The sequence below is a fragment of the Helianthus annuus genome, chromosome 13 (assembly GCF_002127325.2).
Source record: "Helianthus annuus cultivar XRQ/B chromosome 13, HanXRQr2.0-SUNRISE, whole genome shotgun sequence".
NCBI classification, from domain to species: domain Eukaryota; kingdom Viridiplantae; phylum Streptophyta; class Magnoliopsida; order Asterales; family Asteraceae; genus Helianthus; species Helianthus annuus.
Window position 1 is genome coordinate 31,208,459 of NC_035445.2, and position 72,089 is coordinate 31,280,547.

Below are 72,089 nucleotides of genomic sequence, written 5' to 3' on the forward strand. Positions count from 1 at the left end.
GCCAACAATCTTCGTGCAAGTGAAGCTCTCATAGTCCCCAAAATGGTAGTATGTATGGTTCTTAATCTCAAAAGTGTGTTTTGTTCCAATAAGGGTTGCGAGGGCGGAGGGTAGTATGGGAGCATCAATAGAAGTATCATGCACATAGGAAAGCCATCGTAGCAAATTCACATATGCTTGAAAAAACACCTTACAATGCGTAGCGTACATACCTTCAATTGTTCCTCTACCAAGGATCTCGCCGTCCGCTTAACCAATTGTTCAGCAACTTCATCAAAGAGGACGACTACAATGTTCATCATTCCGTCAGTTACATCCGCCTAAATGCGAAACCTAGCACGGTATAGTATATCAATAACAATTGTAGGGCAGCGGCCAAATTCTTTGGCGGGTGGCGGTGAATGTAGAAGCGCGACAAATAGTCTCGGACAACAAAGAATCATGCCATCATATGGGAAGTGGAACAACAGTATAAAGGGACGATAACAGAAGTAATGAATTTGCGTATGAGATATTCAAGTGTATACCTTGTCCTTGGATAGTCAACCTTTGATTCACAGGCCTTGCAAATGAAGTAACTGTCCTCTCTTGTCAGTCCCTTACAACACTTGCTACCGGAACACGCGAAAAGATACCAGCTGTTCTTGGTTCTAATAGACGTAATCTCCACAACGTTCCGAAAAAGGATGACCTATAACGAACAAAATAACAGGGGTAGTTTAGCGAGGCAAACGGGGTGGGTGGGGGGAATGTATGGACAGTGTCTTCACACATGGTAGGTCCATAGGTAGGTTACGTCAGGGAGGCTAATCCCTATTGTCGCACACTTGGCAGGCCAGACAGTTCTGTCGACCAGATCTCTATCATAGGTTGACCTAAAATCCAAAACCCTTACATAAAAGTCAAACCCCGTAAATCCAACGTTTCCAGGTATCAAACTAAACCCTCTCAATCTAAAATGATTCCAGCTTTGCTGGAGGTGACGTCGATTCCAGGTACTAAAAGGCCTCATTTTTGGTTCAATTCAGTATCAATTTTCACTGGTCAGGTTTTTGAGTTGAAATATATATAAACAGTATGTACATTTCAGAATTCTGAGTTGAGAAACTGGAAATTAGGATTGATTTCAGTTATGTTAAGGGTTTTGATTACTAAATATTTGAACATTTTAGCTTTTGTTATCGAGTTTGTGGAATTAGTTTGAATTTACCTAAAAGGTTGTCATAAATAAGTGTTTGAAGAAAATGAGGATAGATTGGTATGGGTCATGCATAAAAGTAAGTTAATAAAAAATTAAAGCTATAGGGGGTGTTGGAATGGTTGCCAGCTGTACATGCCCGGATGAGATGGGTTCGACCCAGGTATAGCATATCCACACCCACACCATGTTCAAACTCTCACATGTAGGTCTAAGGGTGGAGACGAATGGTAACAGCCAGTTGGCATACATACCTTCTTTTTGGATTTGTCGGCATGGACCCTATCCACAAGCTCTTGTAGCGTACCAACACAGACCACATCCTCGGTGATTGGATCGCTAGTATCTCCAACGACAGCACAGCTGGGAATCATAGTTGGATATTCAGCCAGAGCGATAAACGTATAAAAACATATAATTAAAGTGTGTGTGACCAAGGTTGTACCAGTACCTAATGGATGTATTGAAAGTTTGTAGGGCGGGTACCTCGGGTGAATCAATGATCATAGTTGACGATGAGCTGGACAAACCAAGGGCGCCTGCATTGCACCAAGTAAGGTAAAGGGTTTTGAAGTAACACGCATAATCATAGACGCAGTAGGAAAGCAACCGTACCTAAGTAAAACTTTGCGGTCATGGAAGTCAAGATTAGAGAATAGACAGCGGGTTTTTGTTCCTTCTTCTTGAGCATAGCATCACCCAGCTGACCCCACAACGTCACTCTAACTCCGAGCTTGTTGTGAAATTTATAAAAAGGCTAAAAAGTGAGACTTAACTAAGCAAAAGTAAAAGACCAAACGGACAATAGGGATGGGGTACTTACCGTTCATTTGTTAGGTTGAACTCGACCGTGCGAGCACCTGATGCTTTCACAGACTGCGGCTCCACCTCAGTAACATATCCTATAACATCTGCAACACAATGTTTAAAAAGGACACAAAAATCAGGGGCCATTCAAAAAGGGGACCACAAAGGGGGGAATCAGGCTAAGTTGCGGGACTTTGTAGCGAAGCTATCGAGTTCACGATAGTAAAACCCTAATTCAATTATATTCTCAATGATATTCCAGCATCTCATCAGCCACACCACGTAATTTAACAGTAAGATTCAACACAAAACTACATGTTATTAATCTGATAGCAATTACTTTAATACACAACTTCATTAACATCCAAAAGAACATTAATCTCTAAGTGAACTATAAACTCCTATAAATTATGTTTTGTGTTAAAGGGCAGTGATAAAAAAACCTGAACCCAGGGGTTTCACAAACCCGGACTAATTTGGTGATAATCCCAATCCAACTATTCCCATTCAGAATCAAACCTGGTACATGTACCTGGTCGTTCAAACTTCAAACTTTTACAAATCCCTAATAATGGGAAATGTATTTTTATATCAGTTGTCAACCAAGTTGCCCATCCCACTCATTTAATAGAGAAGCCCAATTCAACTGACACAGTTATATGATGGGCCAGATTTGTGAAGCCATGTTTAAAAACAATCATAAAAATTAGAAACCAAATGACACGTGTTGCCCATCTGAACCCGTAATTTATACATTGAAAAGTATGTTCTTAGTGTATTTATACATTCAAACTTATGGAACATCATAGCCTCTATCCATATGACCTATATGCAAATCTTTTAAACCAAATGACAAAATATGTTCTTTGCAGATGCGGTATTATTCCAATCTCGAATTTAGTATCTTCATAGTCATGAATGATTATAAAACCCATATGCAAATTTATACATTGCGTATGCAAATTTAGTATCTAAGCTTTTATCATTTTCATATTGTTTTTAAATTTGCGTATGACCTAAATGCAAATTTAAACATCATAGCCTCTACCCATATGACATATATGCAAATTTAAACCCATGTGCAAATCTTTAAAACCAAATGACAAAACATGTTCTTAGCGGATGTGGTATTATTCCGGTCTCCAAATTTAGTATCTTCATAGTCATGAATGATTTTAAAGCCCATGTGCAAATTTATACACTGCGTGTATTTGCATGTTGACAAATTGACATACTTTAAATCTACTTGCTTAATCAAAATAAAACATCTTGTAATAAGAATTTACAAAGTATTTTTTAAGAAATATTATTATTCACCATACCTACAAAAAACTTGCTCTCAGTTGGTTGGAGGTCCTCAAATGCCGTAAGTAAGAACGGGTAGCGCGTAAAGGAACCACCGGCATCGTCAACCTTCTTCACAATCGTGGAACCATTTAACCCGATAACAAAGGGGCTGTCTTTCAGAATCCGGTATTGATCGGTGCTCTATACCGTAAAACCGTTAAGTAAATATATCCCGCCCTCTTTGAGTTTGTCAAAGAAGTAGTGCACAATGTTATTTCTTGCGGTACAATGCATCACACCTCCCTGTGAAAACCAAACAACATAATTTCAATAACAACGAAACCGGTAAAAGGAAAACAGAAGGGGGGTTAAAAGGGTGAGACTTACCTTTTTATCACTGACGTCATAGTCGGTGCTCATGTAGCGTCCATTGACACTTGTGACATCCCACTTTCGGCAAACCATAACCGTGATGGGGCCGGTACTCCCTTCACGGAGGTCAGCAAGGGCCATTTGGCAGCCAACACCACTTCCCGATGTATTCATATTAACAGAGCTGGACATGTTAGTAGAGTAGCAAGGCTGAATATGTACCTACAACAATAGAGAATGAGGACGTTATATAATAGACATTCAGACCATTCACCTCCCCAGAAAAAACCGTGGAATAATCAATGCAATTGAAAGCGACCGTAAATGGTGGTGGTATGTAAACAACCCCATTAAATAAGCTTAACATCACTTGATGAAGAAAATGAAGAGGTTCATTGCATAAACATAAATAAAAAATAAATAAAAAAGTAAACAATATTAAATATTAGTTATCTAATCACCAATCAATCCTTTAAGGTGAATTGTTATGAAAAGTCTATAAACTCTAAGTTAAACATTAATATATGGAGAAAAGGAAGAGCCTCATTGATTAAACATGGTCATAAAGGCTCGTACTATTTCATTAAAGTTAATCTATTATCTATATTAAAACAAAACATTTTGGTGCCACTTGGCATTATTTTAATCATCTAATTACACCTGGCAACTTAATACTCCTCTCAATGTTGATTTGAGCGGCAATATACTCCTCACACGCCTCTTCCTTCCACAATACGATTCACAAACCCTAATTCATCAATCGGCTCCTTTGATTAAATAGGTATTGGGTGCGGATCTAAACCAGACCCATGGACAAACATCCTATAGAGAGATGGTGATGGCAACCTCAGATGACGATGGTGATGACAGTGGCACATTCAGGTACCAATGACGATGGTGATGGCAGGCTGAGGCGATAATAGTGATGACAACGGCAGACCATTCAATTCCACTGTCGCTCATATTTAAACCCTGTATGGATAGTACTTCTTTTTTTAATTCTTACATAAATATAATTTTTCAACAATTTCTTTGATTTCATCAGGTTAGTGAATATCATCACGATTTTTTTCGATTTCAGTTTATTCAAACTATCAATTTCAGTTTGTACACTGTTTATCTTTATTTTTTTCTAATCTTTTTATTGTTAAGACGCGGGCTACTAGCTCATAAGGGGCTAGATACTAAGAAGTTGCTACCGATCTGAATCATTGGAGTTGAAGGTGTTAGTTTATATATAATAGATTTTGGTGGTAAATGGGAATTGTGTATGAAATAAATAGATGCATATAAAATTGTCTCACAGGTTGATGAATCTGTTGCAGATTTTGGACTTTGGCTCTGCAAAGCCTGATTTCGGAACTGATTTTGGCCTTTTTCATATAAAATTGTCTAATAGGTTGATGGATATGAGTCTTGAAGCATCATCTGATGGATTTGACTGTAAGATTTTGTTTTTGGGAGGCAAGGATTATGTTTCTCTAGATACATGACCAAGCTCATCTTTTCACTTAGATGCATCTACTCAATTGTTTCTTTTATATGTCACAGGAGGGTGTATATGTCGATGCTACCGGTAGTGCTTCACTATATGTGGCCACAAATGATTCTGTTTATCAGGTTCGTATCTTTTTCTATCAATTTAAGCGCTGTGTATATACAAGATGAGCAAAGCACATCCAATGTTTTCCTAATTTGTGGTTTCCATTTTGATGACATTTTCGTATAGAATAGAGCTCGGAAATGATTTGATCTTTTGTTATATATGTTGTTATGAACTCGATTCGTATTTTTCATCAATTCATCATCTTTTGACTTTTTGGCTCTAAATTAGATGAAATAAATAGATGCATATAAAATTGTCTCATAGGTTGATGATGAATCTGTTGTAGATTTTGGACGTTGGCTCTGCAAAGCCTGATTTCGGATCTGATTTTGGCCTTTTCATATAAAATTGTCTCATAGGTTGATTGATATGGGTCTTGAAGCATCATATGATGGATTTGACTGCAAGATTGTGTTTTTGGAGGCAAGGATTATGTTTCTCTATATACATGACCAAGTTCATCTACTCAATTGTTTTCTTTTATATGTCACAGGAGGGTGTAGATGTTGATGCTACCGGTAGTGCTTCACTATTTGCAGCCACAAATGATTCTGTTTATCAGGTTATTTACCTCCACATATACAGGCTATGATTTCGTAGGCACACAACCATTTATGCCCACACTTCAATGAAGGTCGCTACCTCATAGGTTAACTTTCACCTCATCCTATTATTTAGATGTCGGTGATTGTAATAAAACCTGTGTGAATATTGTAATGTTTATTTTTTGTATGACAAAAGTCACTACCTCATAGGTCAACGTTTACCTTTTTTGTTAATCGAATCCCAGGTATAATCAATGTTATAAAAGAGGCCGTCATAAACTTCAACTTCTCCAAAGACCTTTAACAGTGATGCAAGTTCCTGAACAACATGATTTCACTGAGAATATACGTGCTTATGAATTATAATTGTATGTTCTCGATGACGTCATTGGTGCAAAGATTGATGACTCAATCAACAATGGTTCAAGCCCTTATGTCTTTAAGGTAAAAGGTCAAATATATACTGGATTGGTAGTTTATGTCCACCATCCAAAGAAGTTGTGCTTTGTTATTGATGTGAATTGTGGCATTTTAAATTGTCATAAGAAGTTTTTACTGAAAAACTCTTAACTTGCAGACAACAGGAAAGTGGCCAAAATTTAACAAGTATTATTGTTTGCTTTTGCACTTACTTTTTCATGCTTGCAAGTTATTTCTTTCAGTTTTATTGTATATTTTAACACCTTTATTTTGCACACTTTAATAGTTTTAGTACTAAAGTACTGACATCTGGGATGTTAAACAGGTTAGGTTTACATGGGAGGTTAGGTTTACATGGGTCATTTTAAGTAAGGGTTATAATAGGTTGGGTTGGGTTTTGGTTGACTCACTAATGTTTTTTTGTTCATTCTTAATTTTTTTTTATATATAACGAATGTTTCACTAGAACAATAGTAATTTGGATCATTTAATATAACAATCTAGGAGGCTCTATACAACTATGCATAAAAATAGATTTTGGGTTACTTTCATCATGGTTGACCCATTTCTCTTTAACCATTTTTTTTATTTGATTTGACCCATTTAAGCCAAAACACAAATCCAATGGCCGGCAAGTAGATATTGTTGCACTTTTGGTGAAAATTATTAGTCGCTAAAGATTTCATACTAAGCTAAAATTTTATAAACCAAGTTATAAGTGGTAATAATGTATAGTTGATTATTGATTTTAGCAATCTTTAAATATTGAACTGTGGCCATGACACCATATATGAACATCATTATGATTTTTGTTATTATCACCATTTTTATATGAACCAACATGTCTTTACTTACCAACAACATGATTTTAATATGGTGAACATGTTTCATTATATGAGTACACCGGGAAGATGTTGGAGGAAATGGCAGAGTTTTGTGTATGGGGAATGGTTTCGGGACCAAGTCAAGGCGGACGGAGTAGCGATGATACGTGATATTTTTGGCAGCCAAGTTGGAGGTATTAGGCGCCTGAAATCGGTGGCCAAAAGGTACCGAATAGTAGTGATTTTGGGATGCCAAGCAAACATCACATGGGATAACAATGTTGGGTGTTTCAGATTTGGTTTGTGGCCGATAGTAGCGTTAGAATCACATGTCCATAAGCAGATTTGAGGAAAACAATCAAGGCGTGATCGGAGGCTGTCACAAAACTTATAAGAGGTGATTTTAAGGTTGATAAACCAAGGACAGGGCTGTAGGGGCTATTGTGGTTAGTTGCAAGTGTCGGTGAATGACAATTTGGGGGTTTCGGTCCAAACACTTGAGGTGAGTTCATAACCCCTCTTTTCTAATTGTTTTTAAATATTATTGCGGCTGATTATGTAAAAAGAGTTTATTGTCTTGGAAGGGTTTATTAAATCGTATATTGACGCTTATAGTTTAAGTAGCCGGATGTCCCGTTTAGGTGACCTCCAGTGCTGTTTTGAATAGGATTTCTAGGGATATGTTTTAATGAGTTAATTAACCAAAGATTGTGTGAAAAAGTTGGGTAACATACTGGTTAATGGGTTAGTATGCTTAGACGTTACAATAGCTTGAAATTGGGAATATGTGTATTGTTAACCATATATAATATTTATGTTTTTAGGATGATTGTGAGCTGAGTTGAAAAGAAATATTTATTTGTTGGGATACATCAGTTACCATCATATATTGCAAGTTATTTTTGATGATCTTCTACTTTTACCTACATTTGAAAAGAAATATTTATTTATGATATACTTTTGTAATAACGTTATTATATCATTACGGTTCAAATAATAAATTATGATGCATGTTGATCAGATTAACTTCAAATTTGTAATTAATTAAATTATCTGAGTAATAATCATCTTCGTTTTTTTTAAATTTAATCTAACTCAAGAATATGATCTGTAGCTGATTCTGTAGTTACCATGATGAGCCTCATTGCTAAACTGCCAATTATGAAATATTAATAATTACTCTTACCATTCATATCATAAAGCAATTGGTAATTGTTTAGATGCCTATTGTATATATATATTATTTAACCTATTACTAATTTTAGTTAGAGATGAGTAACTTACAAATAACACAACAAATGCAGTATATATGGAAATATCCAAAGACTTAAGATTTATTGATTTGTTAATGCAACATTTCCTAATATTATTTACTGACTTATAAATTATAGATTTGACATTTTGTAACCCATATAGTAGACAGGTACATAAACTACTAATATTAGACAAAGATGACAAACTTACAAATAAAACAACAATGATGATCTACATGGGCTTCAATGCCAGTAGATATTATATGTTTGTGTTAAGCCACCCGCGAACTCGCGGGATCTTAGACTAGGTGGTCGGTTTGTCATTCAAAGGCATGAATTAGTGTTTAAAGGTTGACAAGTTAAAATATTAGCTATAAATATATTTTTTAGTATTTATTAATACTGTTTGTGTTAAGCCACCCGCGAAGCTCGCGGGATCTTAGGCTAGTTGTAATATTAAATATTAGTTATCTAATCACCAATCAATCATTTAAGGTGGATTGTTATGAAAAGTCTATAAACCCTAACTTAAACATTAATTATGGAGAAAATGAAGAGCCTCATTGATTAAACATGGTCATAAAGGCTGGTACTATTTCATTAAAGTTAATTGTAATGCATTTAAAGCAACCATAAATTTTGATTTTAAATATAAGATATAGCTAAACTTAGAAATTGTTTACTGAAAGTTGAAGTTGAAATAAATCATAATCAGATAATTATTTTTTATATGCAAATTCAAACAGACCTATCAAAATATGTAGGAAAACTCCATGCAAGTCTAACTCAGTCACGCTTAAATTCATGTAACCTGAATGTGGTTCATTACTTATTTAACCCATTCATTTAAATAGGCAGGCGGGTAGTAATCGGGTTGGTGGGTTGTAAAACTGTGTTAATTTTACCAGCATGGTGGAAGTCAATATTCTATCAGCATCATTACATCCAACTTTTTAAAAGTAAACAAATGGTTTGATAATATGAAAACTATTTCAAATGAATATTAGTAATGTATAAATTTAAACGAACATTCAAATGAAAATAAAGAATGGTTACAAACGAACGCAAGTAAGAGAGAAGACAGACATAAACGAAAGTCAATCATCGAACATAAATGAACGAAAATAAACGAACATAACATTGAACCTCCAATTCGTTTACGGGTTGCACCTACTTCTGTTTAAAGCAAGATGTATAGATTATGCAACGTACCTTAACCACGTGTGTGTGTGTATGTGAATATATGTTTTTAACTTGATCAGCATAAATAGTTTTGAGCCAACAGAAAGCGAACCGGGGACTAAATAAAAAATGGAACCCAACTAAAAGCGAAAACCAAGGAAACTGAAACCAAACCTAAACGAACCAAAAAACAAAACCAGACCGAAATGAACCTATACAAACTGAATAATTTTACCGAAACAAATAAGCTGAGACAAATAATGTTGCTGAAATGAAAACCGAACCTGAACCAAAAACAAATAAAGCGAATCTAACCGGAAAGGAAACTAAATTTACACAAAACTAAAAAAAAACTGAAACGGAACAAAAAACGTAAAAGATCTTACCGAAACAAACTCAAAAAACTTAGATCGAAACAAAACAATTGCTGGGAAAAATCAAAACCAAAACGATGCAAAAAAAATAAAACAATCTAAAACCAAACCGAAACCAAAAACTGATAAAAGTAAACAAAATTGATTCAAAATCGACCCGACAATAAAAACGGTCACGTTAATAAAGTATTCACCTTCACACGTTAATAAAGTATTCACCTTCACACCTGGCAGGGGTGATTAGTATGTGGTAGCAAAACAATCAAATAGTTAACGAACAACATAAATGCAGGTACCTTAACAACGGTAGTGACTCGGTTAGTGACTATCAATTGTTCGGAGATTACTTTGAATCAAGAGTTATTATGCTAATGGGCTATTAAGCAGTTAGTAATAAATAACCGAGTCACTAACAGCTCTATTAACCAAAAATGTTGCATCAGTTCTACTAAAATTGTTAAATAACAATTGATAGTCCTTATTATTAACTTTAACAACATTAGCATACTAAAATTATTATTGACTATCAGCTAATTATTTATTACTAAAATGTTGTATTAACTTTATTCTGCAACATATTCTTTATAAACTATGCTTACCTTGACATAACCTAATAGCTATATTTCCTTATTAGAAGTCACTGATAATTGAAAATTAGTACATATTATTACCTTGCTGGTGAACACATTTACTCTATGTTTAGGGCACAATTTGATTAGGTTGCTGATACTGAATTGAATATCACACCAAATTACAATAGCAGCTTATATTGCTACTATTCACCCAAATCAAGCACCTTATATAAGTCAGTGTTTCTCTATATTAAAAAAACGAACTATAACTGACGATTATTAAATTGCAACAGTCAATTCGATCCAAATACTGCAATAGAAACATAAAATCTACCACAATTCGTTGGTTAATCACGTATAGTTCTTAATCTATTAGAATCAGAAAAAAGGAAATTGACTCACCGTAACTTAAAATCAGGAAGAATGCGAACAAAGGGGCAGAGATTTTCGAAATCAATGACCCCTGTCTTTCATTGTTATTCCTTGAATGAGGTAAGCAAGACCCCATACTACACACTGCATACACATACATAAAAATTGGGTTCAATATAATTTGTATAAACACCAATTGGAAACCCTCACATTGCATTTGATGAAACCCTAATCAATATAAACACACACACTAACACTCACGAATCGAATTTATAAAAGGAAAAATTCGGGCTGTTTTTACCTCTTGCTGCTCCAAATCTTCATTACCATACATTATCTTCATCTTAGAGATATAGATATTGCACTTAAAGGTTGCTGGATAGTTGGAGGATGATGTGTAATTAAAGGAGCAAGTAAATGACCCATTTTGATTCCAATTGAAGTTGCCGACTGATGGAGAGCCTTATGGAGAGCCTGTGCAGGAGATCAATCGAAGATATATGTCTGAGAATTGTGTGCCAAATCGATGAAGATCTTCAATTGGGGAGAAGTTAATTACGATTCCAATTGAGTTGCCGACTGATGGAGAGCCTGATGGCGAGCCTGTGCAGGAGATCAATCGAAGATATATGTCTGAGAGTTGTGTGCCTAATCGATGAAGATCTTCAATTGGGGAGAAGTTAATTATGGATTGGAGAGCATATATTGAGAGGCGAAGGATGAATATCACGGACTCCAAAGTCCCCACAAACGCTAGTTAAACAACCCTTTCACTTCCGAAAGTCCTCTTCTCGTCGTTGCATCCGTCTCCGGCGACTCCTCCACTGCCTCATGTTCTTCCTTTGCACATTCTTCAACTAATGAGACGTCGTACGGAGGCGAAACCGAAACCTCTGGCGGAGGATTTAAAGCTTTTCCGGTGAACCTCCGATGACTCGCCTTCTCTTTCTTCTGGTTAGGTTTACGGCCGCGGCAGTTAACCTGTTCACTACTGGTAAGGTTTTCTTCAAATGCTTGAATTACTTGATGAATTAGCTCTCGGTTAACAGACGTGTCCCACTGGAACCAGTAGTTCGTGTAACAATCGAAGCAATCGCAGTCGAATACCGGAGATTTGTGTGCGGCCGGAGCTTTCTTCTTATTGTTATTATCAGATGATCTAGGGTTTGTGGAATTATTTTTGACACAAATGATTAAAGTAATGTAACTTGTGATTATTAAACTGGAATTATTTTTGACACAAATGATTAAAGTAATGTAACTTGTGATTATTAAGTAAATTAAATGCAATTAATAGGATTTTTATAGGCTGGTGCATTTAAAACAACCATAAATTTTGGTTTTAAAATAGAACATATAACTAAACTTTAGAATATATATAGATATAGATAATAATTATAACTAATAATAAACGAGCCAAGCTCAAACTTTCATAAGTTAAATGAGCTTGGCTCGTTTACACCCCTACACAAAAGAAACACATGCAAGAAAATAAATGGTTTTGGGTTGTGTCAAAACCAATATAATATTTATGTGACAATACTTTTACCGTATCATAACACATAGTCTAATCCAATGAAAGCACAAGTAGTTTGTTGTCATAGTGATATGTTCTTCTAGTCAATAATCACACCAAGGCAAGTGAGGGAGAGTGGTTATAAGATGCTGGTTAGGGTGTTCAAAAAAATTCGAATCCGAAGCCGAATCCGAAAATCTGTATCTGAAATTTCAGATATCCGAAAATCGAATGATCCAATTTTAAACACCGGGGTGAGGTAGTAAAGGTGACAACCATAATATGCTTCAGGTTTGTTAAAATGAAGTAAACAAAACAATCACCAATCAACATCTGGCAAATGCAGATGTTATTCGAGAAATTAATAAAAGCAAATCGAAAAAATTGCAGGACCATTAAAAATTTCCCCTAATTTCAACATTTTTCTAAAAATACTAAATACCCTTTCGCAGATCATCACTTTTCGCTTTTCAATTTGTTCCCGTTTTTTAAAAAAGTTATGAGGATCAAACCCTAGGTATGTTGTTGTTTTGATTGTTTGATTTTATTTGGATTTTAATTTAATGGTGTGATTGTAACTTGTGGTGATTTATGTAGCTTTAATTTTTTTTTTTTTTTTAATTTGAATTAGTGATGGGAGTTTTTAATTGATTTAGGGGTGTTTGGATGAGTGGTTAATAGCATTGTGATTTTAAAGTCTGAATGAATGTGGTATTGTGGTTTCCATGAGAGCAACTAGGGATGTCCGTTAACCCGAGAACACGGCTCATATTTGTATTTGAGTTAAGAACATCAAATTTAAGCCGCACACACTTAAAATCGTGTGATTGGACATGACCCCTTTAAGTTTAACCCATTTATCTAAACGTGTCACACAAATTGACTAGTTGGCTGGTAATAATTAAGTTGTTAACATGTTAATCGGGTTGGTGGGCTATAAAAGGGGTTAAATGGCTATAAACGAGTTGGTGGGTAGACCTGTTTAGTTAATTAGGTTGGTGGGTAGACATGTTTAACTAAGCAGGTTAAACAGGTCAACCCGAACATGACCAGTTCTTTTAAAAGGCTTAGATATGCCGATTAAAACTTAATTATTTTTGTGTCATGTTTCTGGTCGTATTGGAAAATACCACTCCTAAATTACCAAATTCAGCCAAGAAAATATGCTCAATGACAAACACACCGTTGTATAAACTACAGGTTTCATCGTCTTTTCAAATTGTTAAGGCTATAAGTAGAGAATCGCGAAAACCGCGATGACGTAGTGTGATCAGATGTAGTGGGAGAGAGAAAGACAGGTAGGTACAAGTGTTTATGCGGTACTCAGAGTAGTAGAATCACACATCCAAACATCCCCTTATTTTACGTTTTGGCAGCAAAAAAAACTGAAAATTTAAGTTCCATTTAATTATGTTCTTAAGTATTAAATTAATACTATTAATGATGTTTTTTCTAACATATGCCTGCCTGCCTGCCTTTATAAACTTTGCAGTTGTTTGAAAATTTCAAACCAAAAAATTTTGGATGTATCATATCATAACTTAAAGAAGTTATAAGCCAATATTCAACATCATGGCTACTGCAAAAGCTCTTGAACCTGCATTCCAGGGAGTTGGTTCGAAACCGTATCCTATACTACAAAGAATGTAGTTTTGATGCATCATTTACATGCTTGTGCGCGTGCGTGCATACATACATACAGAGAGACACGCTCGTTTCATAACCAATAATATGTTAAGAACTGCTTGATTCAAATATATTTAAGATTTTTTTATATATGTTATTTATAGTCTTTTTGTCTAATGCATATGTACACACACATATAAGCATATGTGCACATTTTTGTACCTTTTTAAAAATCTATGGAGAGAGAAATAAACCTTTTTTTTTTACCCTTTCTATTGAAGCATTATGTAATGTGCTTATGCGGTTTTCACAGTTCTCAACATAATATTGGTTCTGAAATGAACGCGCCCCCCCATATATGTATAATATATTTCATTTGCATTCCTTGTTAGAGTTTTACTTAACACTCTATAGAGGGGTTGAGATATGGAGAATTGAAAACTTTAAACCTGTACCTTTGCCGAAAGCTGATTATGGTAAATTCTACTCTGGCGATTCATACGTTGTCTTGCAGGTGCTTCAAGCTATTCTTTTGTGTTATGTAACATAATCTTAATGAAATAATTTTATCATCAACGGTTCATGTATACGCACGCAGACGTCGGGTAGGGCAGGTGCAGGTGCTTACACGTACGACATACACTTCTGGTTGGGAAAAGACACTAGCCAGGTATAGCAAATTTGTCACTTTTCACAATGTTTGTTAAAGTTCTTTTTGGATGTATACACACAAATAGAGTGAGGATCATTACGAATTACTAATCACTGTGAGAACAAAAAGAACAAGTTTAAACCTTTTATCAATTGTTTATATATTTAAATGTTGTTCTTTTTACATATGCAGGCATAGATCATGTACATCAAACTAATTTCCTCATATGCTTTTTTAGCAACCGACACATGTGTAGGTTATATACATAAACGAAAATCAAGGTAATTTTAGCATTTTTAGGGCTGGCCTATCGTGTCAGACACGACCTGTCAAGGCACGAACGCGAAAGAAATCTTATCGTGTCAGTTTTTCCAAACACGAATCCGAACCTGATAATAAACAGGTTATATGAACACGACCTGTTAGGACAGAAAAAACTTGCCAGCGTGTCATACGACCTGTTAAGACACGAACATGACTTGTTAAGACATGAACACGCCCTGGAGGGGTGGGTGTGGACCCCGACCGTAGAGACGTGGAGTTGAGAGAGAGATGCGACTGCGAGCTACAATGTTTAATGTTTCAAAATTAGGGTTATGTTTTTCCTTTGTTCAGGCCGCCACGTATATCAAAACCCCACCCCACTTACTATTTTTTTTAACAAAAATTACTAACATGTCTTAACGGGTTTTTAACCTGTATAGACACAAAAATTAACAGGTCGACCTAGTGTCTGAAATTGCCCGCCATTTTTTTAATTTCATAGTGAGAAACTATAAAAACTACATTTATATCATTTCCTTTTGTTTATAAATTTTTTAAGATTGGAAAAATGAATGGTTATGCATGTTCTCGCAATAGTTTGTGTGCTGCATAGATAGATCCCTCCTATGTATATATTCGTGTATCTATATATACATCCATTATGTATAAAGTAAAGCACTTGCTAATTCATGATATAACTTAGGATGAAGCTGGAGTAGCAGCAATAAAAACGGTGGAGCTCGATGCAATTCTCGGTGGACGTGCAGTGCAACATAGAGAACTTCAAAATCATGAATCCGACAAGTTTATATCATATTTCAAACCTTGTATTATACCACTTGAAGGTGGCGTTGCATCTGGTTTCAAGAAACCGGAAGAAGAAGAATTTGTAACAAGATTATATACGTGCAAAGGAAAACGAGTTGTTCATTTGAAACAGGTATCCAAAAATATTCTAACACGGTTTTTAATTTATTTCTATGATGAACAAAAATTTTAATTTTTTTTTTATCAGGTCCCGTTTTCGCGATCTGTGTTGAATCATGATGATGTGTTTATCTTGGACACTAAAGATAAGATTTTTCAATTTAATGGAGCAAATTCAAATATTCAAGAAAGGGCTAAGGCGTTGGAGGTTGTTCAGTTCTTGAAGGATACATATCATGAGGGGACATGCAATGTTGCAATTGTTGGTAGGCCATTTGATATTGATACATGCTTAGTTTTTACTTTTGTTTTTTTAAGGAATCTCAACTATTACCTATCGGCTGGAAGTTCCAACTAACGAAATGTTTTGTGACAGTCTCACTCAACTTTTAACGTATTTTCTCCCAATGTGTTTTTTCTAACTCAGAATTAACCTAGTTAGTTTTTGCTAACTTGGACTGCCACATAAGTTGTCCACGTCATCAAAACTTTTGACTTTTTTGCCACATAAGCAGTCCATATCAGCAAAAAACTAACCGGGCTAAACCTTAGTTAGAAAAGGCTCGTTGTGAGAAAATAAGTTAAAAGTTTGGACTATCACAAAATATTTCGTTAGTTGTGACTACTGCCGGCCAATAGGTAATAGTTGAGATTATTTAAATCCAATTTTCCTTTTTTAATTAAACTTTGTAGATGATGGAAAGCTACAGGCAGAGGGGGATTCCGGTGAATTTTGGGTCATTTTCGGCGGGTTTGCTCCTATTGGCAAAAAGGTTTTGAGTGATGATGATGTCGTTCCAGATAAGACACCTGGCAAACTATATAGGTATGAATCAATACCTTCATTAATATAAAGAAAATTACATGAGAAAGACAGGTAAACGGGCAACAAGCTGCGCCGCAACCCCTTTTTGAATAGCAAATCCAATTCAACGGAAAACAAAACCATGGTTCCTTGACTCTGCACAATCATGTTCAACTTTTGACATTTTCTAAACTGTATCCGTTACGTGTCGTCATGTGCACGGCACATGATGGGTAGTTTTGTTATTTCACATATGGAATATGCAGGAAAACTTTCTTTGTTACATGATAAATATTTTTATTTATAACTGTATATGTTTCTTTTTGCAGCATTGCCGGAGGCCAGGTTGCGGATCAAATTGAAGAATATTCAAAATCAACATTTGAAAATGACAAATGCTATCTAATGGACTGTGGTGATGAGGTGTTCGTTTGGGTTGGCCGATCAACTCAGGTAGATGATAGAAAAGCTGCCATGAAGGCCGCTGAGGTAATAAAAAAAATTATTTTTTACATTTTTCTCACGTTATAAGTTACATATTTCGACCATTAATCATTTACAGGAGTTTCTCACCAGTAATAACCGGCCAAAAGCCACCCTTGTTACCCGGCTAATTCAAGGTTACGAGACGCATTCATTCAAGTCAAACTTTGACTCGTGGCCATCATCAACTGCACCTTCTGCTGAAAATAGAGGAAAAGTGGCCGAAAATAGAGGAAAAGTTTCAGGTAATGTTAGATGTGGAAGTTTCGGCCTATTACTTATGAACAGGTTGATTCGGTTGTGTATACGGGTCAAACAAATTATTATATGTCCGAGTTACCTATGCATACAGCCTCCTAAATTATTTTATTCGGTGATTTGTAATAATATTGTTTTTTATATATAATTCATGATACACTGCAAGAAAATATAATATGCTCGTCACTATTTAGTATTTACCACATTTAACCAACCCTTACACTTCTTACCTTGCATAATAAAATGGTAAAATATGGTATGCAAGTTGCATTAAATGTGTAAAAAATGGTAAGTATGTTGCATTAAATGGTTAAAAAATAAGTATGTTGTTTATATGGTTAAATAGTGACAGAGAACATTGCCTTTGTTATAGTTCTCTCTATATTAACACCAGTGGCGAAGCTTGAAATGTTCGACGGGGGGGTCGAAAACGTATATACCAAAAAATTTCTATAGAACCGGGGGGTCAAAAACGTATATACCCAAACATTTCTATACAAAAACTACATATATAACACTACTGAGCGAAAAGTTCGGGGGGTCGGGCGCCCCTCCCGGCCCCTTCAAAGCTTCGCCAATGATTAACACATTAGTCCTTTATAAAAAAAAATTGGTCAAAAAGTTTTTGCGGGTTAAACAAAACCGACCCATATTAAAAATGTCCGCTTTCATCAAAACCCATTTTGACCCGTTACTTAACATGCCCGAACCGCCCACCCTGCCACCTTTAGGTAGATAACAATTCTCTTTAGTAATAAACTTTGTTATTACGTATTAACCATGGTGCTATTTTATATTGTAGCTTTACTAAAGCAACAAGGTGTCGGGCCAAAAGGAAAAGAGAAAAACGCTCCTGTTGTTGAGGAAGTTGTTCCTCCTTTGCTTGAAGCAAATGGAAAACTCGAGGTTATAATCACAAACTTATACCAATATTTATTGGATTTTTTATATTTACATTTTTTATTATTTTGGGGTTTAGGTATGGTCTATTGACGGGGACGCTAAAACTCCAGTAGCCAGTGAGGACATTGGTAAATTTTACAGTGGAGATTGCTACATTGTTCTTTACAGTTACCATTCTAGAGAGAAAAAAGAAGATTTTTATCTTTGTTATTGGATTGGAAAGGACAGCACCGAGGTAAGTTAAAAAAAATATTATTTTTAATTTTAGTTATATAAATTAAAAAATATTAAATGATTGCATTTTCATCCGTTTGTGTAACCAGGAGGACCAAAATACGGCAGCTAAGTTGACCGCGTCAATGTTTAACTCATTGAAGGGGAGACCTGTTCAGGTACCATACGCTAATCGTTGTGTCAAATATCATTACAGAAGTTATCTAAAATAATTATTTCATTAATAATCTAAGAAGTTTACGTGTCTAATATCATTACAGAAGTTATATAAAATAATTATTTCAATAATAATCTAAGAGCCGGTTTACGTATTAAAATTACACTTTGGCTGATTTTCGACCCGTTTGACTTGTTTCCTTTAAAGCTAGTTTTCATTTGTCTTGTTTGACCCGTTGAAGACAAAATAGACCTAACTCATCCATTAATAAGCAAACGGGTCAAAATTGTTGTCTCAGACCAAATGATGTTTAACCTGTGATATTATGTTTAGGGCCGTATATATCAAGAAAAAGAACCACCACAATTTATTGCCATTTTTCAACCTATGGTTGTATTCAAGGTACATATTGTAACATTTATATAACTTAAATCACAACAATATCTTTTGTTATGGATTTTAGGTGATCAATTTTTTTTTTTATTTTTTTTTTTGGTTAATAGGGTGGATTAAGCTCTGGTTATAAAAGTCACATTGCAGAAAAAGGATTAGATGATGAAACGTACAAGCCAGATAGCGCGTCGGTGATTCAAATATTAGGAACTGCAGTGCATAATAATAAGGCTACCCAACTAGATCCGGTAAATTTAACCCTTAATATGTTTTTTTGGAATTATTTATAATATTTATTTGAGAACCAATATTATGTTGAAGAAACACGAGTAACGTGAGAACCGGATAAGCATGTGCACATAGCGCTTCAGTTAAAAGGGTAAAACTGAAAAAAAATGTATAAGAAATGTGCATATGGTGTGGGAGCTTGAACGAAAAATTATGGGGAGAGGGCGGGCTCTTAAAATCCAAATTTGGGGGGGTCGGACTCTTAAAATCCAATATTTTACACTACAAAAAAAGGCTGGGCGCCCCCTGCTCCCTATGAAGCTTCGCCTTTGTGTATATGTGCATATGCATTTAGACAAAGGACTATCACTAACATATTTAAAAAAATATATCTTACACATACTGATATCTACATACATTCTACTTAATTTGTATAATAAATAGTACAAGGGTTAAAGCGGTTCTCAACATACATACCATTGGTTCTGAAATGTGTGTGTATCAGTTAAGGGTGTGTTTGGATAAGTAGATTCTACTTCTAATTATGTGAACTTGCAACAAAGCTGATGAGTTACATTATTACCTATTTACCCCTCCTAATTCCTAATAACCTGATTTGAGAGATTTTTACTCCTATCTCACAAGAAACATCTATTTTTTCCAAGAACAATATTTTGGTCATTTTATGTATTAATTTTTTTAAGCAATCATAGTTACCAGACACTGAAACATATAGTTATTTATCAATACAATCTCAAACTAGGGATGGCAAAAAAACCCGAGCCGACGGGTATACCCAAAGCCCGACAAGTATGGACCGGGTATGAGATTAGAATTAAAAATTTCTGCGGGTATGGGATTAGGCATTACCTAGACCAATTACCCGAAACCACATACCCATTTACCCGAACTATATACCCGATCCTATACACAAAATATTTTCATTTATATTTTTATTTTCCCTTGACCCTTATCTATTCTTGACTTATTTTAGTAGGTTCATTATGTGAAAAAAACATTTTGGAATATTTATTTCATAATATTATTTATATTTTGTGTGTTGTGAAGTATATAAATAAAACTATATAAAAATTATAATATTATTTATTTATTTATGATAAAACTTATATGTATGCAATGTATATTTTAATTTATAATAGTTTTTATATAAATTAAATTATACAATAATTTTAATAGTAAAAAAGAATTTTTTTTTTTTTATGGAAATACCAATCGGTATCTTTTAACAAAATAACAGGTATACCGATACCCGACAGGTATTGGGCCGGGTATGGGACACGATTTACAACCGGGTATGGGTATGGGATTACTAATACCCAGCCCGAACCCGTCCCATTACCATCCCTATCTTAGTTAGAGGGAGCACATCCAAACATTATCTCCCACAACATGTTTTATTACAGCCAGTTATCTGATACTGATCTTCCAAAATCAGATAATAACATCCAAACACCACCTTACACTTGACAGATTATTTACACATCAAAATATAATTTATATTTTTACATGTTAGGTGGCATCATCTTTGAATTCACATGAATGCTTCGTTATACAATCCGGGTCTCATCTATACATCTGGCAAGGAACCCAAAGTACTTACGAACAACACGCATGGGCAGCGAAAATTGCTGAGTTTGTAAAAGTATGCATTTAGTAATCTTATTTAGTTTCTGATTTTAAGCATTGATACATAAGAAGTTTATGGTTATTGTCTTATTTATGTATGCATTTATTTTTCAGCCCGGTGTACATGTAAAATACCAGAAAGAAGGATCCGAAAGCGCATCGTTCTGGCTTGGACTTGGAGGGAAAGATACTTGTGGTAGTAACAAAGTATCACTGGATACTAATAGAGATCCTCATTTGTTTGCATTTTCACTTTCTAAAGGTTATCTAGTTTTACATTTTTTTTATTTTAACTTTTAACTAGGGCTGCTAATGAACCGAACATTTAGCTAACAGTTCGTGAACCGTTCGGCGGGAAGTTCATTTGTGTTCGTTCGTTTATTCAAATGGACGAACATGAACAGAGGCCGCGTTCGTTCGATTATGGTCGGGAATATTTGGTAACGTGTTCATTTATGTTTGTTTGTGTTCGATAGTTCGTTAGTGGTTTAGTTTTTATATTTTATTTAAATACTTCAAATTTCTGACCAAATAAAATACTTAATAGATATCAGTGTTCATGAACGCTTTTTTGTGTTGGTTTGTTTCAATTTGTGTTCACGAACGTTCGTTGCCTAAAATTAACAAACAAACACGAACACAAACACATTCATTTCCATAACGGACGAACACAAACGTAAAATCTCGTTCGGTAAGTATTCATGAACAATTCATGAACACATATATTTCCTTAACAAACGAACACGAACAAGTCTTGTTCGTGTTCGTTCGGTTCGTTTGCAACCCTACGTTTAATCATATAACTAATTTGTTTTTTTAACATTTTTTGCTGGTTTGTGTTTTTTTCAGGAAAATTTGAGGTGGGTTTGGAGTTTGTATATTTCATATGGTTTCTTGAATTATTTATGTGTGTGATGAATGTCTAAATCAAGATTTTTTGTTTATACATTAAAGATTGAAGAAGTTTACAACTTTGATCAAGATGACTTGTTGCCGGAGGATATTTTGATATTAGATACACGTGCGGAGGTCATTGTTTGGATTGGTCAAGCGGTTGACCAAAAGGAGAAGAAAAACGCTCTTGAATATGGCCAGGTAGTTATTTAGTGATCAAAGCGGGCGAGTTGGACAATGGGTCAAAACGGGTACAGAACAAAGCGGGCCAGTTGGACCGGAAACACTTCTAGTTCAAAACTATAAAATTTATGTTATTTCCATAATGATCAAGTTTTTTGATCATATTAATTTAAATTTTTATGCAATAAAAATACATTTTTGGAAACTTTTGACCCGTTTGACTTGTTTCTATATTTTCAAATTTGACCTATTTTATCCGTTAAGGTAAAACTAACCCAAACTAGCAGATCAAAACGGGTTCAAGCCAAAACATAGGTTTTTTTGTACCCGTTGAACCATGCATCTTGGTTGATCCGGAAAACTTTTAGTCCAAATACTTTCATTTAATATAGTTATAAAAGTTTATCTTCACGAGGTTTTTTGCCACACGGGTTTGCAATTCAGAAAGGGGTGGCGGTGCAGCTTGTTGCCCGTCTACCTTCTGTTTTGATGTAACTTGGCAAGTTTTAAATTTGAAAGGAAATATGTCCAATAAATTCAGAATTTTTTATCTAGTTGAAAAACTTTACTTGATTGACCCATTAGAGATTAAAAACAACCCGAATCGACCCATTCATAAGTAAATGGATCAAGATTGCAACCTATACCATTTTTCCATAAAGCTAAAAGATTTATCTTATTATTTTTTTTTTTTGCGAACTTGATTTCAGAAATACATAGAACTGGCTGAATCACTAGACGGATTGTCCCCACACGTGCCGTTATACAAAGTTACCGAAGGAAATGAACCTTGTTTCTTCACAGTATATTTCTCATGGGAAGCCTCAAAAACATCAGTATGTTGTTACATACATACATATATTATTCATCAACCCATTTGAGTTGTTATTTAGATCATGATTTGTCATTTTTTATTTTTTTTTTCTCCATGTATATAGATTCCTGGGAACTCATTCCAAAAGAAGGTTACTATACTATTTGGAGCAGGCCATTCCGCGGTAAATTTATAATATATGTAAATGTTTTGGGCTGTTTTTGGCCATGAAAAATTGCCCAGCAGGTTGACCCGTTTTCAAAGTTGTCTGTTTTGACCCGAACCAATTTAAATTAAATTACAATTTTCTCAGCGTTGTATATTTATTATCGATGATAATTTGATATACATAATATTATTTAATGTAGTATTTTTTTAATAACAGTGCTATATTTGATATTTAGATGCAAATAAAATCAAATTTTTTAAATGTTTATTTTTTTAAAAAATAGTCTGTAATTACATTATTATATCGAGTAAAGATCAAATATAAATGGGTCTTAACATACTAAACATAAGAAGTGAAAGAAGATTTTATTTTTTTGAAATTTTTTTCCATCTACTCAAGCATGATGTTTAGTTGAAAAATGTAAAAAAAAATTGTGTAGAGTGATTACATAATTACTCTACTAGTGTAAATAACATTTTATTTTATATTCTGGGACTAAAATACGTGCTTGACAAGATGGGAAAAAAATTTATAAAAAAAAAAAAAATCCCTTCTTCACTTCTCATGTTTATCAGTCATGACAATGGGAAAAACAAAAAGAGATAATTAATGAGTCAACCCAATTACTGTACCCATTTGACCCGTTATCTAACCCGACGTGCCCATTTTGCCGCCTAGTATTTACTGACGTTTGGTGCTGATCCAGGGCCATGCGAATAAAGGTGGTGGTTCACAGAGACGGGCTGCAGTTGCCGCATTATCGGGAGTTCTTACTAATGAAAAGACTATAGCTGATGAACCCCCTCCTGCCGATGAACCCGGTATTTGAAATGGGCGGGTTAAGTAACAAGTCGAGTCCAGTTGGGCCAGCCCACAAAATTAATTCAAGTAATTAATGCATGTGACCTAACTGTGATGCATATTGTTTGAACATGCAGAGCAGTCCGAAGAAGCCCCTGAAGAACCCGTAGAACCATCTGAGCCCATTCCGGAAGATGACGATTCAGAACCAAAAGTTGCGATTGAGGAGGACGAAAACGGTATTTTATCAAGTCAATCCACCTTCACCTATGAACAAGTTAGAGTTAAGTCAGAGGACACTGTTCCTGGAATCGACCTCAAGAGGAGAGAGGTTAGCTTTCTACAAAAAAACGCTTGATTCTGATGGCAAAATAGGCGGATAAAAACGCGTTCGGGTCAAAATAGATAACTGTCTGGTCGAGTCGTGTTGACCTTTTTGTCCAATTTTTTTAGGACTGAGATCAACATGACCGGTCATGTTGTCTTTTAAAAACAAAAGTGGGCCCTTTTAAGGGCCCATTCGTTTTTCCATGAGCGCCAACTTGACCGGTAAAGTTGGTCAAATATGGTTATTAGCTCAGTAATATTGAACTTTTTTTCATTAAAAATAATATTGTTTTTTTTTAATCTTTCAGGCTTATCTTTCTGTTGAAGAATTTGAGTCTGTGCTTGGGATGACAAAAGAGGAGTTCTATAAGTTACCAAAATGGAAGCAAGATTTGACCAAGAAAAAGGTTGACCTCTTCTAGAAGTCAAACTTCTTGATCAAACCAAGTAATAAGCCTTAAACATATTAATAAAAAATTGATAGTTTTGCTGTTTCACCCAATCAATTTGCCTACTTAAATATAGTTTTTTTATGCCTTTAATATTTCAAGACTTCCAAGTTCCAAAATTATAGCAAAAAAAAAGTGAAGATTTTTATATATCTTTTTGTTATTTTGCTTTGTCTTTTGACATTAAGAAGGTAGTGCACTTTGAATTTGAATTATACTTAGTAGTGAGGACCCGAGTGTTGCATTGGGCCCGTAATCATATCTGTAGTTTAAGTATACCACAAGTTGCGATGACTCGGTTCTGAACATCGAAACATAGATATAAACAACGGTTTATTTGGAACTCATGAAAAAGTCACGTCGATGTAAAAGCATATGTTAATAAAAATGAAAGTGATCTATAAAATATCGTTTAATGAAAAGCTAAACCAAGCTCAAGCGTGGCTTGTTTAGAGCTCTATTTGTAAAGCTTAAGCTCGACTCAGGAGTGTAACCGTGTAAAATGGAGCTTAAGCTCGACTCATTTATGTCACACCCTAACCAATGGCGGAATCATCGGGGCGCAGCACTAGGCGAATCAGATTGCTCAAGAGAATTCATAACAACTACTTAGTGACAATATTTATCAAGTTCATTATCCCATACTAATAAACAAATATTTCAACAAACAGTCGTCACAGAGTTCAAATCTCACAAACAAATCAAATCCGACAACCTAGATTTTTTTGTGGGTTTCTAGACTTCCTATCCATTTGCAGCAAATAGTCCATCAACATGTCATATACGTTAAAATAAAGTCAATACAATAATGTAAAGGTGAGTACACAAGTTTGCATAAGTATAGTATAAAAAATGTTTACGCATAACCAGCATGTTACACGTAGAGATGTGAATCAAGTAATTATCAACAATGATACAAGCTAACCACATGACTGCGAGTAGAGTATGTGCGGCACATGTTCACCGAAGCGAACAACCCCTGAATAAACAGGAGGTGATGAGTCCAAACTATAGTACTATCGTTGCTAAGGGCGATCGGACAAGTCATCACTGTGTAACATAGCAACAAGTATTCAACTAATCATGTATAACATGCGAGTGCGGTTAGCGTTTGTAAAGCGTTTAAGAGTTGTGTATTTTGATAGATAACGTATGTAACACCCAAAAGTGCGTTAAGCGAAAAAGGGTTCGAGTATACTCACAGTGCGTGCTTAGCAAGTAAACACGTTCTGAAATGGATTGAAGGGAGCTCCGGATCAGCCTGCGTACGGGAACAGAAGCGTAAGTCCTCCAAAGTACTGAAACGGTCGAAAATCGGAGTGTCGGGTGGGAAACAGAGGCTTCATACGAAGCCACTCAAGCCAGTGTACGAAGGCGTGCCTTCGTACGAAGGGAGACTTCGCACAAGTGATGCTTCTGTTGTCCAAAATCGAGTGTTCTTCGCGTCTTTCTTCAGGAAATCGAGTGTGCATCACTCCAACCTTAAGCTGCTGATTAAACTTAGAGTCGGAGAGGTCTTTTTCTGAGTCACAGATGAGAATCGGGCTGTGATGTGCGAAGTCAGTGCCTTCGTATGAAGCCGGGCTTCGCACAGAACAGTCCAAGTCGCATTCGTGGCTGTTCTTGGCATTTGGAGTTGTTCTCTCGTCTGAATCAGATGTGTTTTCGAGTCCTATTCATGACGGCTTCGACACCACTTCGTCCCACTATCGAGTGAATGAAATATGTGTCGGGTTGGTCCGTTTTTGTGTAAAAATCAAGTTTAAAAGTGGGTTAAAAGGGTTTTCACTTAGATCTAACATTTGGTGAGTGCGAAATCTGTAGATTTCTAACTTGGGAAGCCGAAGCTTGGCCCAATACACTCGGTTAAGTGTAGATCCATGATAAAACAAGAAAATTTGATGAAAAAGATGATGGTTTTCATGAAAATATAAAAGTTAAGATGAAAAAGATGAAGTTTGTTTGAAAACAAGGGAGTTTGGATGAAATCGAAGTGAATCTTGTGGAAAATTGTAGTGGAAAACGTTGTGTAATCATGTAAAAATGATAATCTTACTTGAAAACAGTTGGACAACAATTCGGCATTTCGGAGTAACAGTCAGCAAGTTAGAATGAGAGGAGAGTGGCTAGGTATTTATAGAGGATGGCTGGCACTTCTGTTCGAACCGGCTGCCTTTGTACGAAGGCAGTGCCTTCGTACGAAGCTGCTGGCTTCGTTAGAAGGGGCCTGTTTTGTGAATTAAATTCTCGTTTCGCGCTTCGGATGCTCGTTTAATGCGTTTTGTTGCGTTGGTTAGTATTAGTACTTTAAGTATTTTTTAGCGAGATAGTAAGTATTGCGTTGTGTTGCGTTAAATCGAGTTGTGCGAGTAGCGTTTGAGCGATGTAATCAACACATATAACATATTAAACAATTAAACACATAAGTAACACCAATAACATAAATAAATCCGCATTTCAAGTTTGCGTTGCGTTAAGCGTTTAAGTGCGATAAAATGCGAGATGAAATGCGTTTAAAACATCGTTCAATCCATTAGCATTAATCGAATCTCGGAGTATAAGCGTTTATGATTGAAATGACGGTAAAATAGAAACAACCAAAAGTACGGGTTGTTACAGTCTCCCCTACTTTAGGGAATTTGTTCCCGAAATTAAATAGTGGATGTAACAAAGAGTTGCGGATATTTAGCTTTCATATCACTTTCAAGTTCCCAAGTGAACTCGGCGCCACGTTTGCCTTCCCATCTAACTTTAGCACATGCCCCTCAAACACAAAAATACTTTATGAGTCTAGAATCGCTCCTAGCTGACAAACTCATCTGAAAGCCACACTGGACTGGGGGACTTGAAGAGGTATATGGTCGCAAACTACGTGTGAACACATGTCAACAGGACCACACCACTCCAAACACGCGATATCGCCACACAAGGTGATCTAGAAGGTTTTAGAATAGAACACCGACACAAAGATTGTCACCCCGACCCGCAGAGGAATGATACGGGGCATTATGATTGCCCATAGCTTATGACACTATTACAGGTTTAGATATTTAAAGTCACCCAAATAAATTTGTCACACATAATATAGAATTCAAATATTAATACCACGTTACAAAATCAAATAAATAAAAACAACATATCATAGTCGGTTTATTACTAAGGCAATCCTACATGTCTTCAACTCAAAATCAGCCCACCATTGTGTACCTGTATCACGCGTATAAGAGTTTTGGGTCAACAAACATATTGGTGAATAAATTTGGTTTTTATTTAAAAACGTTTTTGTTTTATTATTTTAAGAAAAACCTTATTTTATAGCATGCATTATTAAATGTGAAACTATATCTTTCAATATAACAAGATTCAATACATATCTCATCAGTAACACAAACATAACAATATTAGTGACCGTAGACACATAGAGATTCAAGCCCCGAAAGGCGAATCTGCGAAACAATTATGGCGATACCGAGTTCAACCCACGGCCGTGGGGAACCCGTCAACCAGGTGGACCCACGCGAAACCTGTGACACAAAGCGAGTAATACATAGATACACATATTGAGAAACAATGATACATAGCAACATGGGATATGTAGCGACACATCGAAAGGCATGTTAAAAATAGAAATAATAAATTTAAAGCAACGCCAAATACACCCCAAAAGATTTAATTACAAAAATGGTAAAAAGGATTCGAATCTACTTATCCTCACGCCGGATGGTGGTTACATAGAGAACCCCCAATCTTCTCCTCCTTGTAGCGAGTCATGGTGTTGTTCGTTTTGCAAGACCAATAGGGATTGTAGCGAGTCACGGTGTTGTTTGTTTTGCAAGACCGATAGAAGGAATTCAACCATTGTCAAGTGAAGGAATGAGACTTAACCAACATACACAAGATAATCCGACTAAATGGGTTAGAGCTATCTAGTGTTTCTTCACTTAGTTCTTCCCTTTGGGGTTTTTTTTACATACTACATTTCCACGATCATTTTATTCTATTTTATCTTTTATTAATTAATAATAACCACTAAGCATCAAAAATAACTTTTTGCGTTAATAAATTTAAAAATTAAAATATTATATTACATAGAGGTGAGCAAGTTTAGGTCCGGACAAAAAATAACCGAGAAGCGAACCAAAAATATACCCAACCCGACCCAAACCCAAGTACCTAGGTATTTAGATTGGTTCCAATTTTTCATATAAAAACGGGTCGGGTCGGGTCGGTTCTCGGTTCTTTTCATAGTGAAACCCGATTTAGACATATGGACCGAAACCGACCCTATATTTAGGTCAGTGAATCGGTTCTGTATTTTATGTTTGATCGGTTCTCGGGTCGGATCGGGTTTTTACTTTTGCTCAACCCTAATACTACATTAACAATTTGTCGTAGGTAGGTCTTAACTTCCAGGTTTTTTAACCTACATCTGCCAGTCGTAAACATTGTTGTAAGGCGAAATTGAAACACAAGAGCCTGTGAACTCTCACAATCAACTTCCTCAAAACGATTACTATTTTAGAAGATTCTGCTTCATTTCATCTCAGCCGATTCTTCGACACTTGCAGCGATTCTGATATTTGTTTCACACTCAAATTCTGTTTTTTTTTTGTTTTATTTTGGCCGACTTCTCAGGTACACACCATTAACCTGATTAACGATAACAAGTCGCTTATTTTCTGCGATGATTTTGTGTTTCGTTCAGACAACTAGATAAGATTGTGCAGTTTGTGTTTATACAGTATGCATAGGTCGTTATTGATCGTGTTAAGTTGATAAAATTTTATGCACACCAGCTGTTTGATGAAATGCTTGCACCGAAACACCCTTCGTTTTCAACGAGATATAGCGATAGTTATCACTTGTATTGTTTGAGCCTGTCTTAAATATGCACATTCTCAACTAAGCAAACAGGTCTAGGTTTTTAATTTCTGTGTGAGGTGGGGTTTTGTGGATTCTATTAGCAGCAGCTACTAGGGAGTTGTTTAGATCTACATTTTGAGATTGTTTCTAATCGTTCTTGTTATAAATATAAACTGAATTAAATTGTCGAGTTTAATGTTTTTACCAAAAGAATAAAATAAAATACAACGTTTTTTTTTTCTTAAAAAAGGAAGACCGACAATTTCTGAAACGAACATGTCGTTTCTTTTTCTGAACTTCCAACAAAGTCCAGTCACCCGGGTACACCCATAGGCAAAAGGTCACCCACGTCTGCGATCGCAGCCAGCGCTAGTGACCTGGTGTGTCACAAATTCTAAGGGAAGTCTACCACCCGAAGGCCAACTGTGCTAAAACATTTCCAACCAGCAACCTCCCATAAACCTAGTATTCTAGTAATTCGGATACCACTAGAGCACTGACCCTTTAGTTAGCGGTGCACAAAACGTTTTTTTTATAACCGGAACTGGGGCCGGTTTTGGTCAACAAAGTCAACAACCGGTTTCGGATACGTCCGGGTTTTGACTAGTTTGGCTGGATTTTTGTCGGGTTTTGGCCTGTTCGGATCCGGGTTTTATGCCTAACGGACATGTCTTCAAACACTAGACGGAGTTAACAGGCTTCCCTGGCTTAGTTGATCATCGTATCTTCTTCCCAAACTAAACGACTAAAGTGCTAAACCCTGATTCCCCATCCTTTCTTGATCGCGTCAGGTATTCTTATTCGCTTCAATCATTTATTTCCCTATGATTATTGCCCTAATTTACTATTAATCAGTTTTCACATCTCAAATATATAGATACAAATTACTCTAGGGTTTCACTTGCTGCTGCTAATCAAATCTCAAACTGCTCAATCATTATCATACTGCAGTACAATTCTTTATCCTGCAACTATTTTATTATCATCAATTTCAGGCTTTGAACAAGTAATTCTATGATTTTTAGATATCAACTTTAGTGATTATAGTTTTGTTGAAACTTGAATTTTAGGGCACAAAATAACCACTTAGATACCCGAAACCGGTTATTGACCGAAACTGTAACCGGTTAAAAAGTGCTTGAGGAGTAACCGATTAAAAACTGCTTGAGGAGTAGTGTTTTCTTAGCCGTAGATTTGTATCCGGTTAGGGATTTTTTAGAAACAATTGGTTTTGTAACCGGTTTTTAACTGATTTACCAATTAATTGAAAAACAAAAAAAAAAAGGAAAACAAACCAGTTAGTTAACCAGAAAAAAACGGTTATTAACCGAACCGGTTAAAGCAAAAATGAGAAAAAAACTGGCAGTTTGGTTAACCGAACCGGTTAGGGGAAAAACTGTTTTGTGCGCTGCTACTTCGGCCTATGTGCCTTGAGTACACCTTGGGGTTTTGACAACATAGGGCTAATGATAATGAACTTTACTGGTTTTAGTTTTGTTGCCCGATAATTCTAAGTCATGGTTGCGAAAATTTGACACCCAAAAAAGTGATCCCATAGGAAACAAATCTTGGGTTTGGAGTAATCATCATATATGTGTTTATAATTATGATATATTGTTCATTTTCCATGATCAAAACTTTGTTTCCTACTAACAAACATTGTTACTTCTTAAAATCCATAAACTTTTAGAGTCGAAGGAAATGGCGGGCACACCCATGTTGCCACCCAACTTGGTGGCAGGTGGTGCTAACATGGAAGGAAACGCTGCAGCCGCTCCCCCGACACCTGGGACTGACATGACCGGAATATGCTTCAGGGATCAGTTATGGTTAAACACATATCCACTTGACCGCAATCTTGTCTTTGACTACTTTGCACTTTCTCCTTTCTATGATTACACTTGCAACAATGAGCAACTTAGGATGCGGTCAATTCATCCCTTGGATATTTCTCATCTTTCGTAAGTTTTTTCGTTTTGTTTAGATTTTATTTTTGTTAAATTATTGCGCCTCGAAGTTGTGATGGTCAAGTTTTAAATGTTTGGATGAACATATTCTGGTTATGAATTATGAGATAATCGATTTCGTAAGAGCTACACGAAAACTGTTTCTCTAAGGGTTTGTTTGGTTCGCTAAATGTTTCTGTAGTAATTGGAAGAGTAAAGTACACTGATGGTCCCTGTGGTTTATGGTCTCTTGTGGTTTGCACTTTGTAACACATTTAGTCCTTAACAAAATGCGCTACAAAGTGCAAACCACAGGAACCGTCCGTATACCCTTGGAAAGCTAGAGACCAAATCCAAAATTTTGGTAAACCTCAAGGACCAAATGGGCCCAAAAGAATTACCTATATACCCCCCCCCCCCCCCCCCCACACACACACACATATATCTGAACTCTTATCATCTACTGTCGGTTTTATTTATGCTCGTTATCTAATTCAATATCACCTAACCACTTTCACAATGCATGTCCACACTTGTAAAAACAAGTATGCAAACACTATAAATATCATGGTGAACTTTGTTATTGTTGAATATATGAAGTAGAATAATATAATTAACACTTCATATATAGAAAAATGACAGGAATAGAATTCATGGTGAGCGAAGTTATGGAGCCGCACCTATTTGTGATGCGCAAGCAGAAGAGGGACGGTCCTGAGAAGGTCACTCCAATGCTAACCTACTATGTGCTTGACGGTTCAATATACCAAGCACCACAACTTTGCAATGTCTTTTCAGCTCGGGTTGTACGTACCGCTTCCCTCATTTGTATATTTTGTTAAGGTAGAAAATGGGCGGGTTGGGTAACCGATAAAAAAGATAAATTTTGTGGGTCGAAACGGGTCAGTCCTTGTTAGCCTGTCAAAAATTGTGTCCAAACTACTAAAGTTTTTTTATTAAACTGTATTAGATATAATGAGAAAAGTTTATGTTTTTTCAAAAACAATTTAACGAGCCTGAGCCTGAGATCGAGAACGAGCCTAATAGTAAGTTCCACGACCCAAGCTTCAATTATTCAGATCTAGTAGGCTCGCGGGACTTAACGAGCCTAGTATTTATATAATTTTTTGTTTGAAATATTAAATATATATATATATATATATACATATAATTTATTGTTATATTTAAAACTATGATACAAATGAGTGAAATGACTAATGATATATCATGTTATAACAAAATTATAATTATGAATGTATATAAATATAATTATAAAATATTCATGAACAAGTTATTAAATTAATAAAAATATAATGAAAGAGCCGATCTCTAGCCGAGTTCAAGCTTGAAAATCAACTCATGAGTTAAGCTCATGCCCGAGCTCTCATAAGTTAAACTAGCCGAGCCCAAGCTCAGAGCTTGGGCTCGGCTCGTTTACACCCGTATGCCAAACTAATCTCAAATTCTTATTCGTCAAACCAAACTAAACCAAAAACATTAAAGTTTAATTTTTGTTTTTTGAAACAAAAAAATTGAACACCCCTACATCCTTAGTAAACTGCTTCATGCACAGTGAGAAATGTATCGTTTCATTTCTAGTATGACACTGGCTCAATACGCATAGATCGTGTGGCTAAATTCTGTTACAATTATTGTTGTATAAACAGGGACGTGCTTTATACTATATATCAAAGGCTTTTACAACTGCAGCCTCAAAGTTGGAGAAGGTTGGTTATGGTAAGCTTGGTATTCTTGTCAGATTCTAAGGTTGCAAGACGGATGGGTCAAACGGGTCCAAATCATTTTCGTCCATTTTTGTACTTTTAACAAATAAATAACATACTAAATATCATTACAATAGTAATAAACTAATAATCTAAATCTTTGAATAAAATGGTGTAGATGGGTCGAAACTGCCACCTCCGTCAACATGGTTATTGTAAATCAAATGGGCCGAGATCATTTCGACCGTTACCTTTTTAACTATGAGTAAAGTAAAGGATGGTCCCTGTGGTTTGACCAAAATTTTGGATTTGGTCCCTAGATTTTCAAAAGTACATGGATGATCCTTGTGGTTTGCACTTTGTAACACATTTAGTCCCCAACCAACAAATCTAAAGGTTTTAGCATGTCCAAGTTAGGGACTAAATGTGTGACAAAGTGCAAACCACGAGGACCATCCATGTACTTTTGAAAAAAAAACCTGGGGACCAAATGCGTTACAAAGTGCAAACCACAGGGACTATCTGTGTACTTTTGGAAAGCTAGGAACTAAGTCTAAAAGTTTTGGTAAACCAGAGGAACCATGCGTGTACTTTACTCTTTAACTATCTTTTTCTGACAACTGAAACTGACCCCTTGATAATTAAGTGGAACGAAATTGCCACCTCCGTCAACGACCATAGTTATTGTGAATATTCACTTATCGATGAGTATGATGTAGTGGACACAGAGGATGATAGCACATCACATGAACCAAAGGCTGCTAAGGAGACGATTGACTTTAAGGAAGTCAAACGAGTAGACCACATTCTTGCCTCGTTGCAACGCAAGGTAAACCGTGTCTTTTTATCCTTATATTTCTGCTAAAAGTCAAACGGGTCGATTTGTTTATATTCAAATGCTTACAACGTCCTACTGATATATTTCAATGATATAGCTTTTGTAACAATATCTAAAAGAATTCATAATCGTTTTTTAAACTAAATTTTGCATACAGCTTCCGGCTGCACCACCACCACCACCATTCCCGGAGGGTTACACACCACCATCAACCGCAGAAGGAGAACAAGGCCCTGAAACCGAGCAAGCAGACCCTTCGGTTGACCCCATTCTTGACCAAGGTCCAGCGAAAAGATTAAAATATGCTTAATCTTGGTTACTTTAATCTTGAACAAGTGAGGTTTATAGTCTCAACTTCTAATGTAAGATTCTGTTGTATACTGATTATGATAATTGACAAAAGCTTTTGTTGATTATAGTAGTTTGTTTATCAGTATAACTTTGGATCCAATATTTTGAACATTTTTTTTCTTCTCTGTTTAGAAATAAACCTATTTCACCACCTATAAGTCTCTTTTCGAATTGGTTTCTTCCCCCGCAGTTGTTTCTTTACCGTGTATCTTTCCTTCAAGGCCCTAACACTAGTAGAAAAACGATTATTAGCCGCTGTTAAAATGCTTTTATGTTATAGGCTTATCTTTTGGTTGAAGAATATGAGTTTGTGCTTGGGATGACAAAAGAGGAGTTCTATAAGTTACCAAAATGGAAGCAAGATTTGACCAAGAAAAAGTCTTGGGGTGGTGTAAACGAGCCGGGCCGAGCCGAGCCTGAGCTCGACTGGGCTCGGGCTCGGTTCGTCATGTTTTTCTGAAGCTCGAGCTCGAGTTCGGCTTGGTTCGAGCTTACTTATTTGAGCTTGAGCTCGTTTCAATATCACCTAAACAAGTGAAAGCTCAGCTCGAGTTCGGCTCGCCAATATAATAATCATTAGAGTTAAATGCGTGGTTGGTCCCTGTGGTTTGCAAATATTGCAGACTTGGTCCTAGTGGTTTAACAATTACACGCTTGATCCTTGTGGTTGTAATTTTTGCACTCATGTGATCCTTATCACTAACATCTGTTAAGTTTTTCAGTTAAGTCTATGTTAAATGACAAAAATACCCTTACTTATTAAAAAAACAAAAATAAAAAAAGTTTAATTAAACAATACAACCCACCTACCACCTAACCTCATCGTCACATACCATCACCTATCAAACTCCAGTACTCCACCCACCTTCTCAGATCAAATTCCACCGTGAAAGTGCAAGTTTTACACCATTCGTAATTGTTGAACGCGTACAAGATCTCATCCACACCGTTGGATCATAAAACTGTTAGAAATAACCCGTTGATGTGGCCTTACGGATCATTTTGTAGCATTACCAATATGACATAACTAATCCCTGGCAATTACTTGATGGTAGTAATTGTAATTATTGATTAGTTTAAGGGGCAATTATGATTTCCCTTTAGGTACCTTTAATAGAGAATGTAAAGAGTTTTCATAACCTACCATCACTTATGATCATTATGTATTGATCATTGGTATTTGATAAAAAGGTATGAAAAACTCCTAAAGAACCCCAACACTAAAATTCTCTCTAAGGTGATCCATCAACCCAAGGTACCATAACGGGAATCATGGCCTTATCTCCGTCTTCAAAGATGACTACTCCCACAAGTAAGTGTCTATAACTTGGTATCTATATTTACGTTATGATTGAATAAACATGATTAGGCTCTATATTTTGACCCATGTTTATAGATATAATCAACATGTGGTATCAGAGCAATGTTGATTATATCAAAATTCAATCACATGAATCGATGTATTCCTTTGAGTTCGATCAATCTGTTTGATGGATATTATATATAAAATTGATTTGTTTTCTTTGTTTTAATAATTTATTTCAGAATGAGATAAAGCAAATCAATTTTATACAAACTAAATTTTGATGAATTGTTTTAGATTATTTTGGTTATTCATAATTCATAATCAAGATTGTAAAGTTGAACTAACGTTTCATCGGTATCAATATGTCATTTAATATTAGTCAAATATTCAAAAGGCTTTTCATTCTTTGAAAAAATTAAAATACCATCGAACAGTTTATTGGATTATGGAATTTAATTAATTCTTTTTGACATTAATTTGATATCTATTAGAGAAGGGAATTTGTTTCCTACTGTATTATGTTTAAAGAGGTGGATAATTGATTGCCACATCTTTTGGGTTTTACAATACTCTATTGCAATTCTTTATTCAATATGATTAATTAGTGAATTAATGGTATATTAATTTTATATTAATGGTATATTAATTATTGCAATTCTTTCTTCAATGTGATTAATTAGTGAATTAATGGTATATTAATTTTATATTAATGGTATATTAATTTTTAACTTTACGTAAATTTCCATGCCAACAAGAATCCATCAATTGGATTATTTCTTTGATTGGATTTAGTTTTGCAAAAAAAAAAAAAAAAAGGATTTAATCAATTGAGATATTTTATTTTGCAATCGATTTAACTTTTTTGCATATCGTTTATATGACAATCGGTTTTCATGAATATTAAAAAGGCATAATTTGCAAATCACTAAATTAGCATTATTTTTTATAAATCTATTGATGATCGATTAAATCAATTTGTTCTAAATGTTGGTGATTTATTTCAATCACACACCAACAAACCTATTAATGGTGATTTAATTTGGTATAGATGAAAAGTATTGAAATCGGCTAATTAGTTAATTATTTTGGCAAAAGAGTGAATTGCAAGTTTTGTCCTTTATCTTTAGGCCATTTTGCAAGTTTTGTCCTTTATGTTTAAATTTGATGAGTTTTGTCCTTTATGTTTGAAAATCAAGCACGTTTTACCCTTTGGGGCAAAACGTGCTTGATTTTTAAGGATAAAACGTGCTTGATTTTTTAAACATAAAGGACAAAACGTGCTTGATTTTTAAACATAAAGGACAAAACGTGCTTGATTTTTAAGGCCCAAAGGGTAAAACGTGCTTGATTTTTAAACATAAAGGACAAAACTCGTCAAATTTAAACATAAAGGACAAAACTTGCAAAATGGCCTAAAGATAAAGGACAAAACTTGCAATTCACTCTTTGGCAAAATTATCTTGCAAATTATGAAATCGTTTTGCAAAGATGTCAAAATCGGTTTGCAAGCCTTATTTATTTATTTACTTATTTTTGCTCTAATATGGGACAAACTTGTGAATGGTCCAACTTAAGTATGCAAGTTAAATGGCGAACTTCAATGATCGATGATTGAACCAACGGGATATCATTTGATTAAACATTGAAGCTTTAGTTATGCCATCTTATGTAATTATTTGTATTAGCATAATTTACATAAATATTTCATTTCTGACCCAAAGGTGTTATGTTATATTTATGTGCTTTACCTTATTGTGTATGTATGTTCATCATGATACATGAATTTTGGTCAAAGCCAAAGTGAAGCCAAAGTTCATGTAGAACATTGAGACAGTCTATATTTATGTGTGTTCATAATATATGAATTTTGGTCAAAGCCAAAGCGAAGCCAAAGTTCATGTAGAACAACAAGGCAGTCTATTATGTATGTTCATAATGCATAAATTTTGGTCAAAGCCAAAGCGAAGCCAAATTTATTTAGAACATCAAGACAATCTGTTATTTATGTACGTTCATAATGTCTGAATTTTGGTCAAAGCCAAAGCGAAGCCAAAATTCAGGTAGAACCTTATATTAGTCTGTTATTTTGGTGTTATAGTAGACTATATCTTCAATATAATAATTTGTGTCTGCCTTACTTGATTACCCCATAATGTAAATCACTCCAAGTTTCTTCCTAAGTTTGTATCTCATCTGTTTTATCCACTCTAATTTCAAAACCTAAAATGTTTTGCTTACTAAAGAGTTTCTACAAAATTTCCTCTTGTTGGATTGTTGATTATTTCTTAAGATATGATAATTCTACTGTTCTTTTCTGATAAAAGTTATACAGAAGAAAACTAGAGCATGACTAGTGGGATAAGTCAAACATTATATCTCTTATGATAATCAAGAACCCACTTAATTATTTCTATCATATGAGCTATTCTAGATTCTAAATTTCCTAAGACTAATTTATTTTCTTTGGAAGAATCAAAATAACTCCTAAGACGCATGCATTACTCTAGATTCTTACTATAAAGTTAGTGGCATATGTAAATACATCATCATGTACAATACCATGACCTTTAATTTAAAGGTTTACACATGGAAATCGGTACACTTTTCCGGTGCATTACATATAACTTTTCCATTAATACCATAAGTTGCCTTAAGAATCATCTATACCACTCAAGAGTACCAAAGGAAATTGAGTGTGTTGATTAGCAGCATATATACAGGAAAAGAAATGCATGAAACTGGAAAATTAGATGTTGTTCATCTCACCGCCACTAAACCTAAAAGGAGGATACTTTTAAGATTTGGAGACAGTGTACAAGTTCTACTTCCAGCTATAAGTTTCTTCAAAGGAAAGTCTCACTGCAGACTTATGTCATTAAACTAGGCATGAGCATCATGACTACCCATAATTCAATGGGACAGCTGGCTAAGATAAGTAGTTAGATATTTATGATATTTAAGTCTGCTAATGATAATATTCCAATTAACACATGATGGGTTAAGTCTAGTTCTATACGGTTACTTACCAGAAATCAACAAATAATTAATATGAGAGTTAGTGGCAAAATTTTAATAAACTGTTTTATAATTGGGTTTTATGATACCTTATATATTCTGTAGATTATTCAGAATTTAGTATCAATATAAAAGCTACGTTATGACAGTTGTGAGGTTTGCATGGTTAAAACAAAGTCACTCTTACCTTAAACTCTCATATTGTTGGTCATCTCAATCTGGATAGAAACCTTATAAGATAGAACTAGATGATGCTACACTTTTCCACAACCTTTTGTTATCATGAAAAAGAAAATTTAACAAAAGAAAAATGAGACTTACAAATTCCATCCATTAAGACCAAATTTCATGAGAAATCATGACTAGTTTAATGAAGGATGAAATATTATCAAATCTCATTCTTAGAGAATTATGAGCATGTGTATAAGCCTTAATGTTTAATGGCTAAGGGAATAAATTAAGTTCCATTAGAAATTATATTTCATTGGAACTTATCCCAAAATGGAATATTCAGACATTATTCATTTATCATAATATTTACTTGTGTCTAATATGTCCCTAATGGATCAAGGCATTAAAGAAATTAATTCATATATACTATGATTCCTTCTAAATATGTCCCTTAAAAATTTTATAAACATCTGGACATTAAGGAAATCAAGTTTAACATATATGACATGTTCCACAGCACGTAAATCATTGAAACTTATCATGTAGCATTTCTAGAGATGTAAAAGGTTAGTGGGAGCATTAAATGTCTTTATCTTAACTTGCGAGAGTTGCAAGAGGTAGGGGAGTGAAAACTTGTTACTACCTCAATTTGCACCTCTTGTACAAGACATTGCTCCTTCACAACTTTTCGCTTTAAGAATATACTGCTACTCTAACAAAAGTTTTAGTGTTGCTTAAACGTGGGCACACTCAGATTTCTTGCCAAACTTGTAATCCTCAAATAGAGAAACTACAATGAGTAACTTCTTTAATTTGTTTCTCTATTAGAATTTATTGGTCTTCTAATGTTGACCATAATCATGCTAAATTGTTAATGATTTCTAAGTCAGTGGGAGCAATAAAAGTCCTTATCAGGACTTGCCAGAAGTGCAAGAGGCGGGGGGAAGAGACCTATTAAATTTTACTCCGATTACACCTCTTGCACACCATACTGCACCAACTCTTACACACTTAGAATCTTGAAAGTGATAGCAACTTAATCAAGAGTTAATCCATAAAACTGAAACTCATAATACAACCCAATAATCAACTACAGAGGTCATCTAGGTTTAAATCCTCCTTGGTTGAAGTTGAAATGGATATTGGAAAGTTTACTGGTCCTACTTCCTCTAATTAAGTGTTCATCACTAAACAAAATCTGAATGCAAACGTTAAGACGCTAAAAATATGATTGATTGTTAAAGTTTATGCTCAGAAGAGAATTATTTATCAAAGAATCACCTTATCTTTCTTACAAGATGTTTCTTTGAGGACCATTGTTGTTCTAGTGGCTCATAATCATTTAGAGCTACATTATATGAACATTAAAACAACTTTCCTTAAACAAAGACTTACACGTTCATAAAACAACCTGAAAGTTCTAAATTGTAGGTCAAGAACACTTACTTTGTATGTCAATTAATTCCATGTATGGGTTTAAGGCAAACATCAAAATGTTATGAAATCTTAATGCATTATATTCATCAAGAATTAAGTGGATTTATGTACCTACCTCAAGATGAGTGGGAGCAACTAATGTAAACTTATCCTTATATAGATAGCACTTTTTGGATAAGTATATGTTACACAAGTCAAATAATTTTCCACATATATTTTGATATAATGAATCTCGGAAATACCACTTACGTGAGAGATATCAAAATATACCGAGATAGACCCAATGGGACATTAGTTTCGTCCCATAAGACTTACTCTAAAGCGTGCTCTTACATGTGTAACAAACAATATAGCTCTCCTTTAGAGGATAAAATAATAAATGAGATTATTTCCTTATGATTCATTAATTAGAAGCTTTACGAAGGTTCAAGTCTATACTCGTGTAGATATTGCTCACATTGATGAACATTAGACCACTCTAGATTATTGTGAAACATCTTACGATATCTTTAAGAAATGAGAAAGACTATAAAGAAGGGGTCGATTATTCTTACCTTGATTTTGTAATATTCAAAAGAACTTAAAAGTCAATTTGGGGAAATCCTTATGTTTGCAGACAAATTTATCTTATGGAGAAGTCATAAGAAATTGTCAACAACAACCTAAATTATAATGACATAATATGTTGTTAATTAACAACGCAATTGTCACTAAATGTTGTTGAAATTTTATCAGTAGACTCATAAACTTATTAACTCCATATAAATACTATATTGAAGACTTACTGTGAAAAGTCAGCTACCTTATTTCCTCGAACAGTAACAGTTCGAGAGGTACTGCATTAAACTTCGATACAAAATTATTGTTCGTTTATGAACAAGAAGAGGAAACTAATTATTTGTATCGAATACATTACATTCATGATATGCTTGCGGATCCGATAACTAAGGTCTACACCCAAAGTCTTTTTAAGAGCTCATAATAAAGACGGGTTTTACTAAAGGCATTACATAATAGCATATCGTACATATGAATGATTAGTTATTATTTTTCCTCAATTATACAATTTGTTTGTCTATAAATACGTATGTGCACCTAATGACGTATAGACAAGAATTATACAAATTAATTTTAAAGGGCTTACCTTAGTCATTTTGGTCTTAAATTTACGTATGTTTTGATTTGGGATTGTAACATGATTAATGGGGGTCTTGAGTTGAGAATAACTCAATGACTGTATTTTTCTTTTGCAATTTCAATTTGAAACATTGATTAATGTTTTAACTTGGCCAAACTTACTTATACTTATCACAAATGATCACTCGGCCAAGTGGGAGAATGTTAGAAATAACCCGTTGATGTGGCCTTACGGATCATTTTGTAACATTACCAATATGACATAACTAATCCCTGACAATTACTTGATGGTAGTAATTGTAATTATTGATTAGTTTAAGGGGCAATTATGATTTCCCTTTAGGTACCTTTAATAGAGAATGTAAAGAGTTTTCATAACCTACCATCACTTATGATCATTATGTATTGATCATTGGTATTTGATAAAAAGGTATGAAAAACTCCTAAAGAACCCCAACACTAAAATTCTCTCTAAGGTGATCCATCAACCCAAGGTACCATAACGGGAATCATGGCCTTATCTCCGTCTTCAAAGATGACTACTCCCACAAGTAAGTGTCTATAACTTGGTATCTATATTTACGTTATGATTGAATAAACATGATTAGGTTCTATATTTTGACCCATGTTTATAGATATAATCAACAAAAGCAACAGCCACAAATCTATTCCCTCCTTTGTTCGATAAACCTGAACATGAAACCTGCTATATAAAGGGGCTCCAAATGAGAGAGAGAAAGCATATGCCATATGCATCAAGACTTTGAATTGAAAAGTAATTTCAATGATTAATAGAATAATAATTTCGATGTATTCCCTCCTCTGTTCGGCCACAGATCTATTTCATTTTGTTATGGTTTTGTTTTGAATTTTCATGTAATTTCGATGACTGATATAATAATTATAGGATAATTTGGCTTATTTTGCAGAGATGTTATACGAACAGAAGATTTTGAATTTTTGAGCTGTTATTGAGTTTTTTTACTCCACCGTTAGCGCCGCCGTGAATGGAGAGAAGAGAGAACGAGAGAAGCTTTAAATGACTCAAATCGTTTAATATTGTCGGATATGGTGGTAGCCGGTCAGATTCTTTTTTCCGGCATTATTCGTTTTTCAGGCGAGTTCTAGTGGTGGTGGTTGGGGTGGTGTTAGCGGTGGAGGTTGGGGTGGTGGGCTGAAGGTGACGGTGGGGGTCGTTGCGTGGTGGTGGAGGTTGTGGTGGTGGATTGAAGGAGACGGTGGAGTTGGTGGTGGTGGTGGTGGGTTTAAGGTGCAGGTGGTGGTGGTTGTCTGTGGTGGCTAGAAGTGTTTGTGAAGGAGGTGGCCGGCGGGGCTGGGTAGGGTAGTGGTGGGTGGTAGTGATGGTGGTGATTTGAATAATTAGGACACCTGTTTGTGATGGTGGAGATGGGGGATTGGAGGATCTGGAGATGGGGATCTGGAGAGGTTGAAGAAGACTCATCATCTTTATATATTTTTTTGACAACTTTTGGGACCACGCGTGTAATTAGTAAACCACTAGGACTAAGTTTGAAATTTTTGCAAACCACAGGGACCAACCAAGCATTTAACTCTAATCATTATTATTATATTATATATAAAAAAATAAAATTTTGTTTGGGCTCGTTTAGGCTCGCGAGCCTAAACGAGCTTTGTATTTCAGGCTCGGACTCAATAACAAAACGAGCTCTTTTTCAGGCTCGGGCTCGTTCGAGCTTTTAACCGAGTCGATAACGAGTAGCTATCGAGCCTCTGGGCTTGTTTACACCCTGGGGATGACCAATCAATTTTGTTGTTTCACTAGATCAATTTGCCTAATTATTATAGTTTTTTTATACCTCCAATATTTCAAGACTTCCAAGATTATACAAAAAAAAGTCTGATTTTTATATCTTTTTTGTTATTTTGCTTTGTCTTTTAACATTAAGAAGGCATTTTGTATTTAAACTAATTTTTGCCCCGCCCACGTTGTGTGTGTGGGGGAGAGGGGGGGGGGGACTAAGCCGAATATTTCTCTCTCATAGCATGTATGTCTGTGTTTCAGTTACTTGTACATATTACTCATAAAACGATCTCAAAAAAATTATATCGAGTCAACCAATTAAAACAAAACACTACCATACTTTTGTAAAAAAACTAAAACAATGGAAAAACTACCGCTTGGCATGAATAAAAATTAGATCGAGCCAACCAATTAAAACAAAACACTACCATAGTCTTGTCAAAAAAAAAAACCTAAAGTGAATTTTACACTGGGGGAAAATCGTAATTTTACAGGAAAAAACAAAACCAATGGTAAAACTATAAATTTAAACGGGGCGAAATCGTAATTTGACTGGACCAATGGGGAAGTGTCAGCCAGTTGTCTGGCACTATTCCTCCCATGAGAAATGTATGTATATAAAACTAGGTTTTTCCCCGCCCGCGTTGCGGGGCACTGAACTGAATATTTCTCTCTCGTAACATGTACGTCTATGTTTTGGTTACTTGTACATGCCACTCATAACACGATCTTAATAAAATATATATATCGAGTCAACAAATTAAAACAAAACACTACCATACTTTTGTTAAAAAAAAAACTAAAATGATAGAAAAAACTATAATTTTAAACTGAGGGCAAAATTGCAAATTTTCAGCACAAATGTCAGGTGACACGAATAAAAATTACACCGAACCAACCAATTAAAACAAAACACTACCATAGTTTTGTAAAAAAAAAAAAAAAAAACTAAAACGATAGCATGACTATAAATTTAAACTGAGGGTAAAATCGTAAGTTTGTTAAGAGGAAAAAAAAACAAAACCAATGGCAAAACTGAAATCTAAACGGGGCAAAATTGTAATTTGTCTGGCACTATTCTCCTCCATGGAAAGTTTTGCAAAAAAAAAAAAAAAAAAAAAAAAAACTAAAACGATGGCCTGATTGTAATTTTACGCTGGGGGCAAAGTCGTACTTTTACAGGGAAAAAACAAAAACGATTGCAAAACTGTAAATTTAAACTGAGTACAAAATCGTAATTTGGCTAGGAGAAGAAAAAAACTAAACCAATGATAAAACTGTAAATTTAAACGGGCCAAAATCGTAATTTGGCTGGACCAACGGGGAAGTGTCAGGCAGCTGCCTGGCACTATTCCCCCCACTAAAACGATAGCATGACTGTAATTTTATAATAGGGGCAAAATCGTAATTTTACTGAAAAAAACAAAACGATGGCAAAACTGTAAATTTAAACTGAGAGCAAAATCATAATTTGGCTAGGAGAAGAAAAAAAACAAAACCAATGACAAAACTATAAATTTAAACGGGGCAAAATCGTAATTTGGCTGGACCAATGGGGGAGTGTCAGGCAGCTGCCTAACACTATTCCCCCAACTTGTAAATGTATATGTAGTATAACTAGTTTTTGCCCCACCCGTGTTGCGGGGCACTAAGCCAAATATTTCTGTCTCATAACATGTACCTCTGTATTTCGGTTATTTATACATACTACTTACTCATAACACGATCTCAAAAAAATTTACATCGAGTTAACCAATTAAAACAAAACACCACCATACTCTTGCTAAAAAAAGCTTAAACGATGGAAAAACTATAATTTTAAACTGTGGGGCAAAATTATAATTTTTCAGGACAAATGAGCGTGTGTCAGGCTCCCGCTTGGCACGAATAAAAATTACCCTGAGCAAACCAATTAAAACAAAACACTACTATAATTTTGTCAAAAAAACACTAAAACGATGGCATGACTGTAATTTTACACTAGGGGAAAATCGTAATTTGATAGGAAGAAAATGATGGCAAAATTGTAAATTTGAACTGAGGGCAAAACCGTAATTTAGATAGGAGAAGAGAAAAACAAAACCAATGGTAAAACTGTAAATTTAAATGAGATAAAATCATAATTTGACTGGACCAATAAGAGAGTGTCAGACAATTGCCTGATACAATTCCCCTCTATATAAATTCTATTGTATAAAAATATAAATTCCATTGCACAATGAATAAGGACCCATTACTTGTCACTATCTATTAGTTAAGTGTGTTTAAGGGTATAAGGAGTGGTTAGTGTATAAGGAGTGGTTAGTGGTTAGACACTTGAGAGTGGCAAACTAAAAAATCAATCAATCAGAGTGCGCCACGTCAATCAGTAAAAAGTGTTTAAACTTTGCTGAAGTGTTGGCAATGGTTTAGTAGTATATTTAATATTTAAGTTAATAAATGTAGAATAAACTAACAATAACATTACATTAAATTAGAAACACTAAAATTACATTAAATTAAAAAACAATAAAATTACATTAACTTGAAATAAATTAAACTAGTCTTCGTCGGAATCGACCAAAAGGTGGGGTAAATCTTGACTTGCGAGATGATTTATGAGATCGTGTTTTAGTCTCCAATGTGTGTCTTCATCCATCAACTCGCCCAACACCGTATCGTCTAGAGCGGGCTCGACCGGAGGATCCCGAATGTGCACCGGTGCTATCGCCTTTCTGTCATCTTTCAAAATCATGTTGTATAAAATAATACACGTGTACACAACACTCCTAATTTTTCTAACGGATCTTGCTCGCATCGGTCGACTCAATACACCCCATTTCGACTTCAAAACACCAAAAGCACGTTCGACGTCTTTTCTTGCCGCCTCATGTTGCCTCTTGAATTTCTTTTGCTCTACTTCGTGAGGGTAAGGGATCGACTTCACAAACACGGACCACGGAGGGTAGATTCCATCTGCGAGCAAATAACCACGTTTATATAAATGGGTGTTAACGTAAAATGGACATTTTGGCGCGGTTCCCATTTCGTTCCGTTAAAAATAACGGAGATTGTTGTAGCACATTCATTTCGTTTTGAGAACCCGGTGGACCGGCAAAAGCATGCCAAAACCATAAGTCTTGAGATGCAACCGCTTCGAGCATAACAATCGGGTATCGGTGATCTCTTCGCATATATGGGCCTCGATACTCTGTCGGACAAAATCGCCAAACAAAATGGGTGCAATCAAGGCTACCGAACATACCTGGAAGGTGATGTTTTTCCTCATGAGCTTCGTATAAAAGTGCCATGTCGTGGCTTGTCGGTCTACGTAAGAACTCGGGAGCGTATATTTTGCAAACCGTGTCGCAAAAATATTCTAGGCACTCGCGGGAAGTTCTTTCGGCCATATGCAAGTACTCGTCGTTCTCGTCTGGAGTGTTACCAGTTGCGAGTTGTTTAATAGCCGATGTCACCTTTTGCAACGGCGTAAAACCCTTCCTACCTCGCTCATCGAGGGCCTCTTGAAACCCCAAGTCGTTCTCTTCCACGTCGGACACAATTTTTAGAAACAAACGTTTCGACATACGGAACCTATGCCGAAAAATATCTTCATTGTACTTCGGGTCTTCGACAAAATAATCCGCCATGAGTGTCTTATGCCCCTCATCACGTTGACGTTCAATATATCTCCTTCGTTTAGATGTGCCCGTGTCTTGAAGTTCGGCTTCTTCGATAAGATTTTGAAAAAAAAAAGAATGCTACTATCGGATGAATCGTCGTTACTCATGGGTGTGAACCATAACGGGAGTTCATCCACCATTTTGTTTTGTAAATGTTTGGGAAGAATTAGTTGTATTTTTTGGTTTGATTGAGGTATAAATTTGAAGGTATGTGGGTATGGCTTGGTTTGGTATTTATAGTTTAACTTTTTAAAGAAAAAATAAATTTTTTTTTTTTAATTTTAAACGGCATTATAGCCGTTACTCGTCCCCCCAACGGTCATTTTTTGCCTTTTCCCGAGCGGTGTTTGGTCACCGAGCGACGATGAAACCGAGCGGCAAAGGGTGTCGGCGGCGGTGTTGCCGCACGGCAAAACCCTTTGCCACAACTTTGCCGCACCACTCTGTATACCCTAATATATATTTTAGTACTTGAAGATGCCACGTTGTTAAAAAATTGGCTCTATACTGTCGGAATAAAACTCTGCATGTTAGGAAAAAGTTATTATAAATGAAAAGGTTATTGTATGCGTGTAGGAAAAAAAATATTATAAAGATTATTTAATAATCCTAACTATTAGTCGTTGGCCGCTAACGGTCCTAACTTAAAAATAAGAGTAAATTACAAGTTTTGTCCTTTATGTATGTCCCAAATTGCAGGTGCTGTCCTTTGTCTTTAAAATTGATGAGTTTTGTCCTTAATGTTTGCAAATCTTGCACGTTATGTCCTTTAGGCCAAACCCAGTTAGATTTTTTGGTTAAAACTGATCATGTGCAAGGCACATGAGGGTATTCTTGTCATTTCATGTCTTCAGGGGCTATTGTGTAAAACAGTTTATGTTTAGGGGCTAGTTTGTAAAAAAAATTAAAAAAAAATTATAAATACAAAAATCTGCCATTTCTCTCTCTCTCTCTCATGTTCTCTCTCTCTCATGTTCTTTCTCTCTTCTCTCTGTATATTCTCTCTTCTCTCTGTATATTTGAGAACGACGACAATGGTGGAGGTGTTTGAGAATGACGGCGATGGTGGAGGTGTTTGAGAACAACGGCGACGGTGGAGGTGTTTGAGAACGACGGGGATGATGGAGGTGTCTGAGAACGATGGCGATGATGGAGGTGTTCATGGTGGATGCGGTAGTGGGTTGCGGAGAATCGGTGTTTTCGCAGATCTGTATTTTTGTGGTGGTGGGCTTGTGGATGATGAAGATGGATGTGGTGGTGGGTTTGTGATGGTGGATGGGGTAGTGGGTTGCGGAGAATCGGTGGCGGCTAGCCGGAACCTTCGTCGGAAACGGAGGATTTATTGCAGGTTTGTGGGTGATTGTAGGTCTGTTTTGACATTGTGGGGATTTTTGGGGGTTTTTGATTTGGAATTTAGGTTTTTGATTGGGGGTTTTTGATTTGGAATTTAGGCAGGTGACGGTGGTGGTGTTGGTGTTGGTGTTGGTGGCCGTAGTGACGGTAGCAATGGAGGGTGGTGGTGACGGTGGTGGGAGGTGGTCGTGACAGTGGCAATGGAGGGTGGTGGTCGTTCGATATAGTTTTGTTGCTTCGTTTTAGCTTTTGAATGAAGGTTAAGATCGTATTTAATTTATCTGTGTTTATTCTTGATGATCTTGTTTAGATCGTGCCTGAAGAATAATAATCCATTGCAGTTGTATTTATATTGTTGTCTGGAACTTGTCTGCTACATTACAAAAGTGAAATCAATGGAGGTGGAGGGTGGTGGTGACGGTGGAGGGTGCTGGTTTGGGTTGCACTATTGAAGCGGTGGAGGAGGGTTATGCGGGATGGTGGTTGTGGTGGGAGGTGGCGGCAGGTGACGGTGGTGGTGGCCGTAGTGACGGTGGCAATGGAGGGTGGTGGTGACGGTGACGGTGGTGGGAGGTGGAGATGGCGGTGAAGGGTTGTGGTAATGGTTATATATATATGGTATATATACACACTAATAATAATAATAATAATAATAATAATAAGACTAAAATTATTTTGTTTTATTTTTTAATAAACATAAGTAAACATGGTAAAAAGACTAAAATACCCCTGGGTGACCAGATTTAACAAAAAAAATTAACTAGGTTTGGCCTAAAGGATATAACGTGCAAGATTTGCAAACATTAAGGACAAAACTCATCAATTTTAAAGACAAAGGACATCGCCTGCAATTTGGGACATACATAAAGGACAAAACTTGTAATTTACTCTAAAAATAACCAGTGGTAGTCTCACCTTTTCGTATATTGTAAACCAATGGACCTTTACTAAATCGAAAAGGATAAGGAGACAAAAAGAAATTAAGGTTTTTATTTAGTAAAAGTCCATTCGTTTACAATATATGAAAAATGTGAGACCACCACTGGTTATTTTTAAAGTTGGGACTGTTGCCGGCAAATGACTAATAATTTGTATTATTAAAATCTACTATTCTTCCTTATAAATGAAAAGGTTATTGTATATGATAATCGTTTAATAATAGTTTAATCTCTCAGTTTTTTAACTATTTGATTGTTTTGGGTGTGTTTCTTGAGAAATTAATTTTAATCAGAGAATGCCAATACTCGCATATTGACATACTCACTTATGCGTTAAAGAAAAGAAGATACAAGAATTCATGTAATTTTTCAATATTAAAGTGGTTTGTATCGAAGAGCTTTACCTAAAACTTGTTTTTGCAATGTTTTTGCCCTTAATTCCTTAAACCCGATTTTGCCCCTTAAGTTTTTTAGTTTACTATACTTGATACATTTCCACGATTTAACTTATCATTATATACTATTTTATCTTTATCTTTATTAACAATAACAATAAGCATGAAAAGTTACTTTTTAACACGTTAATAAAATTAAAACTTAAAATATTCTAAAAATTGAATTAAATTGTCAAGCAAGTATAAAAAAATCTAAGAATTACTAATCCTAAAATAATGGATGCTTTATAAGTTGTCAACAAGGTAGTGGTGGAGTGACTGGGGAAAAAATTGATGTTTCCTGTGACCCACGTTCAATTTCCACTCTTTTCGTTATTTTCTGCGGCATCCAGGTGAATAGCGAATACGGGTGGCGTCAGTTCGACTTGGATGGGAGGCGAGGTTTTACCGATTATTCCACTGTCGTGCCTTCGGACGGGTGAAGGTCGGGTTTCCACGCATCTGGGGAGAGCTAAGGGGCTGGCGACGGTCGAGTAGTCGACCTTAGCCATAACGTCTGATGTCATGGTGATTGGCACATCGTTCCTTGCCGTTAAAAAAATTGCTAACAAACAAAACTAATAACTCCATAGTAGTTTAAGTTACTTTTAGCAAAAAAGGATATCCTTTAATTATTTTTAGCAAAAGAATAAAATAAAGAAGCGCGTTTTTTGTTTTTTGTTATCCTTTAGAAAACGAAAGCTCTTCAAAACAATATATAAATTAAAGGAAAGACCATGCACATGCTTTTAAACATAGTCCGGCGATCCTACGATTACGGTATTGACTAATTTGCTTTTAAATATATTAAAAAACATATTAAAGACTATTAAAGAATAACTAAATTCTAGACCTTAGTTGCTTAGTGGGTTCCACGGACGGACATATGCAGCTGTGCGGGCTCACCTCTGGACTCTTAGGTTATTGAGTGTGAAGGAGGGTAATCATCTGGGGATATCCGTCACGTAGGTGGTTATGTAATCAGGTGTAGGGGATGCATCCCAAAGGATGAGTATAGGGTATGGGTGATGAACCCCTTTATATAGACACACACACATACAAGATATTTGTATGTAGATGTGTGTGTTGGATAAGGAAAAGGGAGGATGGTCACAGGCGGCGACGGAGGCGACATGTCAAACCGGGAGGGGGCGGTGGTGCCGGGCCTCGTTTTGTCTGGGACGTCCCCCACACCGCATGACCTTAATAGCTCAGATGACAGAGGTGTATGTCTTTTAATTTTTTTTAAAGCCAACATCAATATCTATCTATATATATTAATATAAAAATTGGGTCAACTAGTAGCCGGAACCCAAACACCGAGAGTACATTATGCTATAGGGTATAGGGGTGGTGAATTGGATCATCAATTGCCACGCGAGACATGGTTCTCGTAGTACACCGCCACCTTCCAAACCATGGTGGTTTATATTGTTTAATCAATGGCAACCATAATTATCTTTCAAATTAATTAGGGATTTTGATTGGTGGGGGAAGATAGTGGATGATAGTGGGGTCATGGTCCACGCCATATAGGGTGGTAGATTGCATTGGTGGATGAGGGTGAGGTGATATGACGCTGACGTAGAGAGTGGTGGTGATCATTTGGGTCATTACCACACCACATAGCCTTATACAATTACATCCCTATCATTAAAATCATTCAATCTATCCCAATTTAAATTACCAAACTTAGATCTACCTCTTATCTATAGAAATGAGCCGAATTTTACGTTTTCTACCATCTTTGTGATTCATGCATTATTTCCTTTAAATTTTTTTCGTTTCGTGCTTTCCAAATCTGCCACAAAGTTGTTAGGAATATCGCTCCAACCACCTTTTTCCACACTATTGACCCATTTGAATCCTTTATGATTTGAAGGACCTCCGACCCGTTGTCTTACGGTAACTCTTTATCCCGTTATTGTAACGCTCCGCATTTTTTTGTACTTTCGTTAATTCAAATGATGTAATCCGTATTTTTATTTTTGGAAACTTGTATTCGTATTCAATTACAACTTTGTAATCCGAGACTTTGACCGTAATGAAATTCCATACTTTATACATACGTGATACTCATACAATCAATCATAAATTACGTTTTTACTTGCAATCTAATACTTATTATACATTTGAAACATCATTCGCACATTCACGATACATAATTGGAACATACTTATACTTTCCACACTTGAAAACATGTTAAATTGTTAAGTTTAAGCATAAAATGATAAATAATGGAAGATCAGGGGCTAAATTGTAATAAACTCAAACTGGTTGGCCAAGAGAGGCGCCAAGGCTGCTTATTCGCAGCGAGTTATTCCTTGCATGCTGGTTGGTCACTTTCTTCCTCACTCTTTCTTCCCCAATCATCATACAACCTTCTTTAACACAAAGCCTACCTCACCATTATGAAACCAAGTCTCCATAATCTCATTTTCACTTTTCCTAACTCTCTTAGACTCTCAAAACACTCCCAAATCAGTTGCAAACACAAAAAAATGCAGAATTATTCTGAGTTCTAAAGTGAGTCTAAACTCACCTTTCTTCATGTTTTCTTCATCTAGAAAGCTTAGGACACCTCTAGTAGTGTTTCCACAAGTTTACCATGGTAAACTAAGGTGGAACATCACCATTTTGAGGTCTAAACTTTCTGTTTTCAACTTATATTTTGCGAACTTTTTCATAACTTAACTTTCTTGAATGAATCTTGTTCCTAAACCCATCTATGGTTATGGGGCTTGTTTAGGGATGATTCTTTGAGTTTAGAGGTGCAAACACCCTCCAAACTTTATGTTTTGACAATGTTTATGTAGGATCGTATTCTGACCCGAATGAGTCTATCAGAAGAGTTTTGATCAGATACAGGTGCGGAAAACAAGTACCTGACGTAGAAACAACTAGATCTTCACTTAAATCACAATGTTGATTGATATAACAGCGTTTACAACCAAATCTCACACCGGCAGCACCTCGGTATGGAAAACAAGAACGTTACAAATGATTTCGCTCATGTGGTATATATAGGGACTAGGTTTCGCTTATATGGACATGTACACAAAAGCGAAACCCTCTATTGTACGTATAAGCGAAACTAATAGTTTCCCACATACGGACATGTACACATAAGCAGAACTAATAGTTTCCCACATACGGACATGTACACATAAGCGGAACTAATAGTTTCCCACATACGGACATGTACACATAAGCGGAACTAATAGTTTCCCACATACGGACATGTACACATAAGCGGAACTATCCATAAGGTTTCCCACATATGGACATGTCGGGAAATCTCGTACAGTGAGCCCTAATCTAACATTCTCAGACTAAGACACGATACAAGACGAAGTCGACAGATGTATGCACTAACAGACTCCCCCTCAGATGTTGACGAGTCTTAAGTGTCGAGTCTTCGCATCTTTAGTCTTGATCTGTCTCTGGGCTTCAATCTCTCAATCTTTTCTTGCAGGTCTTCAGACTCCCCCTTGCGATATGCTGGCATTTCTTCAGTTCATCAGCATCATCAGCTTTAGGATCGTTGTCTGGCTTTCCATCTAACAGCTTCTCAATATCAATCAGCCTGACTCTTCATGTCTCAAGATCATTGCCTGGCTACCTCCAATCAGAGTCCTCAGGTATTGGAACCTGGCTCTCATCTAGCTCAGATCTCAAAAATGAATAACCTGGCTCAACTTGACCTGCATAAGCTCTACCTCAAAGTAAATTTCTCTTACATACATATTTCAAAATAACACATGCACTAACTCAGACTCACTCTCAAAAACAAAATGATTTTCCAATATGATGAACCACTTTAAGGATTGATAAAAAATAATCAGTTTTAAACACAAACTCCCCCTCAAATTATACTCATCATGTTTAGCACTCAGAATTTTGAAAATCAGCTTTCCAATATCAGTTGTCAAAAATCTTTTTGAGTTTTCTGAAACTTTATGCTAAAACACACTGAAAATCTTTTTGGATTTTGAAATAAAGAAAATGTAATGCAGTAAAGAAATATTTACAAACAATATTTTTGTGAGTTCGTGTAAGAGGATCATATCAGTTTTTGAGACAAATCACCAATACCATTAAGCTTCATTTCATTTTATGTTCTAAACAGTTCACCTAGATTGTTAGTATATTTGTCCACTTAAATTTTCACACAAAGTTCAATTGATCCGAGATACGATGTTAATGTTTTAATGACTTGAACTTATCCGTGTGTCCCACTTCTTGAATATACTCCCGTATCCAGATCCCAATATTCAGTCTTACAGGTGAGTATACCACATATGATATCTGTTCAGGGGTTAAATGCGAGGGCCGTGAGAGCTCAGGTCGATACTTCCGTATACGCAGAGAGATGACGGCTTCGACTTTTCGGTGTGTCCCCTTTAGAGGATCTTTTTGATTTCAACAGCAGCGACTATCAATTTTATTGTTTCATCAGCTTGCTGAGGGCGATACTATGTTTCAAGCATTTGCGGAAAGCATTATCCGGGGACTAGGTCAGAACTTCCATTCAGCAGAAGTCCCGGGATAATACCCCAGATATCACTGAGCATAAAGACCTAGTATCTCAGAACAAGGGACCTTTCAAACAAGATTTCAGGGGTTACCTATATATCCAAGATGTTGTTAACCCACAGAATAAGCAAGTTTGATTTTTAGGTTTATATCTCGTCACAATCTACTAAATGTGTAAAAACCTACTGGCATATCCGCAGTGAGATTGTTTATCACATTTTAACTTACCAATTCTTTAGCATGTTGTGACAGTCCACTGATGTACTATCATTTCCTCTTTTCACAACGAAACTCATTTTTGAATTTTATCATGTTATTGGCTTTTTCAAATTTTCTAATGTTTTTGGATTTTCTGAATTTCTACTCCCCCTAAAATGCAAATACATTAAATAAATTTGAAAACTATCTAAGCTCAAGACCCACTTGAAGAAAATTCAAAACAAACTGTACAGAAACATGACAACCAATATCAAATCGCGTCAATTCGCCATTCACTAGGCAGAAACAATCTGAACTCCCCCTTTCACAAACCATTTTCTCATTATGATTTCAAAACACTTAAGTTTGTTTTAATCAAAATGATTTTTCCGGAAAATGAGTTTGTTTTTACCACTTGTAAGTTTACCACTTGTTTAAGTACGGGGATATGGTTCATCATCTTGTCAGTTTATCAAATGTAGTAAATCAAGTACAACTTAATGTCCCTGATTTACCAGTTTTGCAATTAAGCAACCTGTACCACTTGTAAAAATAACCAAACAATACCACTTGTATGTATATTCAAAATGTCGATTCCTGCTTCGCGCTTACCAACCTGGAAGCTCCGGCGTAGTCATTCAACCTGTAAAATTTTAACAATTTCAAGTATTTTCAAAAACAACCTTATTAAACATGAAAGATGCCGATTCCTGATCCACGATTACAAACTTGGGATCTCCGGCAAGTCAGGTTTTTCAAGCAAAGAAAATGTCCACCCAAGCCTGACCAGCCTCGGGTGATTTCAATTCAGATTTTGTTGGGGTGTAAGTTGCTTTCTTTTTAGCGTAGAAATCTGTCACACCCCCAAAATCCCACACGCGGAGTACCACCGCTTGGAGGCGTGACTGACCAGGATCAAGCCACCAATTATATCAAACATAGCATTTAATAATAATCATAGACATAATTGGTGTTCAAAACCAAACACTGCTTAAGTAGCGGAAGCATGAAATGTAAAACCCAAAACGTATGTATCAATGTGTGAATGTAACAGTATTTAATAAGCATTCACGTGTTCTTGTCCACAACGACCCGCTTCTCCTCTGGTGCAAGCTCCAAGTATACCTAAGGTCCTGCAAGGCATGCAGCAAATAATCAACAAACTAGTTGAGCGAGTTCACAGAAAGTAAGTTCATAACATAGTGCATAAGTATAACTAGTGGGGGCTTCCCATGCTAGTGTGTACTAAAGGTGGGGGCTTCCCAAACCTTGTGTTTATATTACTGGTGGGGGCTTCCCACATTTATCCTTACTAATGAGGGCTTCTCATCAGTGGTACTTACTAGACTAACTTCCAACCATGTGTTCTTCTTTACCGAGAACAGGAATACGTACTGGGTCACGTAGGCTTTACGTGACGTGCCCTTCCCCGAGGACAGTGGTACGCGTGGGGGGCTACGTAGGCTTTACGCAGCGTGTCCTTCCGACCCGGAAGACAGTAGAAGGTATTGGGTTACGTAGGCTTTACGTAACGTGTCCTCCCGACCCGGGAGACAAATGGCAAATACTGGGTTACGTAGGCTTTACGTAACGTGTCCTGACTATCCTGAGGACGATGGTCTATAGTCTAGTGAATGCGTAAGTACGAGTAACTCTTTCAATATCAACATATCCAACCCAATTCCCAACCCGGGAATCCCATGCCTTGGCTGTGTGAACTCACCTTGGGTTGCTCGGCAGATACACAAAAGAGAGAGTGTTCTTGAACTAACAGTGGTCAACCACGTCCTAACAGGGTTACCATACGAGTCAGGTTTTGACTAAGGTAATGCACGTAAGAATCACATAAGTTAACACGTTACTATCACGTATAGATCATGGCAACATCGTATAGCACGTAAACAGTCAAGAGTAAAATGAAATCATACTTGTGCGTTTCGGATGGTTGGGCCATTGAGCTTGTGCGAGCCCAACCATCTTGTACGATATAAATGTCTAACCCAAACAATACCCGGCCCAATCATATAACAATCAAACATGAAGGCCTCGGCCCAGATAAATAAACAATCCAGAAGTTTAATCGGCCCAAACAATTATCACAATTTAAGAACGTATTGACCCAAAAATGTATAAGTGATCCCGTAATACAAGCGGCCCAATTATGAAACCAATAGTGGACTTGTGCGGTCCAACTTAGGTTGTGCGATCCGATCAGTTGGGCTGCCCGGCCCATTCTCGCAACATATTAACTTGTGCGATTAATGTGGCCTTGTACGATTGGTCATGCTTATGCGAACAGGCTTCCTTGTGCGAACCGATCAGCTTGTTCGATCCTAACAGCTTGTGCGACCGGGGCGTCTTGTGCAAACAGATCAGGTCTTGAATGACCTGATCTTGTGTGATGTGTGAAGTGCCTTGTGCGATCGGTTAGCAAATTTCCGGATTTCATGCTTTCGGTTACACATTCAATAGTTTCCAAACATAACAATTATCAATCAACAGGTTTCCAATTTCCCGATTAACATGCAGCCGATCAAACAAGTGTTTTTCTAAGTAATTTCTTATGAACCCTAATAATCACATCATAAACAATTACCTAATAGTTTGTATGATCATGAAGCCGAGAATATCAACTGATTCGGTTTAAATCATCGTACACGTATGGCCGATTATCAATAAGACTTCTAATTAGTATTAGCATCATATGATTAACGAGACTACTAACATCATCAACAATCATGCAATCGAACATGTAAACATACATCAAAGCTGGAATCGTTATGTAGATCATGCAATCCAAAGATTAACAAAACACTTATGTTGGTGAACAATGATCACTCCTAGACTAGTGGTTCGATTGAATCACAACATCATATAAACATCATGTAAACGCATAGATCATAACATCATCACATACTATCGAAATATAATATCATCACTAACCGGTTGGAAATCAAAGAGAGAGACGATGATCCTCTTGGGCTTTGTGCCGCCGGGTTCGAGCAAAAGAGAGAGAGAGCTAGGGTTTTGAGAACTTGTGTGTGTGTGATATGTTTGTAACAATTGGGGAACAACACCCTAAGGGTGTTTGTTTGCGTGAAAGGGGAGTGGGCCGAACCCAACTCGGTTGCCACTAACTCAATTACAACGGTGTGGCCCAAAGGCCTTGTGCGGTTGAGTGGTGTTGTGCGGTTCGGTTTAACAACCTCTATACATTGTGCGATCGGGCCATTATATTCATACATGTAACACACACCACATGTAACAACAAAATCACAAAGTTCACGTAACATTCATTAATCAAGGTATCATATAGACACGTAACGTTACATCAAAGCAAGTCTAAAGTCCGAGTTGTCACATTATCCCCAACTAATTGGAAATTTCGTCCCGAAATTTGGTATGCACTCACTGAGGAAGCTAGGTAAACTGTATTGTTCACTGATTTTCCTGGGGTGTCACATCCTCCCCCCGTTGATCTGGAATTTCGTCCCGAAATTCCGAAGTAGTAGCTTCAGCCTCAGTAGTGGTTGCATTGGTTTCGAATAACCGGGGGTACTTTTCTGTCATCCTGTCTTCGCGTTCCCAGGTGTACTCTGGGCCACGTTTGGAGTTCCAACGAACTCGAACAAGAGGGATTCTCTTGTTTTTGAGGACCTTCACATCCCGGTCTGTGATTTCTACTGGCTCCTCGACGAACTGCAACCGCTCGTCGATAGTGAGTTCTTTGTAAGGAATGATGAGGTTTTCATCAGATAGGCACTTCTTTAGGTTCGATACATGAAAGACATTGTGAACTGCCCCGAGTTCAGCTGGTAGGTCCAACTTGTATGCTACTTTGCCAATCTTTTCTATGATTTCAAATGGTCCGACGTACCGCGGATTCAGTTTGCCCCGTTTGCCAAAACGAACCACACCCTTCCAGGGTGAGACTTTTAGTAAAACCCGGTCCCCGACCTGAAATTCCAATGGCTTTCTACGCTTGTCCGCGTAGGCTTTCTGACGGTCGCGTGCTGCCGCCATGCGTTGTCTTATTTGTGCAATCTTTTCTGTGGCGTCCACTACAATCTCTGGACCCGTGATCTGACTATCCCCCACCTCTGCCCAACAGAGAGGTGACCGGCATTTACGCCCGTACAATGCCTCGAATGGAGCGGCTTGTATGCTGGTGTGATAACTGTTATTGTACGAAAACTCCACCAAAGGGAGGTGCTTTTCCCAGCCGTTGCCGAAATCAATAACGCATGCCCGAAGCATGTCTTCTAGAGTTTGGATCGTTTGCTCAGACTGCCCATCCGTCTGAGGATGATATGCTGTACTCATGTCTAACCGTGAGCCGAAAGATTTGTGCATCGCTTGCCATAGCTCTGACGTGAATCGTGCATCGCGATCCGAAATGATGGATGTGGGCACCCCGTGCCTCGAAACAACTTCTTTAAGATATACGTCTGCGAGAGTGGAGAACTTGTCCGTTTCCTTTATAGCCAGGAAGTGTGCAGACTTGGTGAGTCGATCCACGATCACCCATATGGTATCATTCCCACGCTGGGATCTAGGTAGGCCTGTAACGAAATCCATGGAAATTTCTTCCCATTTCCATTGCGGTATCTTAGGCTGCTGAAGTAGGCCAGCTGGTTTCTGATATTCAACCTTGACCCTCGCACAGGTCAAGCATTTTCCAACGTACGTAGCGATGTGGGCCTTCATGCTAGGCCACCAATAAGTAGTGTTGATGTCGTGGTACATTTTATCCGACCCTGGATGTACCGAATAGCGAGACTTGTGTGCTTCATCCATCACAAGTTCGCGTAGACCGCCATAAAGTGGGACCCAAATACGCCCCGTTACATAGTAGGCGCCGTCTGCCTTCTGTTCCATCTGTTGTCGTGAGCCGCGTAAGGCTTCAGCCTTGACGTTTTCGGGCTTCAGTGCTTCTGTCTGAGCAGCTCGTATCTGAGCAGGAAGACTGGACTGAATCGTAAGCTGTAGCGCTCGCACGCGCTTCGGTAAGGTGTCCTTTCGACTGAGGGCATCAGCCACAACATTGGCTTTGCCTGGATGATACTTGATAGCGCATTCGTAATCGTTAAGTAATTCAACCCATCTTCGTTGACGCATGTTCAAGTCCTTCTGCTTAAGAATATGCTCGAGACTCCTGTGATCGGTGTAAATCGTGCACCTGGTACCGTACAGGTAGTGTCGCCATATCTTAAGCGCGAAAACAACAGCTCCCAGCTCTAAGTCGTGCGTCGTGTAGTTCCGTTCATGAATTTTGAGTTGACGAGAGGCATAAGCAATAACCTTGTCGCGCTGCATTAATACACATCCAAGACACTGGATGGATGCATCACAATATACTACGAAGTCATCTGTGCCCTCTGGCAATGAAAGAATAGGTGCGCTGCAAAGCCTATCCTTTAGATACTGAAAAGCAGTTTCCTGCGTGTTGCCCCAACGGTAGGTGACACCCTTCTGTGTCAGTAGTGTAAGTGGTTGCGCGATCTTGGAGAAATCTTTGATAAACCGTCTGTAGTAACCTGCCAAACCCAAGAATTGGCGTATTTCCGTTGGCGTACGTGGTGCAGGCCAGTTTCTGATCGAGTCTACCTTGGATGGATCGACATGGATCCCATCCTTGTTTACCACATGGCCTAAGAAGTGGACTTCACGAAGCCAGAAGTCGCATTTAGAAAGCTTGGCGTACAGCTGTTCCTTCCGAAGAAGTTCCAATATCAGGCGAAGATGTTGCTCGTGCTCCTCCTGACTCTTGGAGTAGATCAGAATGTCGTCGATGAATACTATGACGAACTTGTCGAGATAGGGTTTGCACACCCTGTTCATAAGATCCATAAATACGGCAGGCGCGTTCGTTAACCCGAACGGCATGACAAGAAACTCGTAGTGGCCATAACGAGTTCTGAATGCAGTTTTGGAGACGTCCTCATCCCGGACTCTCAGCTGATGATACCCTGACCTCAAGTCTATCTTCGAATAGTAGCACGACCCTTGCAACTGGTCGAATAAGTCGTCAATGCGCGGAAGAGGATAACGGTTCTTCACCGTCACCTTGTTGAGTTCACGGTAGTCGATGCACATCCTGAACGTACCGTCTTTCTTTTTCACGAATAGTACTGGAGCTCCCCAAGGCGAAGAGCTTGGACGAATGAAACCCTTTTCCAAGAGCTCTTGCAGTTGCTTTGACAGTTCCTCCAATTCTGATGGAGCTAGACGATATGGTGCGCGAGCTATGGGTGCTGCTCCTGGAGCGAGCTCGATTTGAAATTCGACCTGACGATGAGGCGGTAAGCCAGGTAAGTCTTCAGGAAACACCTGAGGGTAATCGCGTACAATTGGAATATCCTCCAATTTCTTTTCTTTTGCTGATGCGTCTGTAACTAGTGCCAGAATGGCAGTGTGCCCCTTTCGTAAGCATTTCTGAGCCTTCAAGAAAGAGATGATGCCAACCACAGCACCACTCTTGTCGCCTTGGACTTCGAGAGGTTCTTGACCCGACCGAGGAATACGAATTATCTTCTCGCTGCATAAGATTTCTGCCTGGTGTTGGGATAACCAATCCATCCCAATCACGATGTCGAAACTACCCAAAACTATGGGAATGAGATCGATAGAGAAGGCTTGGCCAGCTAGGATAAGATTACAACCCTGAACTACGTGCGTGGCTTCTAGACTTTTACCGTTAGCTAACTCTACTACATGTTTGGTGGGTAAAAGTGTTGGTGCACGTTTTAGCAGTTGACACATTTTCACAGACATATAGCTTGTATCCGCACCCGAATCAAATAAAACAATAACGTAAATATTGTCGAGGAGAAACTTACCCATAACTACGTTGGGATCGTTCACTGCGTCTCCTCTTCCCAAAACGAAAGCTCGACCTCTTGCCTCGTTGCCATTATTGTTGTTGTTCCCACCGTTGTTATGCCCATTGCCCTGGTTGTTGTTGTTGTTGCGGTTTTGGTTCTGGTTCAATTGAGGGCAATCGCGTTTGAAATGACCTTCAGCCCCAACTGAAAACATCCCCGGTTTCCACGCTGTGGCTGCTGCTGCTGGTTCTGTGGAGCTGGCTGCTGAGGCTGCTGATTCTGATTCGCAGGCCGTGGACTCCTACAGTCTTTGGCCTCGTGACCCATCTTAAGACACCTTTGACAGCGACCCTTGTTACACGGGCCATTGTGATGTCTGTGGCAATTGTGGCACTTAGGTTGACTTCCCTGATATCTCCTCTGTCTGTGACCACCAGAGGATTGCTGACTGGGACTCTGATAGTGGTCAATCTTCTGCTGCTGAGCTTGTGGCTGAACAGTCGCTGAACCCCTGCTGGAATCTCCATCCCATTTTCTTTTGCTTTCGCTAGTAGTAGCAGGAGTAGCTGAAGGAGTGACGGTAGCAGTAGCGTTGACACGCTTAGGCAGTTTGTTCTGATCCACTGCCTGGTCGGTGATGCGATGAGCGAGGCGCTGAATTTCCTGGATGTTGTCAAGATTAGCCGAGGTAACATGGCTCTGGATCCCTGGCGCCAATCCCTTGAGATACATCTCAATGCGCTTGTATGGAGGGTCCACCATAGTTGGGCACAACACGGCCAGCTCATTCGACCGTTTAGTATACGCTTCGATCTCTGATCCAACCATTTTCAAATTATACAGTTCGTCTTCCAACTTGTGAATATCTTCACGTGTACAATACTCCCTCTTGATAAGTTCCTTAAAATCGTTCCAGGGTGTGGCGTTAGCAGCTGCCAACCCCAGAATTTGCACCTGCGCGTTCCACCAGGTTAGCGCGATTCCTTCCAAGGTGCCAGTGGCAAACTTGACCTTGCGAGCCTCAGGGCACTCGCACATTTCAAATACTGATTCTAGCTTTTCAAACCAATGGAGGAGTCCCACTGCCCCCTCGGTGCCACTGAAAGAATTTGGACGACAGTCCATGAAGTTCTTGAATGTGCAGACAGGCTGCTGCGCGTGTTGACCTATTGTGTACGAATAGGACGAAGTTAAATACGAGTGTTAATGTAGGATCTAAAGATCCTAGTGTGTGCCTATACTGCAGGATATACTACCTGCTTGAGCTGCTGCAACTGCCGCAGCAACTTGAGCTTGAACGAGAGCCTCTAGCTGGGCTTGTGTCATGTTGATTCTTCCAGACATGATCTTCATAGTAAAAGTAGTGTAAATGAGAGTGGTTCGCGAGTAGGGCGATGACAGAAAAGTGTAAGCACGTAGGGATTCTCATGCTATAGTATCATGTGTATCTAAGCGTAATGCGAGCAAAGTTCTAAACAGTTCTAGCAAACAGGCAATAAACATAAACCTTATTACCTAGGATGTCGAGTCTTGCACGTGGAGCGAAGCGTCGTTGTGGATCGTTGAGAGCACTGTTCCGGTTATAGTCTGGTTTTAATAAAAACGTTTTCCCATATTAAAACCAAGTTCTCTATAACCAATGGCTCTGATACCAATCTGTCACACCCCCAAAATCCCACACGCGGAGTACCACCGCTTGGAGGCGTGACTGACCAGGATCAAGCCACCAATTATATCAAACATAGCATTTAATAATAATCATAGACATAATTGGTGTTCAAAACCAAACACTGCTTAAGTAGCGGAAGTATGAAATGTAAAACCCAAAACGTAAGTATCAATGTGTGAATGTAACAGTATTTAATAAGCATTCACGTGTTCTTGTCCACAACGACCCACTTCTCCTCTGGTGCAAGCTCCAAGTATACCTAAGGTCCTGCAAGGCATGCAGCAAATAATCAGCAAACTAGTTGAGCGAGTTCACAGAAAGTAAGTTCATAACATAGTGCATAAGTATAACTAGTGGGGGCTTCCCATGCTAGTGTGTACTAAAGGTGGGGGCTTCCCAAACCTTGTGTTTATATTACTGGTGGGGGCTTCCCACATTTATCCTTACTAATGAGGGCTTCTCATCAGTGGTACTTACTAGACTAACTTCCAACCATGTGTTCTTCTTTACCGAGAACAGGAATACGTACTGGGTCACGTAGGCTTTACGTGACGTGCCCTTCCCCGAGGACAGTGGTACGCGTGGGGGGCTACGTAGGCTTTACGCAGCGTGTCCTTCCGACCCGGAAGACAGTAGAAGGTATTGGGTTACGTAGGCTTTACGTAACGTGTCCTCCCGACCCGGGAGACAAATGGCAAATACTGGGTTACGTAGGCTTTACGTAACGTGTCCTGACTATCCTGAGGACGATGGTCTATAGTCTAGTGAATGCGTAAGTACGAGTAACTCTTTCAATATCAACATATCCAACCCAATTCCCAACCCGGGAATCCCATGCCTTGGCTGTGTGAACTCACCTTGGGTTGCTCGGCAGATACACAAAAGAGAGAGTGTTCTTGAACTAACAGTGGTCAACCACGTCCTAACAGGGTTACCATACGAGTCAGGTTTTGACTAAGGTAATGCACGTAAGAATCACATAAGTTAACACGTTACTATCACGTATAGATCATGGCAACATCGTATAGCACGTAAACAGTCAAGAGTAAAATGAAATCATACTTGTGCGTTTCGGATGGTTGGGCCATTGAGCTTGTGCGAGCCCAACCATCTTGTACGATATAAATGTCTAACCCAAACAATACCCGGCCCAATCATATAACAATCAAACATGAAGGCCTCGGCCCAGATAAATAAACAATCCAGAAGTTTAATCGGCCCAAACAATTATCACAATTTAAGAACGTATTGACCCAAAAATGTATAAGTGATCCCGTAATACAAGCGGCCCAATTATGAAACCAATAGTGGACTTGTGCGGTCCAACTTAGGTTGTGCGATCCGATCAGTTGGGCTGCCCGGCCCATTCTCGCAACATATTAACTTGTGCGATTAATGTGGCCTTGTACGATTGGTCATGCTTATGCGAACAGGCTTCCTTGTGCGAACCGATCAGCTTGTTCGATCCTAACAGCTTGTGCGACCGGGGCGTCTTGTGCAAACAGATCAGGTCTTGAATGACCTGATCTTGTGTGATGTGTGAAGTGCCTTGTGCGATCGGTTAGCAAATTTCCGGATTTCATGCTTTCGGTTACACATTCAATAGTTTCCAAACATAACAATTATCAATCAACAGGTTTCCAATTTCCCGATTAACATGCAGCCGATCAAACAAGTGTTTTTCTAAGTAATTTCTTATGAACCCTAATAATCACATCATAAACAATTACCTAATAGTTTGTATGATCATGAAGCCGAGAATATCAACTGATTCGGTTTAAATCATCGTACACGTATGGCCGATTATCAATAAGACTTCTAATTAGTATTAGCATCATATGATTAACGAGACTACTAACATCATCAACAATCATGCAATCGAACATGTAAACATACATCAAAGCTGGAATCGTTATGTAGATCATGCAATCCAAAGATTAACAAAACACTTATGTTGGTGAACAATGATCACTCCTAGACTAGTGGTTCGATTGAATCACAACATCATATAAACATCATGTAAACGCATAGATCATAACATCATCACATACTATCGAAATATAATATCATCACTAACCGGTTGGAAATCAAAGAGAGAGACGATGATCCTCTTGGGCTTTGTGCCGTCGGGTTCGAGCAAAAGAGAGAGAGAGCTAGGGTTTTGAGAACTTGTGTGTGTGTGATATGTTTGTAACAATTGGGGAACAACACCCTAAGGGTGTTTGTTTGCGTGAAAGGGGAGTGGGCCGAACCCAACTCGGTTGCCACTAACTCAATTACAACGGTGTGGCCCAAAGGCCTTGTGCGGTTGAGTGGTGTTGTGCGGTTCGGTTTAACAACCTCTATACATTGTGCGATCGGGCCATTATATTCATACATGTAACACACACCACATGTAACAACAAAATCACAAAGTTCACGTAACATTCATTAATCAAGGTATCATATAGACACGTAACGTTACATCAAAGCAAGTCTAAAGTCCGAGTTGTCACATTATCCCCAACTAATTGGAAATTTCGTCCCGAAATTTGGTATGCACTCACTGAGGAAGCTAGGTAAACTGTATTGTTCACTGATTTTCCTGGGGTGTCACATCCTCCCCCCGTTGATCTGGAATTTCGTCCCGAAATTCCGAAGTAGTAGCTTCAGCCTCAGTAGTGGTTGCATTGGTTTCGAATAACCGGGGGTACTTTTCTGTCATCCTGTCTTCGCGTTCCCAGGTGTACTCTGGGCCACGTTTGGAGTTCCAACGAACTCGAACAAGAGGGATTCTCTTGTTTTTGAGGACCTTCACATCCCGGTCTGTGATTTCTACTGGCTCCTCGACGAACTGCAACCGCTCGTCGATAGTGAGTTCTTTGTAAGGAATGATGAGGTTTTCATCAGATAGGCACTTCTTTAGGTTCGATACATGAAAGACATTGTGAACTGCCCCGAGTTCAGCTGGTAGGTCCAACTTGTATGCTACTTTGCCAATCTTTTCTATGATTTCAAATGGTCCGACGTACCGCGGATTCAGTTTGCCCCGTTTGCCAAAACGAACCACACCCTTCCAGGGTGAGACTTTTAGTAAAACCCGGTCCCCGACCTGAAATTCCAATGGCTTTCTACGCTTGTCCGCGTAGGCTTTCTGACGGTCGCGTGCTGCCGCCATGCGTTGTCTTATTTGTGCAATCTTTTCTGTGGCGTCCACTACAATCTCTGGACCCGTGATCTGACTATCCCCCACCTCTGCCCAACAGAGAGGTGACCGGCATTTACGCCCGTACAATGCCTCGAATGGAGCGGCTTGTATGCTGGTGTGATAACTGTTATTGTACGAAAACTCCACCAAAGGGAGGTGCTTTTCCCAGCCGTTGCCGAAATCAATAACGCATGCCCGAAGCATGTCTTCTAGAGTTTGGATCGTTTGCTCAGACTGCCCATCCGTCTGAGGATGATATGCTGTACTCATGTCTAACCGTGAGCCGAAAGATTTGTGCATCGCTTGCCATAGCTCTGACGTGAATCGTGCATCGCGATCCGAAATGATGGATGTGGGCACCCCGTGCCTCGAAACAACTTCTTTAAGATATACGTCTGCGAGAGTGGAGAACTTGTCCGTTTCCTTTATAGCCAGGAAGTGTGCAGACTTGGTGAGTCGATCCACGATCACCCATATGGTATCATTCCCACGCTGGGATCTAGGTAGGCCTGTAACGAAATCCATGGAAATTTCTTCCCATTTCCATTGCGGTATCTTAGGCTGCTGAAGTAGGCCAGCTGGTTTCTGATATTCAACCTTGACCCTCGCACAGGTCAAGCATTTTCCAACGTACGTAGCGATGTGGGCCTTCATGCTAGGCCACCAATAAGTAGTGTTGATGTCGTGGTACATTTTATCCGACCCTGGATGTACCGAATAGCGAGACTTGTGTGCTTCATCCATCACAAGTTCGCGTAGACCGCCATAAAGTGGGACCCAAATACGCCCCGTTACATAGTAGGCGCCGTCTGCCTTCTGTTCCATCTGTTGTCGTGAGCCGCGTAAGGCTTCAGCCTTGACGTTTTCGGGCTTCAGTGCTTCTGTCTGAGCAGCTCGTATCTGAGCAGGAAGACTGGACTGAATCGTAAGCTGTAGCGCTCGCACGCGCTTCGGTAAGGTGTCCTTTCGACTGAGGGCATCAGCCACAACATTGGCTTTGCCTGGATGATACTTGATAGCGCATTCGTAATCGTTAAGTAATTCAACCCATCTTCGTTGACGCATGTTCAAGTCCTTCTGCTTAAGAATATGCTCGAGACTCCTGTGATCGGTGTAAATCGTGCACCTGGTACCGTACAGGTAGTGTCGCCATATCTTAAGCGCGAAAACAACAGCTCCCAGCTCTAAGTCGTGCGTCGTGTAGTTCCGTTCATGAATTTTGAGTTGACGAGAGGCATAAGCAATAACCTTGTCGCGCTGCATTAATACACATCCAAGACACTGGATGGATGCATCACAATATACTACGAAGTCATCTGTGCCCTCTGGCAATGAAAGAATAGGTGCGCTGCAAAGCCTATCCTTTAGATACTGAAAAGCAGTTTCCTGCGTGTTGCCCCAACGGTAGGTGACACCCTTCTGTGTCAGTAGTGTAAGTGGTTGCGCGATCTTGGAGAAATCTTTGATAAACCGTCTGTAGTAACCTGCCAAACCCAAGAATTGGCGTATTTCCGTTGGCGTACGTGGTGCAGGCCAGTTTCTGATCGAGTCTACCTTGGATGGATCGACATGGATCCCATCCTTGTTTACCACATGGCCTAAGAAGTGGACTTCACGAAGCCAGAAGTCGCATTTAGAAAGCTTGGCGTACAGCTGTTCCTTCCGAAGAAGTTCCAATATCAGGCGAAGATGTTGCTCGTGCTCCTCCTGACTCTTGGAGTAGATCAGAATGTCGTCGATGAATACTATGACGAACTTGTCGAGATAGGGTTTGCACACCCTGTTCATAAGATCCATAAATACGGCAGGCGCGTTCGTTAACCCGAACGGCATGACAAGAAACTCGTAGTGGCCATAACGAGTTCTGAATGCAGTTTTGGAGACGTCCTCATCCCGGACTCTCAGCTGATGATACCCTGACCTCAAGTCTATCTTCGAATAGTAGCACGACCCTTGCAACTGGTCGAATAAGTCGTCAATGCGCGGAAGAGGATAACGGTTCTTCACCGTCACCTTGTTGAGTTCACGGTAGTCGATGCACATCCTGAACGTACCGTCTTTCTTTTTCACGAATAGTACTGGAGCTCCCCAAGGCGAAGAGCTTGGACGAATGAAACCCTTTTCCAAGAGCTCTTGCAGTTGCTTTGACAGTTCCTCCAATTCTGATGGAGCTAGACGATATGGTGCGCGAGCTATGGGTGCTGCTCCTGGAGCGAGCTCGATTTGAAATTCGACCTGACGATGAGGCGGTAAGCCAGGTAAGTCTTCAGGAAACACCTGAGGGTAATCGCGTACAATTGGAATATCCTCCAATTTCTTTTCTTTTGCTGATGCGTCTGTAACTAGTGCCAGAATGGCAGTGTGCCCCTTTCGTAAGCATTTCTGAGCCTTCAAGAAAGAGATGATGCCAACCACAGCACCACTCTTGTCGCCTTGGACTTCGAGAGGTTCTTGACCCGACCGAGGAATACGAATTATCTTCTCGCTGCATAAGATTTCTGCCTGGTGTTGGGATAACCAATCCATCCCAATCACGATGTCGAAACTACCCAAAACTATGGGAATGAGATCGATAGAGAAGGCTTGGCCAGCTAGGATAAGATTACAACCCTGAACTACGTGCGTGGCTTCTAGACTTTTACCGTTAGCTAACTCTACTACATGTTTGGTGGGTAAAAGTGTTGGTGCACGTTTTAGCAGTTGACACATTTTCACAGACATATAGCTTGTATCCGCACCCGAATCAAATAAAACAATAACGTAAATATTGTCGAGGAGAAACTTACCCATAACTACGTTGGGATCGTTCACTGCGTCTCCTCTTCCCAAAACGAAAGCTCGACCTCTTGCCTCGTTGCCATTATTGTTGTTGTTCCCACCGTTGTTATGCCCATTGCCCTGGTTGTTGTTGTTGTTGCGGTTTTGGTTCTGGTTCAATTGAGGGCAATCGCGTTTGAAATGACCTTCAGCCCCAACTGAAAACATCCCCGGTTTCCACGCTGTGGCTGCTGCTGCTGGTTCTGTGGAGCTGGCTGCTGAGGCTGCTGATTCTGATTCGCAGGCCGTGGACTCCTACAGTCTTTGGCCTCGTGACCCATCTTAAGACACCTTTGACAGCGACCCTTGTTACACGGGCCATTGTGATGTCTGTGGCAATTGTGGCACTTAGGTTGACTTCCCTGATATCTCCTCTGTCTGTGACCACCAGAGGATTGCTGACTGGGACTCTGATAGTGGTCAATCTTCTGCTGCTGAGCTTGTGGCTGAACAGTCGCTGAACCCCTGCTGGAATCTCCATCCCATTTTCTTTTGCTTTCGCTAGTAGTAGCAGGAGTAGCTGAAGGAGTGACGGTAGCAGTAGCGTTGACACGCTTAGGCAGTTTGTTCTGATCCACTGCCTGGTCGGTGATGCGATGAGCGAGGCGCTGAATTTCCTGGATGTTGTCAAGATTAGCCGAGGTAACATGGCTCTGGATCCCTGGCGCCAATCCCTTGAGATACATCTCAATGCGCTTGTATGGAGGGTCCACCATAGTTGGGCACAACACGGCCAGCTCATTCGACCGTTTAGTATACGCTTCGATCTCTGATCCAACCATTTTCAAATTATACAGTTCGTCTTCCAACTTGTGAATATCTTCACGTGTACAATACTCCCTCTTGATAAGTTCCTTAAAATCGTTCCAGGGTGTGGCGTTAGCAGCTGCCAACCCCAGAATTTGCACCTGCGCGTTCCACCAGGTTAGCGCGATTCCTTCCAAGGTGCCAGTGGCAAACTTGACCTTGCGAGCCTCAGGGCACTCGCACATTTCAAATACTGATTCTAGCTTTTCAAACCAATGGAGGAGTCCCACTGCCCCCTCGGTGCCACTGAAAGAATTTGGACGACAGTCCATGAAGTTCTTGAATGTGCAGACAGGCTGCTGCGCGTGTTGACCTATTGTGTACGAATAGGACGAAGTTAAATACGAGTGTTAATGTAGGATCTAAAGATCCTAGTGTGTGCCTATACTGCAGGATATACTACCTGCTTGAGCTGCTGCAACTGCCGCAGCAACTTGAGCTTGAACGAGAGCCTCTAGCTGGGCTTGTGTCATGTTGATTCTTCCAGACATGATCTTCATAGTAAAAGTAGTGTAAATGAGAGTGGTTCGCGAGTAGGGCGATGACAGAAAAGTGTAAGCACGTAGGGATTCTCATGCTATAGTATCATGTGTATCTAAGCGTAATGCGAGCAAAGTTCTAAACAGTTCTAGCAAACAGGCAATAAACATAAACCTTATTACCTAGGATGTCGAGTCTTGCACGTGGAGCGAAGCGTCGTTGTGGATCGTTGAGAGCACTGTTCCGGTTATAGTCTGGTTTTAATAAAAACGTTTTCCCATATTAAAACCAAGTTCTCTATAACCAATGGCTCTGATACCAATCTGTCACACCCCCAAAATCCCACACGCGGAGTACCACCGCTTGGAGGCGTGACTGACCAGGATCAAGCCACCAATTATATCAAACATAGCATTTAATAATAATCATAGACATAATTGGTGTTCAAAACCAAACACTGCTTAAGTAGCGGAAGTATGAAATGTAAAACCCAAAACGTAAGTATCAATGTGTGAATGTAACAGTATTTAATAAGCATTCACGTGTTCTTGTCCACAACGACCCACTTCTCCTCTGGTGCAAGCTCCAAGTATACCTAAGGTCCTGCAAGGCATGCAGCAAATAATCAGCAAACTAGTTGAGCGAGTTCACAGAAAGTAAGTTCATAACATAGTGCATAAGTATAACTAGTGGGGGCTTCCCATGCTAGTGTGTACTAAAGGTGGGGGCTTCCCAAACCTTGTGTTTATATTACTGGTGGGGGCTTCCCACATTTATCCTTACTAATGAGGGCTTCTCATCAGTGGTACTTACTAGACTAACTTCCAACCATGTGTTCTTCTTTACCGAGAACAGGAATACGTACTGGGTCACGTAGGCTTTACGTGACGTGCCCTTCCCCGAGGACAGTGGTACGCGTGGGGGGCTACGTAGGCTTTACGCAGCGTGTCCTTCCGACCCGGAAGACAGTAGAAGGTATTGGGTTACGTAGGCTTTACGTAACGTGTCCTCCCGACCCGGGAGACAAATGGCAAATACTGGGTTACGTAGGCTTTACGTAACGTGTCCTGACTATCCTGAGGACGATGGTCTATAGTCTAGTGAATGCGTAAGTACGAGTAACTCTTTCAATATCAACATATCCAACCCAATTCCCAACCCGGGAATCCCATGCCTTGGCTGTGTGAACTCACCTTGGGTTGCTCGGCAGATACACAAAAGAGAGAGTGTTCTTGAACTAACAGTGGTCAACCACGTCCTAACAGGGTTACCATACGAGTCAGGTTTTGACTAAGGTAATGCACGTAAGAATCACATAAGTTAACACGTTACTATCACGTATAGATCATGGCAACATCGTATAGCACGTAAACAGTCAAGAGTAAAATGAAATCATACTTGTGCGTTTCGGATGGTTGGGCCATTGAGCTTGTGCGAGCCCAACCATCTTGTACGATATAAATGTCTAACCCAAACAATACCCAGCCCAATCATATAACAATCAAACATGAAGGCCTCGGCCCAGATAAATAAACAGTCCAGAAGTTTAATCGGCCCAAACAATTATCACAATTTAAGAACGTATTGACCCAAAAATGTATAAGTGATCCCGTAATATAAGCGGCCCAATTATAAAACCAATAGTGGACTTGTGCGGTCCAACTTAGGTTGTGCGATCCGATCAGTTGGGCTGCCCGGCCCATTCTCGCAACATATTAACTTGTGCGATTAATGTGGCCTTGTACGATTGGTCATGCTTATGCGAACAGGCTTCCTTGTGCGAACCGATCAGCTTGTTCGATCCTAACAGCTTGTGCGACCGGGGCGTCTTGTGCAAACAGATCAGGTCTTGAATGACCTGATCTTGTGTGATGTGTGAAGTGCCTTGTGCGATCGGTTAGCAAATTTCCGGATTTCATGCTTTCGGTTACACATTCAATAGTTTCCAAACATAACAATTATCAATCAACAGGTTTCCAATTTCCCGATTAACATGCAGCCGATCAAACAAGTGTTTTTCTAAGTAATTTCTTATGAACCCTAATAATCACATCATAAATAATTACCTAAT

General features: G+C 38.1%; 3 protein-coding genes and 1 long non-coding RNA gene across 16 annotated transcripts; 3 read left to right on the plus strand and 1 right to left on the minus strand.

Annotated features, from left to right (window-relative positions):
* Positions 1 to 4,340: 4,340 nt before the first annotated feature.
* LOC110865470 lies at positions 4,341 to 5,699 on the plus strand. Of its 5 annotated transcripts, none has more exons than XR_002550701.2 (4): positions 4,341 to 4,887; positions 4,971 to 5,107; positions 5,216 to 5,284; positions 5,630 to 5,699. It is a non-coding gene; the product is annotated as an uncharacterized LOC110865470 (long non-coding RNA). The 5 variants fall into 5 exon arrangements; XR_002550698.2 differs by having other exon boundaries at positions 4,990 to 5,107; XR_002550699.2 differs by having other exon boundaries at positions 4,341 to 4,709; positions 4,817 to 5,107.
* A 62-nt stretch (positions 5,700 to 5,761) lies between these two features.
* Positions 5,762 to 24,694, plus strand: LOC110865468 (villin-3). 7 transcript variants are annotated; one of them, XM_035981886.1, is made up of 26 exons: positions 5,762 to 5,832; positions 6,061 to 6,259; positions 7,135 to 7,284; positions 7,354 to 7,561; positions 13,821 to 13,953; positions 14,369 to 14,468; positions 14,553 to 14,624; positions 15,574 to 15,810; positions 15,886 to 16,063; positions 16,491 to 16,623; positions 16,932 to 17,091; positions 17,165 to 17,330; positions 18,146 to 18,249; positions 18,323 to 18,481; positions 18,570 to 18,638; positions 18,971 to 19,039; positions 19,141 to 19,278; positions 20,793 to 20,921; positions 21,020 to 21,167; positions 21,755 to 21,765; positions 21,860 to 22,000; positions 22,693 to 22,818; positions 22,921 to 22,980; positions 23,672 to 23,786; positions 23,904 to 24,097; positions 24,402 to 24,694. In XM_035981886.1, exons 5-26 carry the CDS (start codon positions 13,901 to 13,903, stop codon positions 24,513 to 24,515), a joined length of 2,676 nt encoding a protein of 891 aa, XP_035837779.1. In that variant the 5' UTR covers positions 5,762 to 5,832; positions 6,061 to 6,259; positions 7,135 to 7,284; positions 7,354 to 7,561; positions 13,821 to 13,900; the 3' UTR covers positions 24,516 to 24,694. The 7 variants fall into 7 exon arrangements, with proteins under 7 accessions (XP_035837779.1, XP_035837777.1, XP_035837778.1 ...); XM_035981884.1 differs by having other exon boundaries at positions 5,768 to 5,919; XM_035981885.1 differs by having other exon boundaries at positions 5,768 to 5,919; positions 7,147 to 7,284.
* A 4,261-nt stretch (positions 24,695 to 28,955) lies between these two features.
* Positions 28,956 to 34,364, plus strand: LOC118485593 (mediator of RNA polymerase II transcription subunit 6-like). Of its 3 annotated transcripts, XM_035981893.1 has the most exons (7): positions 28,956 to 30,196; positions 30,283 to 30,355; positions 31,096 to 31,366; positions 31,983 to 32,157; positions 33,019 to 33,088; positions 33,795 to 33,904; positions 34,071 to 34,349. In XM_035981893.1, the coding sequence occupies exons 3-7, from the start codon at positions 31,107 to 31,109 to the stop codon at positions 34,221 to 34,223; spliced, it is 768 nt and encodes a 255-aa protein (XP_035837786.1). In that variant the 5' UTR covers positions 28,956 to 30,196; positions 30,283 to 30,355; positions 31,096 to 31,106; the 3' UTR covers positions 34,224 to 34,349. The 3 variants fall into 3 exon arrangements, with proteins under 3 accessions (XP_035837786.1, XP_035837785.1, XP_035837787.1); XM_035981892.1 differs by lacking the exon at positions 30,283 to 30,355 and having other exon boundaries at positions 28,980 to 29,177; positions 34,071 to 34,364; XM_035981894.1 differs by lacking the exon at positions 30,283 to 30,355 and having other exon boundaries at positions 28,990 to 30,196.
* An 11,288-nt stretch (positions 34,365 to 45,652) lies between these two features.
* On the minus strand, positions 45,653 to 46,742 carry LOC110900929. The gene is made up of 2 exons (XM_022147785.1): positions 46,358 to 46,742; positions 45,653 to 46,068 (listed from the first exon to the last, which is right to left on the minus strand). Exons 1-2 carry the CDS (start codon positions 46,740 to 46,742, stop codon positions 45,653 to 45,655), a joined length of 801 nt encoding a protein of 266 aa, XP_022003477.1.
* Positions 46,743 to 72,089: the final 25,347 nt, after the last annotated feature.

Coding starts and splice junctions, on each gene's coding strand:
- LOC110865468 (XM_035981886.1), top strand. CDS start 13,901: ATGGCTACTGCAAAAGCTCTTGAACCTGCATTCCAGGGAGTTGGTTCG. Junction 16,064..16,490: donor ATGCAATGTTGCAATTGTTG/GTAGGCCATTTG, acceptor TAAACTTTGTAG/ATGATGGAAAGCTACAGGCA. Junction 23,787..23,903: donor CCCTCCTGCCGATGAACCCG/GTATTTGAAATG, acceptor TTGAACATGCAG/AGCAGTCCGAAGAAGCCCCT.
- LOC118485593 (XM_035981893.1), top strand. CDS start 31,107: ATGGCGGGCACACCCATGTTGCCACCCAACTTGGTGGCAGGTGGTGCT. Junction 31,367..31,982: donor TTGGATATTTCTCATCTTTC/GTAAGTTTTTTC, acceptor CTTCATATATAG/AAAAATGACAGGAATAGAAT. Junction 33,089..33,794: donor GTTGGAGAAGGTTGGTTATG/GTAAGCTTGGTA, acceptor AGTATGATGTAG/TGGACACAGAGGATGATAGC.
- LOC110900929 (XM_022147785.1), bottom strand. CDS start 46,742: ATGGCGGATTATTTTGTCGAAGACCCGAAGTACAATGAAGATATTTTT. Junction 46,069..46,357: donor GGAAAAACATCACCTTCCAG/GTATGTTCGGTA, acceptor ATTTGCTCGCAG/ATGGAATCTACCCTCCGTGG.